The 70,751-nt window shown below is 37.0% G+C and overlaps 6 protein-coding genes and 1 pseudogene across 7 annotated transcripts; 2 read left to right on the forward strand and 5 right to left on the reverse strand.

The window, feature by feature from the left end:
* Positions 1-106: 106 nt before the first annotated feature.
* LOC133879352 (protein THYLAKOID ASSEMBLY 8-like, chloroplastic) lies at positions 107-2,157 on the reverse strand. Of its 2 annotated transcripts, XM_062317891.1 has the most exons (3): positions 1,850-2,157; positions 602-988; positions 107-159 (listed from the first exon to the last, which is right to left on the reverse strand). In XM_062317891.1, the coding sequence occupies exons 1-3, from the start codon at positions 2,147-2,149 to the stop codon at positions 130-132; spliced, it is 717 nt and encodes a 238-aa protein (XP_062173875.1). In that variant the 5' UTR covers positions 2,150-2,157; the 3' UTR covers positions 107-129. The 2 variants fall into 2 exon arrangements, with proteins under 2 accessions (XP_062173875.1, XP_062173864.1); XM_062317880.1 differs by lacking the exon at positions 107-159 and having other exon boundaries at positions 462-988.
* Positions 2,158-19,823: 17,666 nt separating this feature from the next.
* On the forward strand, positions 19,824-21,056 carry LOC133879389 (GTPase-activating protein gyp1-like). The gene is made up of 3 exons (XM_062317933.1): positions 19,824-19,904; positions 20,082-20,183; positions 20,827-21,056. The coding sequence occupies exons 1-3, from the start codon at positions 19,836-19,838 to the stop codon at positions 20,986-20,988; spliced, it is 333 nt and encodes a 110-aa protein (XP_062173917.1). The 5' UTR covers positions 19,824-19,835; the 3' UTR covers positions 20,989-21,056.
* A 388-nt stretch (positions 21,057-21,444) lies between these two features.
* LOC133859422 (MDIS1-interacting receptor like kinase 2-like) lies at positions 21,445-23,866 on the reverse strand (annotated as a pseudogene).
* A 5,372-nt stretch (positions 23,867-29,238) lies between these two features.
* LOC133879379 (GTPase-activating protein gyp1-like) lies at positions 29,239-32,714 on the forward strand. Its single transcript, XM_062317923.1, has 4 exons — positions 29,239-29,535; positions 31,316-31,401; positions 31,579-31,680; positions 32,325-32,714. The coding sequence occupies exons 1-4, from the start codon at positions 29,409-29,411 to the stop codon at positions 32,355-32,357; spliced, it is 348 nt and encodes a 115-aa protein (XP_062173907.1). The 5' UTR covers positions 29,239-29,408; the 3' UTR covers positions 32,358-32,714.
* An 811-nt stretch (positions 32,715-33,525) lies between these two features.
* Positions 33,526-37,094, reverse strand: LOC133859431 (probable leucine-rich repeat receptor-like protein kinase At1g35710). The gene is made up of 3 exons (XM_062294836.1): positions 36,335-37,094; positions 34,229-36,241; positions 33,526-33,883 (listed from the first exon to the last, which is right to left on the reverse strand). The coding sequence occupies exons 1-3, from the start codon at positions 37,092-37,094 to the stop codon at positions 33,537-33,539; spliced, it is 3,120 nt and encodes a 1,039-aa protein (XP_062150820.1). The 3' UTR covers positions 33,526-33,536.
* Positions 37,095-52,442: 15,348 nt separating this feature from the next.
* Positions 52,443-54,564, reverse strand: LOC133879358 (pentatricopeptide repeat-containing protein At1g62350-like). The gene is made up of 3 exons (XM_062317902.1): positions 54,055-54,564; positions 52,911-53,297; positions 52,443-52,760 (listed from the first exon to the last, which is right to left on the reverse strand). The coding sequence occupies exons 1-3, from the start codon at positions 54,370-54,372 to the stop codon at positions 52,731-52,733; spliced, it is 735 nt and encodes a 244-aa protein (XP_062173886.1). The 5' UTR covers positions 54,373-54,564; the 3' UTR covers positions 52,443-52,730.
* A 5,333-nt stretch (positions 54,565-59,897) lies between these two features.
* LOC133859438 (MDIS1-interacting receptor like kinase 2-like) lies at positions 59,898-62,714 on the reverse strand. The gene is made up of 3 exons (XM_062294848.1): positions 62,534-62,714; positions 60,625-61,866; positions 59,898-60,296 (listed from the first exon to the last, which is right to left on the reverse strand). The coding sequence occupies exons 1-3, from the start codon at positions 62,712-62,714 to the stop codon at positions 59,932-59,934; spliced, it is 1,788 nt and encodes a 595-aa protein (XP_062150832.1). The 3' UTR covers positions 59,898-59,931.
* Positions 62,715-70,751: the final 8,037 nt, after the last annotated feature.

The raw sequence follows: 70,751 nt of genomic DNA on the forward strand, positions 1-70,751 counted from the left end.
TCCCTTAGCTCATCATCTTTACTCCATTGAGTCGTTGACAAATGCTTCAACAAGCAACAATGAGAGCCTGGCCAATAAGTCTATTGCCTCATGCCATGCAACTCAAATGTAGCCGAGTACCAGTAGTTTTCACACAAGATTGAGCAATTGCCTTTTTCTCTGAAACAATAAAAGAAGCCAAAGTCAGATACTCAATACAAATGAGCACACAATCCATCAACGCTGATTATTCATGAAAGTGACACCATTCTACATCAACTGTTGGTCATTAACGGATAAATTGAATAATGATGCACACAAGTGAATGCCCATGGAAAGTTTACACATGAACCAGCTCATATTGTTGGGCAGGGAACTTTCCATGCAGTGAAAAAAAAAATCTAAGGACTGCTCTAAAAGAGGCATCTATGCCTTCTACAAATGACATGCAATGAGTTTTTTCCCATAATACTGCCCTGATGTGGATTTTCCTTCATATAACAGTCAGAGAATACAGCTTTGTTTCCCTATATTAATGAAGAGACATAGGAAAAATTACCTTGGCTTGTGCTGTAGAGCAAAAAATGATGAACATGAGTGCATAAAGACTTAAATTCCTTACATATTTCTGTTCGACTTCTTCAAGGAATTTCTCAGGAGAATCAACATATTCAGCACATTCCTTCTTTACCATTGCTGCTACTTCTTCTTTCCCAGCCTTCTCAAGGTTTCTTATCAATATCATAAACGTTAACCTATCTAGTGCACAACCTGATGCTTTCATCGATTCATATGTCTCCATTGCCTTTTCTATCATACCCACTTGCATGTATGCTCCAATCATCTCAGCAAAAGCCCTTGTGTTGGGTTCTAAGCCTTCTTTCTTTAGTTCAGAAAACAGCTCTTCAGCCATTTCAATCAATTTGTTCTTTCCCAACAATAGAATCATGTCACAGTAAATGAGCAAATCTGGTTCATACCACTCTTCCTTGCGCACAAATTGGAACACCTAAAACCTGATTTATACTCAGATAAACTAGAACGGATATTCAACTGATACAAAAAATTGGGCAATCAAAGAAACATAACAGTTAACGGTAGGCCAGAACTTAGTCATACAGCTTTCTTGATTGGAACAAGCATCATGGAAACTGGTAAACTGGCCAGTTGCACAGGAAGGACAAGGAACCAGCTAGTCCATTTCCAAGAGCTAAGAGATATTTCCTAAAGCAATAATTATTTAATTTGTGCATCTGCTTTGGCAAACCACTCAACCTGTTTGCCTTGTCAAAGAAGTGGCCAGCTTGACAGCTAGAAGATACCATTGATTATCACATATTGCTAAAGAAAATCAAACCAAAGCCATTGATATCATACAACATGGGAGGCACCACAATCAAAAAGCTCACAGATAAATTTCCTCATTTTCTTAAGTCTTAAGAGAGTATTCCCCATTTTTCTTTTTCTTTTTTAGGATCCTGAACAATATTTTTGCAAACAGATACATTATCTAATGACAAAAATACCCAACAATTGAAACTAATTCAGATGAATGGAGTGGCAACCAAGAGGATCGTGTTAGACAATACACAAACAATGCAATTTCTTCATGCTGTAATTAGTTTCAAATAATTAAATTTATAAATTATTATAATTTACCCACATTAAATTTCCAGCTCAATAGAAGCCCCAAAAGGAAAAGAACATTGAACGGAGGAAAAATAGCATGACATTCACACAAGCCGAGTTTCTTAATATTTGTAGTTCGTAAAGAACAGAGTTCTACAAGGTTCTAAGACAATCAGGAAATCAGTGATTCGAATGTTGACCATCTTAACAAGAACCCAAGAACTTTCTCCATCCAAAATACCTGAAGGGCCAAGTCCAATAGGTTTTGTCTTTGGAGTTCAGCCAAGGTGTCTAACAAGTCTGCCTTCAAGAGCCTGGTGAGTCTGGCATTGAAAACCTGTTGCAATTTGGGTGCGGATGATCTGGCTAGCTTCAAGGAATGAACTACTTGAATGGCTTCGGAGGACAGCACGCTTTTCCTCCACAGAGGCTTTCTAGGTCCGCCCCTGAGGCCACAGCTCACCACTGAAGAGCGTGGGTGGGGTTTCGAGACGTTTTGGAGAAGACCCACTCGAGGGAAGTGGAATTTGAGGGAGCCCATAACAACCGAGCTTAGAGTAATGATTCACTACCACCTAAATATACAACTTTTCACCACCTTGTCTATGTGGCAAGGTGGTCCCCCACCTTAATTTATTTTTAAAAAATAAAAAAAACTCAAAAAATAGTGGGAGACCACCTCGCCACATAGGCAAGGTGGTGAAAAGTTGTATATTTGGGTGGCATTGAATCATTATTCCCGAGCTTATCATCAATCTCCTCAGGTTTCTCAAATATGACTAAAATCCGTAGGATTTACCACTATGTTACGTAATTTCATATAGCTCTCTGAAAAAGAAGAAGGAGGACGGCGTGAACTGCTTCAACGTTTTCTTACCCCCTACGCCCTGCTGGACCTTGTCGTTTTGCTTAAAAATTGTAAAATATAATCGACACCGTTCATTACTTTTACATTACTTAATAGCATTATTAGTAACTTCCCTACAAGGGATCTGTTCCCTAAATTTTAAGAAAAATTTTAAGAAAGTCAAAAAAACCATCCCACAGCAGCTTCCCTACAATTATCTGTTCCCTAGGAAGTGAACAGTGCTTCCCAATGCATTGGGAAGCACTGTTCACATCCCAATTAATTGTTTATTCTAAAAAAATAATCTCTCTCTTACTTTATCTCTTTCTTTTCTTACTTTTAATTAAAGTAAAAGTAACAAAATAATATTTTAATGATATAGGGAAAAATGAAGGGAAGCTACTGTGGGATGTTTTTTGATAGGGAAGCAAAAAGTAGTTTTATTCCCTACATTTAGGGAAAATGAAGAGGAAGGGAAGGGAAGCTGCTAGGAACGCTCTAAGTCCCATTTCTCTCTCCACTGCTTTCTCGCACGGGAAACCTCTCGGTCTTCGCCTCCCACAACTGGGGTTTCAAAATGGTCACTTGGTCAGTGCTTCATTTTTTTTATTTTTTTTTGTTTTTAATTTTGAGTTGGTGCTCAATATTGTAAAATTTCAATATCTCCCTTAATGATAAAAATGTCCTTCATAAATTTAATAAAATTAAAAAAAAAAAAAAACTATAAATTTATTTTTTTAAAAAAAAAAAATCTAAAATAACAAAAATTTATGGGCTTTCCTTTCTAGTAGCTATAGTAGCTAGATAGAGTATTGGACCATTCTTGCATACTATCTGTTAGGGAAATTATCATCCCCTAGGCAAATGGGCCTATATCCGAACCAGGGCCCAGTTGATATTGCTGGCCCAACTTGACCCGCTCAGTCACTAAGGTTTAACAGAGTCTTATAACACTTTGAAGGCTATGTTTGGAACACATGGAATAAATATATTATCCCATGAGGAGTAAGTGTCTCACTCTCCCACTCTCCTACTTATCCTCTATCTCATCCCACTAAGGGTCCCACTCAGCCATGACATGAAGGTGGAACAATGCGGTTGAGAATTATGTGCTTATAAATAGGCTGCTACCCCATGTACAAAATACACTATGAATATATGCTGAAAATATACTATACTCTCGACTCTCAATACTCTCCAAAATGGCCCATTGACTTTGGCATCGGAGAGGCGACGTCAAGAGACCCCCCTCTGACGCATTGTTTGTTCTTCCTTACAGATTATGAAGAACACGGCAAATCAAAGATCAACACGTCACCGGACTGAAAACTGTTCTAACAGTTTGGCGCCGTCTGTGGAAAGCGATGAATCGTTTCTTGCGAAAAATAAATTCAGAACGGTGACTTGCAATCAAATCACATCTTTCATCAACAGAAGAAGCAGATTCACACAGATCTGGGCTTACATGCAGCAAATCTGAGTTAAAACATAATAGATCTACATAAATTTACGCACAGCAGATCCGCATCATCCATTCGGAACAAATTTGCAAATCTAAACTCACGCTTCATGGATCGCGTTCAACTGACAGATTTGCGCTCAACTAGCACTAAATCAGTGCTAAGCTCCATTAAATATGAGATAAGTTTTCTACATTCTCATATTATGAGATATCTTCTCTGAGTAATTGCTACATGAATAATGGAGTCGCTGTTGTTTAGCACGACTTGTAGGAGTCTACAATTAATGTCTAATTTGCTTATTGAGAGAGTCATGCTTGAATCATCCATTACTGTTTGCAAGTTTTGTCTTTAAGCTAGAGGTTAAGAGGCGGCCAAGTCTCATTGGGAAAGTTGTGAGAAACACAAATATTGCTTTATTGAATTTTGTGCAATTTTTCTATGCATGTGTCAAAATGGAGCTTTTCTGGGAGCACCATTATTCATACAAAATTATCTCTTTAACAACGGATAAATTTGAATGTTATCTTACTTTTACGTGTGATACCTATAATTAAAAGGTATTGATAAAAGTAATTGATGAACACCCTTCGGTCTCTATATGATAATTTGACCTTCTGATCTGTTTAGAAGATTATAGCATTTTAATTGGCCTTATATCTGTAGTTATCTAAGCCATTCTCTGAGAATGGCGTACAATGAATTCGTACAAAACCCACCAACTCTCTTGCTTTTAAGCCCCAGCTTGCCAGAAGTATAAAAAAAAGAGTGGTATTTGTGCATCTTCATGTTCAATGCTTTTGACTCAGGATATTAATGGAGAGGATGTTAATGATCTTTCCACTCCGACACAAAATGGATCTTCGACAGCATATATAATCGAGCTGTGGGAGAAATCCAAAAGAGAGACTAGGTGTTTGATTGCTAAGGACTTTTCTATCCCAATGTCGTAAAAAATGATCAATTCACAAGGTTGGGAATTCCGAGCCACGGAGGCATAAAAATATGCAGATCTAGAAATACTGTGGCACCCCCATCCGAAAGACTAGTCTAAAGGCATTTACTGAGGCCAGAGTTACAACCAAACAGATATATTGTCGACCAACCATGAATCTAGAACATCTCTTTATTGGGCAAATGACAAGTTGTAGCACAGTGAAGCCCGACGATGAGCCACGTTACTATTGCAGATCAAACCAGGTCCCGCTGTTTCAGCATAGTCACCGCTTTTGAGTCGTCTTCTGCGGGCGCCACTAGATGCAGGTTCCACCTCCTGAGCCTCTTAACTCTCGCGACACACTCAAAGTGCCGAGGGTTACTCGAGCCATGAGTCTTGGCGATCTGACTTTCCAACCCAACAAAATCACAGCCGGTTCTCATCTGATCTCAGTTTCAAGCTGTTGGGGAATTATTATTCCCCACTCGGGTAGTGCACGTGTCGGACTATACTCAGTCGGGAGTGATTACTCGGGCAATACATTTGGTCGGGAAGGTAGGCTTGGTCGGGAATGGAAAAGGTCTCGGTATTATATGGTTGGTCGGGAATCACCAGGATCCTTAGCATTTATTAGGATCTTAGTACTTGTCAAATCAGGTCAGAAATCAGCATGTAGCACCATGCCTAGCATCTTCACACCTTACTGGTCACTGTTCACACTGTACAATAACAAGACTTTTTGCTATTCATCAACAGTGAAGTGGAGTATATATATATACCTATCATCTAAGAGGTATGGATAAGATCTAACATTAAGCTTCATACTCTCTCCCTCTCACACTCCAACTGATTTGGGCATCGGAGGAGGCACCGCCGGCCAACCCCCGGCGGGTCTTTGTTTTGTTGCAGGTTTCAGGCAAAGGGGCGAATCTGAGGTTGCCACGTCACCGGGATGAAAATCATCATCAACAGTTTGGCGCCGTCTGTGGGAACGATTCAATCGTTCCTTAGAAAAAGAAAATTACGAAATGGTGACAGGTGGTCAGTGACACCCTTCGTCAAGAGGGAGAGTGGAGCAGGTCCCGGCTCACACATAGCAGATCTTCTGTTGAGGGTAAAACAGGTACCTCGTGTACATTATATGGTCATGATACTGGAAGAAACCACTCATCTGCATGGCGAAAAATTCAGTCCCGTGAGCCGTAGAGGGAAATGCCGGAACGGCTCCCGGGCAATTCCAAGTTCACCGAGTAGAGTTTAAATTCAGCCTCAACATCTTCGGCAGTCTGACGTCGAGCACTTCTCCGAAGCAATTACAGTTCTAAATCCAGCACCCTCATCACTTTTTGTTCGCACAAATCAATGTCCCCAGATTTTTGAGCACCATGCTGGGTCATCACCGTCCCCACTTCAGGAGCATGGCCTTCTCAACACTAGCCCAGAGCAAAATACGTCCGACCGTTTCAACGTGAAGCAACCTGTCGGATTAGCCTTTGAATCGGGGCCCGCCAAAATCAGTTATGTCGCTAATGAGACGGCCATAATCAGGATCTTCTTGGTTCAAGGAGCTCGGTCTCGGTCTCGATCATTACCAAAATAGATGTCGGCACCTAGCTTTGGGGTTTCAGCCGAGCAAGGATAACGGCGTGAAGCGTGTACCAGGGCCTCTCTGTCCATTTAGACTCGGATAATGAATCACGTGGCTTCCTGAGCCATTTGCACGACACATGCAGATGGGCACGTGTTTATGCATGCAGGCTGCAGCACTGCAGACCAAAGGCTAGGCTCAAAGGTTTTCAAATCCATTTTTTGGCATCCTAGAGCCTCTCCTTCACCCGGGTTGCAAAAACCCGCGTTCGTCTTCGAATCGCACCACTATAGCTCGCTTGCCCATTCAAGGAACACCGATTCTCTTCTTCGGCTACCGGGGCGGCTTTGGTGGTCCATTTCAGCCTATAACTTTATCGGTTCATAAAAGCAAGCAACCCACCTTAGCCGCATGAGTACACCGCAGATGTACTTCGTGAGGTATGGCCTTCCCAGTCAGCCTCGCCTTGAGGATTGCCTGGAGCTCGAATGTTCACCTCGTCGCCTGGAGTCTCCAGGCAGAAGGATGCAGGGCTGTCACCCTCGGTGCCCAACTCTTATGAGGGGGGTGCCACCTCCTTGGAGGATGTCGCCACCAATCCAGTACAGCCATTTTCTTTGGATGCTTGCAGACTAAACTTCCGGACAAGAAGTGGAGGCAACATGGGCTGGTGGGTTTCACAACATGTTGTGTGCTTCTCGGATTTTCAGGTCTTCGAAGGCCGACACCAACTCGTCTCGATACAAGCGTCCCAAGCCCTTCTGATTCACATTAAATGAGTAATGATGCAACCCTATGCTCTTGGCGATGGGTAGTGGCACCATGAACGGATTTGGACCCTGAGGTGCAAAGCAAAGAACTACAGTTAATTTAAAAAGCCCGCAATGTTACCCATTCACGAGGCACCCAATTCATGAAGCACTACTTTCCTTTTTCCGTCCGGTTGCTATCCTCTTCACCGTTCAGTGACCCACCGCAATGAAGATGCAGAGGAGTGGGTTCTCGGTGCAAACCGCGAGTTTGCTGGTGGATCCGCGTTGACGAAGTCTTCCCAATACTCGGCTATCAACATCTCCATCTCGGTCCTTTGGCAACAAAGAAGAAGGGAGAGCTTACATTCGGAGCAGCGCAGTCTTGAGCTCACTCCAAGCTCAGATTTCGAGCTTGCATTCCAAGCTCACACACCGAGTTTGTATTCCAAACTTGACTTCAAAGGTCAGTAAGCCAAGCAAAAGGCCCCGCAAAGAACTAACGAGATCATACGGGAAGTGCACCGACAGCGCCTCTTAAATAAACATTTGCAGAAAGCTTACCAGCAAGCAAAAAACAGCCATCAGATCTGAGCTCGGTTGTCAATTCCCTTACCGATCATGGGTATCAAAGCACTTCTAGTACTAGTTAAAAGAGAAAGAGGTTCAATCGGCGGCAATGGTAGCTTCATTGCAGTTTTTGGACATGGGCTCAGCTTGACCTCCATGGCTTCACCTTAGTTCAGATCGTGGCAGCCCTGGTGTGAATCAAGAACCAGTGTACGTCTCCGGGACCACTTTACACTTAGCAGTGTAGTCCCAGAGACTAAGTGGTGCACAATACTATGCTTGCAAAGACATTTGCTGATAGGACAGGGAATTCGTTTCGAACTTGTGTAAACACGCGGGTCATGCATATTACATGCAAGCAGCTCAAGATCCGTGTGGTCACTGAGCGAACAAGTCTGTCGGTGGAGGTTTCCAAAACCTTAAAGACCTCAGCAGGGCAGATTTGAGCAGTAGGTTTTATATTTGCACCGAGAGCTTGCACCTCCAGCATGATGAGTTACTGAACGTAAAGGAGGACCCTCACTCGGTGGGGGTCAAAAGAATATATGATGCGCAAATAGAAACTACTAGCAGTCAAGGCAGATTGGAGGTTCATCCGCCACTCGGTCTCCTGCGAATCCTGAGACTCCTCTAGAACCGTACAAGTGAGCCTTACCGGGGTGCCATGGATGGGTTTGGGCCTGGGAACAATGGTCGGTAAGCAGCCAAGATGGTATGTAAATCGAGTTCAAAGACTCTGAAGAATCAAAAGCTTGGGTGGTGTGGTATGATGGTGTCGGGGCCGAGTCACGAAAAAAGAGAATGATGATGGAGGTCTTAGGCGTTCCACGTCTCATGCTCGCTTTTGAGTCGCCGCATGCTGTGAGGTTAGCCGTTTACAAAGAAAGGAGTTGCAAGGTATATAGAGTTCACAATCAGCTCAGTGGTTCGGGTCCAGGAGGTATACGAGCTTGGCTTTGTTGTATCTCGGACCGAGCCAGGTGTGAAGTCGTTGTTGCTACACTTCCTTTGGGGGTTCTTTGGTTGGGTCTTACACGCTTAGCTGAGATGTGGGTGTCGGTTCATGTCAACAATATTCGAGCCTCCGGTACTACGAAACGGTCTGCAAGGGAAGTATTGCACACAAATGTTTGGGCTGAGAGCTTCTTTGCCTTGGTCACCTACAATGTTGGGAATAAATCCCACTGTGACGGTGCCTTGGATTGACGTGCCAGATCGTGTCGTGGAGGAATGCAGGGTTACAGGGTCAGAAGTTCAAGTCTCGGGTCTAGTTGCCAGCCAAGCCGGTGTCGGGGCGTAGCTGTGGGTTTCGACCAAGTCGAAATTTTGGCACAGTGTTCAAATGGGTTCCTGCAGAAGACTCTGCATGGAGCTCCCGCAGAAGCTCGGTTGCAGAATGAATTTAACTCTGCATGACGCTCCTGTAGCAGTGGTGCACGACCCATTAGGGAGGGTGATTATGAGTCCTAGTAATAAGTCTTTCGGGAACCCCGGGTGTGGTGAGCAGCTTTTAGAATTGTTGGATCCTCCAACGTCGGCGAAGGGACTCTCCACTCCCGATCATCCCATACAGAAATGTTGGCCGGTCTTCAGGTCAGCAGTTACCGAGATTTGATCAGTCTTCCTTGGCTACATGGATCAAAGGCCTGAGATGGTCTTGATCGGGTTTACGCAGCTATTGGTTCCAGACTTGATCGGGAACTCACTCTGAATAGCATCCCGAGCAAAGCACTCCGAGCAAGCATCCCAAGCAAAGCATTCCGAGCAAGCATCCCGAGCAAAGCACTCCGAGCAAGCATCCCGAGCAAAGCATTCCGAGCAAGCATCCCGAGCAAAGCACTCCGAGCAAGCATCCCGAGCAAAGCATTCCGAGCAAGCATCCCGAGCAAAGCACTCCGAGCAAGCATCCCGAGCAAAGCATCCCGAGCAAAGCACTCCGAGCAAGCATCCCGAGCAAAGCATCCCGAGCAAAGCACTCCGAGCAAGTATCCCGAGCAAAGCATTCCGAGCGAGCAACCTAGCAAGCAACGAGATAAGTCTATTCTTGCATTTTATTTCATGAATAGCCTATTCACAACATATGATAATTTATGGAAGATGATTTTTCGCAATGCTTGAATTCTTTAAGATGACAGTGCATTACCATTTGCCCTTGCATTCTAAGTTACAATAAAAAATTTCTTATCCTCCTTCAGGCAAAGGGGGGTAAGTTAAAGCATTTTCGGTTACCCTCACTCGGATAAGGGGGTAACCCGGCATAAAACTTTTTCGGTTACCCTCACTCGGATAGGGGGGTAACTTGGCAAAAAATTTCTTATCCTCCTTCGGGCAAAGGGGGGTAAGTTAAAGCATTTTCGGTTACCCTCACTCGGATAGGGGGTAACTCGGCAAAAAAAAAAAAATTTATCCTCCTTTGGTTAAGGGGGGTAAGTTAAAGCATTTTCAGTTACCCTCACTCGGATAGGGGGGTAACCCGGCATAAAGCATTTTCGGTTACCCTCACTCGAATATGGGGGTAACCCGGCATAAAACTTTTTCGGTTACCCTCACTCGGATAGGGGGGTAACTTGGCAAAAAATTTCTTATCCTCCTTCGGGCAAAGGGGGGTAAGTTAAAGCATTTTCGGTTACCCTCACTCGGATAGAGGGTAACCCGGCATAAAACTTTTTCGGTTACCCTCACTTGGATAGGGGGTAACTCGGCAAAAAAAAAAAAAAAAAAATTCTTATCCTCCTTCGGTTAAGGGGGGTAAGTTAAAGCATTTTCAGTTACCCTCACTCGGATAAGGGGGTAACCCGGCATAAAGCATTTTCGGTTACCCTCACTCGGACAGGGGGGTAACCCGGCATAAAACTTTTTCGGTTACCCTCACTCAGATAGGGGGGTAACTTGGCAAAAAATTTCTTATCCTCCTTCGGGCAAAGGGGGGTAAGTTAAAACATTTTCGGTTACCCTCACTCGGATAGGGGGGTAACCCGGCATAAAACTTTTTCGGTTACCCTTACTCGGATAGGGGGGTAACTTGGCAAAAAATTTATTATCCTCCTTCGGGCAAAGGGGGGTAAGTTAAAGCATTTTCGGTTACCCTCACTCGGATAGGGGGGTAACTTGGCAAAAAATTTCTTATCCTCCTTCGGGCAAAGGGGGGGTAAGTTAAAGCATTTTTGGTTACCCTCACTCGGATAGGGGGGTAACCCGGCATAAAACTTTTTCGGTTACCCTCACTCGGATAGGGGGTAACTCAGCAAAAAAAAAAAATTTCTTATCCTCCTTCGGTTAAGGGGGGTAAGTTAAAGCATTTTCAGTTACCCTCACTCGGATAGGGGGGTAACCCGGCATAAAGCATTTTCGGTTACCCTCACTCGGACAGGGGGGTAACCCGGCATAAAACTTTTTCGGTTACCCTCACTCGGATAGGGGGGTAACTTGGCAAAAAATTTCTTATCCTCCTTCGGGCAAAGGGGGGTAAGTTAAAACATTTTCGGTTACCCTCACTCGGATAGGGGGTAACCCGGCATAAAACTTTTTCGGTTACCCTTACTCGGATAGGGGGGTAACTTGGCAAAAAATTTCTTATCCTCCTTCGGGCAAAGGGGGGTAAGTTAAAGCATTTTCGGTTACCCTCACTCGGATAGGGGGTAACTCGGCAAAATTTTTTTTTTTTTTTTTTTATCCTCCTTCGGTTAAGGGGGGTAAGTTAAAGCATTTTCAGTTACCCTCACTCGGATAGGGGGGTAACCCGGCATAAAGCATTTTCGGTTACCCTCACTCAAATATGGGGGTAACCCGGCATAAAACTTTTTCGGTTATCCTCCTTTGGTTAAGGGGGGTAACTCGGTTTAGCACGAAGATCGCAGAGAAAGACTTGTGATGCTTGTTATAGTCTTCCTTGTTCTCAGCAATCTCTAGGAAGTGTTAAGCCATCTTTGAAGCAAAATTCAGTTGTCTGAAACAAGAAATTTAGGTTTATTGTTGCACCCTTGATAAATAACTTAGACAATTTTCTACAAATTGCCACAGTTATTTAGGGGGGTATATTAGCTAAAGACTTGCTTATCTCATGCTAACTTGCTAGCTTTCCCTTTGGAAAAAGCACATGTATATATATATACATATACACGCATTATTGGAAATTTGCAGATTCTACGAAAATTTATGCGCCGATATTTCAGCTCCTTTGGTGCCGAAGCAAATTTGCTCAAGAAGTGAAGCTCCATTCAAGCACACCACCTTCTGTGGCTAGGAGGTGGCATAAAAGCGTCTATCCCGCGGATCGGGATACTCGTAAAATTCCTCCTTGGATAAGGGGGTCCTCCTCCAGATAAGGAGGTGGCACTAGAGTTGCAGAGGGGACTAATTGCCCCTGCAAAGTGTTGCACAAGCTACCAGTTATGGGACTACTTACAGACATTTCGGCAATTTCTGCTCGGATAATCATTATGCTCACAATAGGTTGTTCTCTCTATCGGGTGGAAGCTAAGCAGTCATCTAGCTTTGTGATATCCTAGGGAACCTCACAGGAACCCAGATCAATCACCCTCCCGTGGACCAGGGCGATTCTCGTTCGGTGACGACTCCAGAAGACTGTTGGTTATATACACACTCTCTCAGAGGCAAATTACTTAAAATTTCATTTGCTAACAGGTTCTATTTGCAGGAAACCTTCTTCGCAAGGCATAAAAAATCAATGAGGAGCATAACCTCGGTAAAATATCAATGATGAGCTTAACCTCGGTAAAAAAAAAAAAGCACAATAAGGAGCCCAACCTCTGTGACAGACCATCATGGGAAGGTGTCCCCTACGGTAAAATTTGAAGACCAGGCACCATTGACATTCAGGCTTTAGTTGTGAAAGCGGCAAAAGGGAGTCTCCCTTAGATGAAGAGGCAGAAAAACTTCTCCTCGAGTGAGGAGATCTTTGTCGGATAAGAAAAGTGACATGGCCTCCGAGAGACACTTCATGAGGTGATTAACGGAATTGTTCATCCTTGAAAATCTATCACCTCGCTTTGGTACTGCAAATTTTTCTCTCTCGGATAGAAAGGTAACCTCGGGAACTATCCCCTTTTGAGTAAAAAAGGGGGGTGGTTGTGGATCTGGACAGTTATTCCCTTATAGATAAAGAAATAATTTAAACACCTTCCCTCCTCGGATATGGGGGGTAGAGAGGAGATCCGCATGACATTTCGAAAGCACGACAACACTTAGGATTTCTAGTGGCACAGATGATAGGCCGCCCTTGGCCTAAACCGGTGCAGACAGAATCAGCTTGGCTTGATTGTCTCCTTCGGACAAGGGACGGCTCGGATAGGCTAGTCAGCCTCTCCCTCGAATCTCAACTCCCCGAAACTTTTGTTGAAGACGCATCACGATTCTCGGCAAATGAAGCAAATGTTTATTTAAACAACAATTTCCATGGCAGGAAGTCTAAAAGACGCAAACATTCTCGGAATCAGCAACTTTGGTGTCGGTCGAAAGTCCACAAGACAAGAGACGTGGTGGAAGACGCACCTTTCTTGATGATAGAAAAACTCTGCGTACTCCCTTAATCATATCAGGATCGAGAGTTGGAGATCACATGTACGTCGGATCCCCAGCGCACTAGAAGATCGCATTAGCACACGCCATTAAGGCGGCTCCTTGAGCCTGACATTCCTTCTCGATGCCGGCACCGCACAAGACCTTGCTGCACCCAAAGCTCAACAAAAGTCACTTCATCAGAAGAGGGACAAGAAGTACGAAAATTTGAGATTCTAGAATTTCAGGGCATCGATTTCCATGATCCCCATGCTTAATTCTCTTTATCTCGAGTAAGAGATAAGCGAATTAGGGGGGTAACTGTTGGGGAATTATTATTCCCCACTCGGGTAGTGCACGTGTCGGACTATACTCAGTCGGGAGTGATTACTCGGGCAGTACATTTGGTCGGGAAGGTAGGCTTGGTCGGGAATGGAAAAGGTCTCGGTATTATATGGTTGGTCGGGAATCACCAGGATCCTTAGCATTTATTAGGATCTTAGTACTTGTCAAATCAGGTCAGAAATCAGCATGTAGCACCATGCCTAGCATCTTCACACCTTACTGGTCACTGTTCACACTGTACAATAACAAGACTTTTTGCTATTCATCAACAGTGAAGTGGAGTATATATATATACCTATCATCTAAGAGGTATGGATAAGATCTAACATTAAGCTTCATACTCTCTCCCTCTCACACTCCAACTGATTTGGGCGTCGGAGGAGGCACCGCCGGCCAACCCCCGGCGGGTCTTTGTTTTGTTGCAGGTTTCAGGCAAAGGGGCGAATCTGAGGTTGCCACGTCACCGGGATGAAAATCATCATCAACACAAGCACAGACCTAAACTCCAGAGGACTAAAGGCCGGTGCTGCGAACCTGGATCCTAGAGCCGAACGATTTCGAGACATGTAGAGAACACTCTCTGAAAAAAAAAAAAAAAAAAAAAAAAAAAAAAAAAAAAAAAAAAAAAAAAAAAAAACCGAAGCAAGGGTAGAGAAGAGAAATTTTCTGAAGCTCCAAATTTCTAAGCTGAGTACTTATTAAATGCCGACCAATTCAGAATAACGGCTGGGCTTCCCACCATGAGGGGCCCTTCCTGTCGGATTTCCGGGGTCTTTCAACCACCATGACAAATTCCGAGCCAAAGATCACGAGGAGAAACTCTGAGCGGAGAAGAGATTCCAAGCCGAGGGTCCCATCCGAGCCGAGGATCCAATTTTCCCGAAGAGACCTATCCTTCCAAGATCAACTTCTGGAGCAGGCTGCGACACACCTCACTGACTATAAGATAAGTTGCTAATCCAAAATGTAGAACACGCTTTGTCCGTAACGAACCCATATAAAATGCCTACCTAGGCATTAGTCTCAAATGGAGGCATGGGTAGAAAAGCACACACTGTGCGTGTCTGCTTTCCTTTTCTTATTAAGGGTAGGGTCAACAACTAATAAATTAAAACAAGCAAAACATTTTTATTCTATCTCCATATCTTTGGCAAAATATATTGACAGGCCGGCTTGAACATTAAATGAGGGATTTGCTTTCCAAAAGCAATATTCCCATCAATTGATAAATGTCGAATAGGAAGAGTTTGTTTTACTCATAAATTTCCTTATAATATTCTATGTTTGGCCCGAGACTTATTCTTTGAACAGGTCAGAGTTGAGGATGAAAAATCCAAAGCCGTGAAAATCAGAGCCGAGGGTGAAAAATCCAAAGCCGAGAAAATCCGAGCCGAGGGTCTAATTTTCCCGAGGGTGAAATTCGAGTCAAGGATAAATCCGACCGAGGGTCCAATTTCACCGAGAGTGAAATCTGAGCCGACGATCCAATCTTACCGAGGATAAAATTTGACCGAGGGTCCAATTTTTCCGAAGATCCAATTTTACCGAGGATAAAATTCGACCGAGGCTCTAATCCGACCGAGGGTCCAATTTCACCGAAAGTGAAATCCGAGCCGAGGATCCAATTTTACTGAGGATAAAATTCAACCGAGGCTTCAATCCGACCGAGGCTCCAATTTTCCCAAGGGTAAAATCCGAGCCAATGATAAACTCCGAAGCAAGGATAAAATCCGAGCCAAGGGTAAATTCGACCGAGGCTCTAATCCGACCGAGGGTCCAATTTCACAGAAAGTGAAATTCGAGCCGAGGATCCAATTTTACTGAGGATAAAATTCAACCGAGGCTCCAATTTTCCCAAGGGTAAAATCCGAGCCAATGATAAACTCCGAGGCAAGGATAAAATCCGAGCCAAGGGTAAATTCAACCGAGGCTCTAATCCGAGCCGAGGATCCAATTTTACCGAGGATAAAATTCAACCGAGGCTTCAATCCGACCGAGGCTCCAAATTTCCCGAGGGTGAAATCATAGCCAAGGATCCAATCCGACCCAAGGGTAAAATCCGAGCCAATAATAAACTCCGAAGCGAGGATAAAATCCGAGCCAATGATAAACTCCGAAGCGAGGATAAAATCCGAGCCAAGGGTAAATTCGACTGAAGCTCTAATCCAACCAAGGGTCCAATTTCACCGAAAGTGAAATCCGAGCTGAGGATCCAATTTTACCGAGGATAAAATTCAACCGAGGCTTCAATCCGACCGAGGCTCCAATTTTCCCGAGGGTGAAATCCTAGCCAAGGGTAAAATCCGACCCAAGGGTAAAATCCGAGCCAATGATAAACTCCGAAGCGAGGATAAAATCCGAGCCAAGGGTAAATTCGACCGAGGCTCCAATTTTCCCGAGGATAAAAATCAAAGACAAAGATAAATTCAGAGCTGTGGAAACATTCCAAGCCAAGGGAGCAATCCGATCGAGGCTCAATGCACAACTTCATCGAATATGGAGATAAGTTTACTCTTTGCATTTTCATTTATGCTAGCCTACTCATAAATTTTTAGACAGTCAAATATATCTCATGCATTGATCAGTGAAGTTTAAAATGAACTTCTCACCGCAACATATAAAAATGATTACACATCAAGTCTAAAAATTGGGGGGTACTCACAAACTTTTCCTCCGGTAGTACAAAACAAATATCCTAAACTTTCATACTTAGCTAACAATTAGCTAAGTATAAAAGTTGGGGGGTACCAACTCGGTAAAATAGAGAAAACTGAAACAGAAGACTATATCAAATCGCAAGATTGAATCTTAGTGCAATTTTGCATTAATAAATTGTTAATTGCTAGATTCTGCTGCATATATGCATACCTATGTGCCTTTTAGACACAAGCAAGGCTAATATTTCATACCAGAGGGCTCTATCTAGCGAGATCGGAAAATTCTGAAAAAATACTCATGCTTTGTCAAGCTTCTCCTACGCAGGTCTTCCTTGGCTACAAAAGTCAAGAGCTCGTCAAGAGGGCCCGTCGAGAGAATTTTGATGGCAACCAACTAAAGAATATTCTTTGGAAGACAGGTGGCTTCCAGAAGACCCTGTGTTGCATACTAAAAAGCAAAAAGCCATCACAACAAACTCTGAGACTTGGATCACGTTGAGGGGATTCAAGTCGCAGAAATGCCGAGACTTGAATCACGTTGAGGGGATTCAAGTCGAAAAAATTCCGAGATTTGAATCACGTTGAGGGGATTCGAGCCGGACAAATGCCGAGACTGAATCATGTTGAGGGGATTCAAGTCGAAAAAATTCCGAGATTTGAATCACGCTGAGGGGATTCAAACCGGACAAACTCTGAGACTTGGATCACGTTGAGGGGATTCAAGTCGCAGAAATGCCGAGACTCGAATCACGTTGAGGGGATTCAAGTCGAAAAAATTCCGAGATTTGAATCACGTTGTGGGGATTCAAACCGGACAAATGCCGAGACTTGAATCACGTTGAGGGGATTCAAGTTGGAAAAACTTATATGACTCGAATCATGTTGAGGGGATTCAAGCACTACAACCTCATCCTGCCTCGAGATTACTTGGCACGATTTGAGCGCAAAAAAGCCTCGACACCAGTCAGAGCATCCAAAGCCTCAGCCAAGGCTCTAAACATCATCAAACGCCAACAACCACATTTGCTTGGAAATCAGCCTATCAACTCAGGTATGCAAACTAATCATTATTCGATACATATATACATCTGTTCTAATAGATTTCAGGGATCCTGCTTCGGCAAAAGTCATCACAACAAACCAAACAGGGAGACAACCCTTACAAAAGAAAATGTCTCTGAGACAAAAAAATTTCCGAGACTAAAAAAGTCTCCAAGAAGAAAAATATTCTAGGTCTGAAAATGTCTCCGAGACAAAACATTTTCCGAGACTAAAGAAGTCTCCGAGACAAAAAATTTTCCGAAATTAAAAAAGTCTCCAAGAAGAAAAATTTTCCAAGTTTGAAAAAGTCTCCGTGACAAAAAATTTTCCTATTTCTGAAAATGTCTCCGAGACAAAAAAAATTTTCCAAGACTAAAGAAGTCTCCAAGAAGAAAAATTTTCCAAGTTTGAAAAAGTCTCCGAGACAAAAAATTTTCCTAGTCTGAAAATGTCTCCAAGACAAAAAAAATTTCCGAGACGAAAAATTATCCAAGTTTGAAAAAGTCTCCGAGACAAAAAATTTTCCTCGTCTGAAAATGTCTCTGAGACAAAAAAATTTCTGAGACTAAAGAACTCTCCGAGACGAAAAATTTTCCAAGTTTAAAAAAGTCTCCGAGACAAAATTTTCCGAGATGAAAAATTTTCCAAGACTCAAAAAGTCTCCGAGACAAAAAAATTTCCGAGACTAAAAAGGTCTCCGAGATAAAAAAAATTTCCGAGACTAAAGAAGTCTTCGTGACAAAAAAATTTTCCTAGTTTGAAAATGTCTCCGAGACAAAAAAATTTCCGAGACAAAAAAAGTCTTTGAGACGAAAAAAATTTTCGAGACTAAAAAAGTCTCCGAGACAAAAAAATTTCTAAACAAAAATATCCCGAGGCCAAAATAGCCTCATCTGCAAGTACAAAAGAAGATTCCCAATGCCCGACCAGTTGGACAAATCCGCCAATGGGAATCGTGGGGTATCTGTTAGGGAAATTATCATCCCCTAGGCAAATGGGCCTATACCCGAACCAGGGCCCAGTTGATATTGCTGGCCCAACTTGACCCGCTCAGTCACTAAGGCTTAACAGAATCTTATAACACTTTGAAGGCTATGTTTGGAACACATGAAATAAATATATTATCCCATGAGGAGTAAGTGTCTCACTCTCCCACTCTCCCACTCTCCTACTTAAACCTCTATCTCATCTCACTAAGGGTCCCACTCAGCCATGACATGAAGGTGGAGCAATGCGGTTGAGAATTATGTGCTTATAAATAGGCTGCTACCCCAGGTACAAAATACACTCTGAATATATGCTGAAAATATACTATACTCTTGTCTCTCAATACTCTCCAAAATGGCCCACTGACTTTGGCATCGGAGAGGGGACGTCGGGAGACCCCTCCTCTGACGCATTGTTTGTTCTTCCTTACAGATTATGAAGAACACAGCGAATCAAAGATCTACACGTCACCGGACTGAAAACTGTTCTAACACTATCTTTTACAAGGATTTTAGTGTGCCAGAATAGTCTGCTAGTGTAAGAGCTAAGGATAGATAGAGGAATTAGGTTAAGGATAGTATTTAATTTGGTTTGAGGATTAAAAACCTGCTTTATTTTGCTTAGCCAATAAGGGCTTTACCACCAGCAGTTTAGAAAAAAGCAAAATAAAAGAAGGATTGCCGATCCTAGTTTTGCCTATGAGGCTCTTACTGATCCCACTTTTTGCTTCCTCTGTGGTAGCCCCCCAATTGATTTATTAAGAGACTCAATTGTCTATGTCAATAAGCGAGATCTTGACTTTCTATCCGGACCTGCTTCTAAGATATCTCTTTCGGGTTGAACTTTAAGCTGATATAGAAAGGCAGCTTGCTTTAACTCTTTAACTTTACTGTTTGTGCCCCAACAAGCAAGGGATTGGGCTGCACGAAAGATGTCCCATAGAAATGTAATGTTGGACTGTCACTCATACAGCAAAGCAGAATTTATAACGTTTTTAGTTTTCATTTGGTGTCACCAATATTACATGCCATGAGCTAATTCGATAAGTCCATTGTGGCTACCTTTTCAACAATTTAAAATGAAATTAGTAATGTCTGTTTAGATTATAAATGCAAAAAATTCTCCCCCAGAGCACTCCAACCAGTCAGTCTTTTGTAAAAAGACTTGTGTGCGTTAGCAATAGATTTCAGTATGCATCTTAGTGGGAAAATGTTATTGTTAATTTTGCATTTTTTGAGAACTGTTTCTTTAGGGGTTATACTTTGAATGTAGATAAATAGAGCATATTTTTCATAGTCACTCCAAGGGCTTTGATAGGAAAGGAACTTTTAAACAGTTGTAATATATAGCTTTCTTGGGTTTTCGAGATGGTTCTGGTGAAGTGGTTTCCGACACGTAAAAATTAACATCGCCTTACTATATCTAATACTTGTTTCTTCATTTGTTTTACATTTATGTCCGTCCATAATATGCCAGCCCTATTGACGAGACCACTTTTTTAAACTCCTCTAGAACCTGTTTCAAGACACATGGAGGAGCAAGGGCTAGAATTTCTGCAGTTTGCTTTCCGCTGGTTCAACTGTCTTCTAATACGCGAGGTTTGCTCCTCCAGATGCATTTCATGTATTATGAATTGCTTTAATTTTGTTAAGTGAACCAAATATGTAATCTCTAGGTTGCTTAAGTTGTAGCTGAGAACATTTGTGGCAGAGCTTTGGCCGTGATCTGGTGCTATTATCATTTATGCAAAGCTAATACAGCTTCTGTCTTGTTAGATGCCTTTCCATCTTGTTACTCGCCTGTGGGACACATATCTTGCGGAAGGAGATGCATTGCCAGATTTCCTTGTATACATATTTGCCAGTTTTCTTTTAACGGTGAGTGGACACTCTTTGCTTTTGGGCTCATCGATCTTTGGTTAATGGTCGAAAATGTCAATGTCAATGTTACTTTTCACAGTCGTTGGTTTAATAGTGAGAAATATAAAGGCAAGCATGTTTCACAGCTTTGTTTATAGAAGAGCTTGTATTTCACATGATCTTGCAGTTAACACCAAAGGTGGTGTGATCAGTTGCTGTCTAAAATATTCAATTTTCCATCTGGATGCCGCTTTTGAACTTATCATTGTGGTGTTTCTGTAAGCTTCTCATTTGGTCTTGCTATTCATGTGCTTCACTTGGCAGAATGATATCTTCTCTCAAAATCCTACCTATTTCTGAAAGCAAATATGTCATTCTAAAACTGATATCTATCAGCAGATTGTCCCATATTAGCAATATCATCAGCTGGTCAATTTTTTTCCTAGTAAATGTGATTATTTTTGAAACTTTGCAAATCATTTGTGAAAGTTTGTCTCTATGAGTCTTTATGGTATTGAAAACATTTTGGTGTTTACCATTTGGTTATGCCTTTTTCTCCAAACAAATCTCTGGACAGTTGGCTCAATCGAGTCACATTTTATTTTGTGATAGTGATGATTATATGTGAAATAGTTAAAATGAGCTGTTACCTTATATTCAGTGGTCAGATAAGCTTCAGAAGCTTGATTTTCAAGAATTGGTGATGTTCCTTCAACACCTTCCAACACAGAACTGGACTCACCAAGAGTTGGAGATGGTGCTTTCTAGAGCATTTATGTGGCACAGTATGTTCAACAACTCTCCCAGCCACTTAGCTAGCTAAAGAGAAAATTGTAATATTCATTATTTTTTCTCAGTTTGGAATTTTTATTTTTATAATTTTTCTCTTGCTCCAATGGAGGAAACCAGCCCACGTGCTCATATGAATTGTGGTTTGTAATAGCTGTATTTTCTTTGTAGATTTACTTTGACCACAGGAGAACATGGAAAAGAAAAATTAAAAATGAAAAAGCACTTTCTTGTACAACAATTTTCAATTTTCAATACCTGCTAACTACCCCCACCCGTACAATCCTATATATATATATATACATACACATTTACATGTATATGCATGTAGCTATATATATAATAGAAAATGGGTAAAATCTAGAAAATAACATAATTCATGGCATTACAATTTGTCATGCACAACATTTATTATAAATATATAAGTTCCACAACTCGCATGATACTCGTCCTAGAAACAAATACTTCATAATTGAGTATTTTCCCTAGATCAAACCATATACATTTCTTGGTTCCTTAGCTGCCATAATGAAAGTGCTTGTAAAGACTTGGTTATTGGCTTCTTCTGAGAAAGAAATTCTTGAGACACGCATTTCATTGTAGGTCGAGACTTTGGTTTTTCGTGGAGGCATGCAAATGCTATTGTAGCGACAAGGAAAATATCTTGTTGAACCAAATGATTGGGAGGTGGCAAACGTTGATCTAATATTTCATGTAACATCATGTTTTGAGAAGACGATGATGATAATGAGGTCAAGAGTTCTGTTGGATGTCTTCCCATTATTATTTCCAGTGTCACAACTCCAAAGCTATAAACATCGCATTTTTCAGTAACTTTCGTGGTATAGGCAAACTCTGCATATATATATATATATATATATATATATATATATATATATATATATATATATATATATAAAAGAACTATTAAAAATGTAGAAACATATTTTTAATTTTTTATTTCTTTTTCCTTTTTCCTTTTGTATATTTTTCAATTGAAAAAAGTTGGTCAAAACTGGTCATTGCATAAAAATTCTATAGTGAAAGTGGTTGTTTGCATGAATTGATTCAAATAGTAAATGACAAGGTAACCCTACCATCACAAATATTAGGAAAGACATTTTTTCTACATGGCTAATACTTTCTTTTAGAATAATAGGTAGAATAATAAATAAATAAATAAAGTCATAATTTATTGTAAGGAAAAGAATAGTTTACCAGGGGCAATGTAACCGTAAGTGCCGGCAACTAACGTTTGGTTGGAGGAATCCGGATTAAGGAGCTTAGCTGTGCCAAAGTCAGAGACAAAAGCCTCTAGTTTATTGTTCAATAAAATATTGTTGCTTGTTATATCTCGATGAACAATTGCTGGAATGCATTCATGATGCATGTAAGATAAAGCGTGGGCAGTGCCTTTGATGATGTTTAATCTCTTGCTCCAATCCAATTCTATCGCTTCAACATCATTATTTAGGATACAAAATAGGCTTCCCCTTTCCATGTACTCGTAAACCAGAAACATGCATCGCTTATGTAAACAGAACCCATGAAGTTTTATAATGTTTCGATGGCGGATCTCTGTTAACACTTTTACCTCGTTTCTGAAAACTCATATCAAAAGTTGGGTTCTCAGCCTCCAACCGATGAAGTTTCTTCAAGGCAATCACTTTTTCGCATGGTAATTTTGCTTTGTAAACACTGCCATAACCACCGGTTCCAATACAGTATTTTATATCAAAGTCCTCGGTTGCTTCAATGATGTCTTCATATGCAATATGTCCATCATAATTCCATATCGAGAACAAGTTCCCATGCTTTGTTTCTTTTCTTGACTCAAATTGAGGTTTCTTGACCATGCGTCGACATAGAAGAAAGCCCCCAAGAACTAAGAATCCAAGGAAAATGGCGATGGGAACACAAATTTTTGCTTTGGTGACATTCGATTTGTTACGAGTTGGAAGGCAAGGAGGGAAACCTGTGAAGTTACCGCACAAATACTTGTTGCCAATTAATGTGGCAAGTGTATTGCATCGATGAAAATATGTTGGAATTGGACCTGTCAAATAATTGTATGACAAGATGATTGTTTGAATAAAAATGTAACTATTGGGAATATTACCGGTAAGATTATTGTAGCTGATATCCAAGCTCACTAAATTGCCAATAAACCCAAGTTTAACAAGTGCTTCTCCACTAATAAAGTTATGACTAAGGTTAAGATATTCCAACGAATGAAGGTTTCCAAGTTCTGGAGGAATGGAACCATTGATTTGATTGGAATGAAGATACAAATGTTCCAAATTAGTTAAATTACCCAAAGTGGAAGGGATTGGACCAGTGATTTGATTGAAACTAAGAGACAAATATTTCAAATTAGTTAAATTACTCAAAGTGGAAGGGATTGGACCTGTCAGATTATTATGGGACAGAGTAAGGTATGTGAGTTCGGATAAAGTACCTATCTCGACTGGGATACTCCCCCAAAGTCCAGTTTCATAAAGATCAAGGCGGACTAAATTTGGAAAGCAAGAGAGGTTGAGTTTTGACATCTCGCCTCCCAAATAGAATCCACCCATGGCAATCTCTATGACGCTTCCAGCATCATTGCAAGTAATACCAAGCCACTCGCAACGACTTGAGGTGTTGTTGATGTAATTGGTGCCTCTCCAAGACCACCAACCACTCGCTAGCAGGGCGTTTGCTTCTGATTGTAGTGCTGAGGATTGAGATGCCGCAACAAAGTGAGCTGCATAGAAGAAGAAACAGGTAGCCCATGTAATGAACACCATGCTTAATTAATTACAAGTGTATAATGATTGATTGATTGATTGTATAATATATTTGTTCAGGACTCGCTTGAATATATAAGAAAGACAGACGTGTGGAGTGGGTGGGAGTGTTATTTTGTACGTGTTGACGACGACGACGACGTTGAATGTAGCTTAATTTCTCAAAGGCAGGCGGGGTGAAGAGAGTTGTGTATTCCGCATTAATTTTGGAAAGAAAACATGGATGGAGTGATCACTGTTATAATGGACAAGATTAAGCGTACGTGTCCATGCAAATGCGAGGAAGTTTGATCTTTGACTATTTGAGGAAGTTTGGTCTTCCAATAATTAAATGGGTGTGCATATAATTTCCTATGGATCTCCCAATATTTTTCACCTTGTCTCTATCAAATTGGATAGCTCCAATAATTTCCTATGGATCTCTCAATAAGAAAGATATATCGACGTGTGGAGTGGGAGTCAAGGTTTATTGTCTTTTATTGCGTGACACAGGGGCTTTCTCCATCCACATAACACCTCCACAGTTTGGATCTGAAAGCCATGTTTTAACAAGAATTTCTATTTGAGCTAGTTATTTATTTAAAATGAGAAAGATAGATGTGTGGAGTGATCAGAGTGAAGGTTGAGACCAATTATTTTGTATGTGTTGACGTTGATCAATGTCATGTTCATGACTAGTAAATTGTTGAGCTTTGTCGAGGCACGCGGGGGACATGATCAGTACTACTGACTGGTTATTCGTAAAGTAATTAAAGACATTGGCTAGGGTCTCCCATTAGAAGCATTCTAGCTTAATGGCCGGGCTGGAATTCTCAACATAATCCAAATAATTTATGAATGTGGACTTGCTGCGAAGCTACAATGATTTCATATGGATCTCTCAATAATTAGAAAGATATATAGACGTGTGGAGTGGGAGTCAAGGTTAGGTTGAGACCAATTATTTTGGATGCATGTGTTGACGTTGACCAATGTCATGTTTATAACTAGTAAACTGTTGAGCTTTGTCTAGGCACGCGAGAGAATCCTTCCAAGATGGCATCTATTCTGACAGCAAACACAGAAGACGTCTTTCTCAGGCATATAAATGGAATAATACGATAGAAAACGGAAATTACTTGGCCGGGAACAACAAGAAACAGACCACTTGGGCAATTGCATTTCTGAAGCAGAGACATTCAATGCAACAGGGTCCCATTAGAACCATTTTAGTTTGATGGGCTGGAATTCTCAACAGTATTAATGTAATTAACCAGCTACTCTTTTTTAGATTTCCACGAAATCATCTTCCCTTGCAAAGATCCAATTCAAAGTGAACATTTTGCCATTAACAACATGCTCCAACTACTCTTGACTAGCGAACTTGCTGGGAAGCTTGCACTGCTTCGAGTCAAGCCCCTAACTGTTGAAGAATCTACTCTTTTTTGGTACTTGTATTTGGGTTTACTATTCAAACTATTAGACTTTATGATGCGAGTCAATCTTTATCAATTTTTTGTTAGACTCATTTTACTTCAAAAATCATATTTTTTTATTCTGACATCGGATTAAGATCGACAAACTTAGTGGCGTTGGAAAGCTTTTTCAGAGCGCTACAATTTTGTATTTCATGAAAATTTCACAATTCTAACATTTATCAGACAAAAGTTATTGTTTGTATTATTTGTACTGCAAAGTGTTTTTTTTTTGTTTGTTTGTTTTTTTTTTTTTGTTTATTGTTTTTTTTTATTATTATAATTTTTTAGGCTTTCGAATTTAATTAGGCTCTATATAAGCCTATTAAAATGGCTTTAGCCTCCAGTTTACATTTTTTTTTTTTTTTTTCTATCAGTTGATCATTATGAAACACTCTATGAATGATTTTCTATCTCTTTTGCCTTAACTCATTGATAGAATGTTGGTTTGAGAAGAATGTCGATTCTATTGTTGTTTACTATTGCGAACTCACTACATTAACCAACATCAATATCTCGCTGCTCTAAAACTTTAATATTGTGTATATTTAGTTATTATGAGACAAAAGTTATGATCACAAGCACATATTTTTCTTTTTAACTTAGCAGTATTATAACTCATGTATTTTTTTTATTTTTTGTTAATCATTCTCTCTCTTTTTCTTCTTCTTCTTCTTCTTCTTTTTTTTTTTTTTTTTGATGTTAATTTTTTTTTTGCTACAGCCGTTTTTCTCTCTGGGTGGTTTTAGAAAACAATAAAAAAAAAATTAGAAAATTATATTTAAAGAAAATAGAGAATAAAATAGAAAATATACTTGAGTTTACATTGAAAAAAGTAGTAGATACAGTATAAAAATTGTTCTTTTTAATTAGCAAAAATGTATAATATTGCTGGTGATGCTCTCTGATGGAGTTTTAAATGTTATTTTTTTTGGATGATTGTACTTCTGACATTCAACATTGTTTATTCTTTCTTTTTTTGAATGATTTGGGATGGTCTTAGCCTCTTAGTACTTGGTAGAATGATATATTCTCTGAAAATCCTACCCATTTTTGAAAGCAAATATGTCATTCTAAAGGCTTCTTGTCCACCGAATCAAGAGACCGAACGGATCATGTGGGCAACCCACTGCCGAGCTCAATTGCTTAGCATGAGTCGGCCCCGGGAGGGGATTAAGAGCACCCGGCTCCTCCGGCGAAACCCTCAACCAGGAACGAGGTTCCCCCACCAAGAGCAACTTATTCACAGCAGAGGTCAGAACCGAGCACAACACCTCGGCAAAGGACGGCCCCGTCCACTTTGAGGCCAAGCCCATACTCGGCCCTAGCACCTTCGCATCCTTCTTGGTCGACGAAGACGGAGAGCCTTGCCCGCTACCCACCGTAGCAGAGAGGAAATTGACAGCCTTACGCAACTCGCCAGAGAATTTCTACCATCCCCACCCTCCACGACCCTCAGGGATGATAATGAAGCCTTTCCAACTGCCCAAACCAAATACTGTCGCCTCTAAGAATCACCCAGTTCTGTTCCCACCCCTCCGAGCAATCAGAATTTTCGAACCTTCTCGGAAAGACTTGACAAATTCTTGATCTTCTAGAATACCCGTTAGCACCTCCAACGTCGACGCTAACCAATTAGAGCATTGAGCACTCAGTACGACCTCACCCAGAAATTTATTTCTCTTCTCCACCACCCTCAGTACCGACGCCCCATCCAAAGCCATGAATACAAAAGACTTCTCCTCCACAAAAAATTTCTTCTCCATCTCGCTACACCCCCGGAAAACAGACGTCCAAACCTGAATGTTTAGATCGCCGAGACAGAGATACACCCAACCAGAGTAGCACCGACTGACTTCCCTATGAGAAACACAACCTACAAATCCTGCAAATCGAAACTCGGACCCCAAAAATGCACGAAAGCTGCTAGCAAAGAGAGAAGGCGATGTAAACATTCATGTGATAACCTTATAGCAAAACCTTGTTCTGATACCATATATAATGCAGAATCTTATAGTTCAGCACTTACTGACTAAGAGAATCTATGAATCTTGGGTCGTTTGGTGGCTTTGGTGGTCCCTGTGTATACTCCCGGTATACTTAGGGGCGTCTTACGCTTTTTAATAAAATCTTCTTACTTATCCAATAAAAAAAAAAAAAAAAAAAGAATCTTGGGTCGGATTTGGGGGAAACTAACAGATCTGAAGCAGGTCTGTACAGATTACGCTTGTAGGTTGTGTATGTAGTTGGATTATAAGTGTTTAGGGCTTGTGTAATCTGAGTAGAGGGGCTGGAACATAGCCAATGGTAACTTTGAAAGAAAATGGTGAGAAAAAAGAATAAAGATCAACATAGCATCACATTGGGGTTCTTGGACATCACACCCGAGAGAAAAATGCTTCACACATCAAACAAACAGCTGTGTTTTCCATTTTTTTTCCTCTTTCGAAATTACAAATACGTGCCTTAAATGGGCTTACTACCCACCTTGTATTGACTTTCACAATCAAGACATATCTTATAACCTACCCAACTTTTCATTGACTTTTGAAAGTCTGACTACATACCTTATATAGAGCTTACACTAATCAAGCTCAACTAGCCAGCTATTGAGAGCCTTAAGGAAAGACTAAAATACCCCCCAACTTCTAAAATCAAATAAAACTAAATTAAATAACTTCATGTCCTTCCTGTATCAAGTTTTTGATATTCTTTGATTTCTAGCACACATTCTTAAATTTAGTGAAATTTGTGGACATGGCACTGATGTCCACTCCTTCCCGGCGCTTGTTTGGACACCAATAAAATAATTTACCTTGATATGCCCAAAAGAAATGCACATTTTTATTGGTGTGATGCATTCAAGAAACTTAGGTTGGTTTGGTATAGTTTTAAAAAGTGTTTTGGGTTTTGGAAAAAATGAAAATTGAGAAGTGTTTTGGTGGGGGTCACATTTAAAAAAGTGTTTTATGTATAATGTACGGTCCACAAAAGTTTTTTTTTTTATTTTTGGTTGAACTAAAAAGTGTTTTTCAAAAAATAAAATAGACAAAACTAAAAAGGCAAGAAAAAAAAAATGGTTGAGTCTTCTGGAGCTAGCTTCCACAGTGTGAAGGCTACAAGACAAATGCAATAGCCACCGCGGTGTTTGCTATGCAAATCTGGCAATGGCCATCGCGGTGTCTGCCATGCAAATTTGGCAGCGGCCACTGCAATGGTTGTTAGACAAAACCGGCCGTCCCGTGTTGGCTACCATGCACCTCAAGGCTACAAATGCGGTGGCCGCCAAACAAATCGGTAGCTACTCATGATTGTTTGGCGGCCACTACATGGATCAACCCCGTAGTTTTTCAAAGTGTTTTATGTTTTCAAAAATTCCTATTTAAAAATAAGCACATGTTTATAAATAATAAGATTAGCCTTCGCACCTGAAAAAATGAGCACGTGTTTTGAAAAAGAATCTTGTACGAAGGTTTAGGAAGCTTTTAAAAAGTGTTGTGTTTTATTTTTTGAAGAGTGTTGTGTACTGTGTTTTGCTTTTCGAGAAGTGTTTTGTTATTTGTTTTGAAAAGTGTGTTAATTAGTGGGGGCCACATTTGAAAATCCGTTTGGTAACTTTTGTCTAAGAAGTGTTTTCCAACATTTGAAACTTGTGAGTTATGCCTATGAAAAAGACAAAAGGAAAATGAGAAAAGGTTTACTATCCATGATTCTTGTGTGTGGAAATAGATAGTCTAACACCGATAAATAAATATGTTTAATATTATGAATTGACCAAAGCACAAATATATGGTTGTGACCCTGTCTATATATTTTTTTTGAGTTGCCATGTTCCATTTCCATAAATGATGGTATTTTTTGTTAATTTCCATACTCGGGGCTGACTAATTTCTATATCCCACTGCTATAAGCTGGAAAAAAAAAGAACTGGGAGGGGGTGGAGTTAAAGAGAGAAAAGTACATTTGGTGTATGGCTGTGTTAAGTGTCCTCATTGGAGTATTTTTCTTATATTGTCATAGTATTAATCGGTTTATCTCTTTCCTCTGTTTCCTGATTTCTTTCCAGGGCCATTCGGCATCCTGCAAGTGGATATGTTCAAGGAATAAATGATCTAGCCACACCCTTTCTAGTTGTTTTCTTGTCTGAACACTTAGAAGGGGGTGTGGATAACTGGTCAATCTCTAATTTATCTCCAGAAAAAATCTCTAACATGGAGGCTGATTGCTATTGGTGTCTATCGAAGCTGCTTGAGGGTATGCATGACGATTACACATTTGCTCAACCAGGAATTCAGAGGCTTGTGTTTAAATTGAAGGATTTGGTTAGGCGGATTGATGGTAATCCTTTCTTCTAACTCTACTTACTATAGAGCCTCTTTCTTTTTTTTTTGCATTAAATAAATTGATTTACACTGTTATACGTAAATTCTATGCTTGTTTTAGCTCTGTGCCTGTGCATGAGGTGTGTATATTGGGTTGAAGTGGATGTGGGCCCAAAACCTGTTCATATTATGTCATAGTCATTCCAGCGATGTCCATAATTAGTTGATCTTAAAAGCTTTTGGTGCATCCAACCTAGTCAAATGCAGTGAATGGTTGTGGCTTTATGCTTAACAAAATTAAAAGACTTTTTGAGTTAGGGTGTCCTGATTTTGTTAAGGCTAGTGCGACTAGATGACCTTGGCGCTCTATTTTCTTCACTCCTGCCTCTTGGTTTGAAACCTGCAGTAGGATTATGGTTTGCTGTCTAACTACAATGCAAAAGGTTCACCTATTGAATAGTTAGAACAAGGTTAGTAGGGCTTATCAACTTTCACCTCATGAGGTTTCCTTGGCAAGTAAAGTTGAATGGTAGCTTGCAAGTCCCAACCATTCCCGCTTATGTTTGTATGTGCAGCACATATGGAGAGGGAACTTGCGCTAAAAAGTTCCTTCTGTGCTCTACTGATTCAGAGTATTTATTAAAAAAAAAAAAAAAATCTTATGATTTAGATTGTAGTCTCATCCATTTTACTAAACTCTATATTTCTATTGTATGATGAAGTTATGATCATGGGAAATGTTTAAGTGCACAAGTATTTTTGGATAAAAACACCGGCAATATCTACTTTTTAAACTCCCCAAACCACTTCCCACCTTTCTCTACCATCTTTTATTCCATGTTTATCTCCTCTCTCTCTCTCTCTCTCCACAATTTTCTTCTCTTCTACCCCTCTCTTAAAGAAAAATGCCTTGGCATACACATCGGCACTTGCCAAGAGACTAGAATTATTTATAGTTAAGGTTCTTCTGAGCCTGTTTCTTGATGTTATGGTATCCAGGGTTGCCTCAAAACACTACTGAATCTGTTCCAGATTTGTGGAAATAGAGATGTGCTTTGCTCGTTTGACAAGAAATTCAATCTTGCTCTTTTTCTGAGCCTGTTCTTGATGTACTCTCCCACTGTAAGATGATATGTGGGCTTAATTTTGGTGTTATTGCAAACTAATAAAATGGTGGATTGAAATGGAAATTTGAGTTAATTAAGCCATGATGTCCAATAGAAATGTAACATTGGACTGTCACTCATACAGCAAAGCAGAATTTATAACGTTTTTAGTTTTCATTTGGTGTCACCAATATTATATGCCATGAGCTAATTCGATAAGTCCATTGTGGCTACCTTTACAACAATTTAAAATGAAATTAGTAATGTTTGTTTAGATTATAAATGCAAAAAATTCTCCCCCAGAGCATTTCAACCAGTCAGTCTTTTGTAAAAAGACTCGTGTGCGTTAGCAATAGATTTCAGTATGCATCTTACTGGGAAAAAAATGTGTTATTGTTAATTTTGCATTTTTTGAGAACTGTTTCTTTAGGGGTTATATTTTGAATGTAGAAAAATAGAGCATATTTTTCATAGTCACTCCAAGGGCTTTGATGGGAAAGGAACTTTTAAACAGTTGTAATATATAGCTTTCTTGGGTTTCCGAGATCGTTTTGGTGAAGTGGTTTCCGACACGTAAAAATTGTCATCGCCTTACTATATCTAGTACTTGTTTCTTCATTTGTTTTACATTTATGTCCGTCCATAATATGCCAGCCCTATTGACGAGACCACTTTTTTAAACTCCTCTAGAACCTGTTTCAAGACACATGGAGGAGCAAGGGCTGGAATTTCTGCAATTTGCTTTCCTCTGGTTCAACTGTCTTCTAATACGCGAGGTTTGCTCCTCCAGATGCATTTCATGTATTATGAATTGCTTTAATTTTGTTAAGTGAACCAAATATGTAATCTCTAGGTTGCTTAAGTTGTAGCTGAGAACATTTGCAGCAGAGCTTTGGCCATGATCTGGTGCTTTTATCATTTATGCAAAGCTAATACAGGTTCTGTCTTGTTAGATGCCTTTCCATCTTGTTACTCGCCTGTGGGACACATATCTTGCGGAAGGAGATGCATTGCCAGATTTCCTTGTATACATATTTGCCAGTTTTCTTTTAACGGTGAGTGGACACTCTTTGCTTTTGGGCTCATCGATCTGTGGTTAATGGTCGAAAATGTCGATGTCAATGTTACTTTTCACTGCCGTTGGTTTAATAGTGAGAAATAGAAAGGCAAGCATGTTTCACAGCTTTGTTTATAGAAGAGCTTGTACTTCACATGATGTTGCAGTTAACACCAAAGGTGGTGTGATCAATTGCTGTCTAAAATATTCAATTTTCCATGTGGGTGCCACTTTTGAACTTATCATTGTGGTGTTTCTGTAAGCTTCTCATTTGGTCTTGCTATTCATGTGCTTCACTTGGCAGAATTATATCTTCTCTCAAAATGCTACCTATTTCAGAAAGTAAATATGTCATTCTAAAACTGATATCTATCAAAAGATTGTCCTATACTAGCAATAGCATCAGCTGGTCAATTTGTTTCTTAGTAAATGTTATTTTTTTTTGAAACTTTGCAAAACATTTATGAAAGTATGTCTCTGTGAGTCTGTATGGTATTGAAAACATTTTGGCGTTTACCATTTGGTTATGCATTTTTCTCCACACAAATCTCTGGACAGTTGGCTCGTTCGAGTCACATTTTATTTCGTGATAGTGATGATTATATATGAAATAGTTAAAATGAGCTGTTACCTTTTATTCAGTGGTCAGATAAGCTTCAGAAGCTTGATTTCTAAGAATTGGTGATGTTCCTTCAACACCTTCCAACACAGAACTGGACTCACCAAGAGTTGGAGATGATGCTTTCTAGAGCATTTATGTGGCACAGTATGTTTAAGAACTTTCCCAGCCACTTAGCTAGCTAAAGAGAAAATTGTAATATTCATTATTTTTTCTCAGTTTGGAATTTTTATTTTAATTTTTTTTTCTCTTGCTCCAGTGGAGGAAACCAGCCCGTGTTCTCATATGAATTGTGGCTTGTAATATCTGTATTATTAGGCGTTTCTTTTTAGATTTTCTTTGACCAGAGGAGAACATGGAAAAGAAAAATTAAAAATAAAAAAGTACTTTCTTGTACAACAATTTTCAATTTTGTGAATGTAGTCTAGAGGAAATCCAATGTTTTCTTATTTGGTTACATCCATTGCATTCGAATTCCTAGGTAAATGGTGAAGTCCCATGCACCTTAAGACAGGTATACTTTTAATATTTATATGTTTGTTTAGTTGCCACCCCAAAAGGAGCCTCAATTGTTTTTGCTCTTCATTTAATGATGATTATTGTGGTTGAATTTGCCATGCCATTTTGTACTCAAAATTTTAATCATGAAATTGATCATCTCTATTTTACTTGAAGAATTTGGCTTTGGTGCTATAAAAAAAAAGCTACAGCATATTAGTAGGGATGGAGATAGAAGCTCTTATGGGCAAGAGTCAAGGGCAAAAAAAAATTTGTTGGTAATGGCCAATAGGCTAAATTTTTATTTTTTAACTTATAATTTTATTTTTTAACGATGGAAATGTGAAGTCAAGAGGCCTTATATTTGAGTATTAGTTTTGGTGAAAATTTTGATTAAGGAGAGTGGTATTATTTAGGAAATTTGTTGTTGAGTTATGAATTATTTGGGTAAAGGCCGGATGGAATGAGGAAATGAATTGGATTCATTTTTCTTCTATTCTACTTGCATTTTGGCAATATATATATATATATATATATATATATATATATATATATATATATATATATATATATATATATATATATATATATATATATATGGGTAAAATCTAGAAAATAACATAATTCATGGCATTACAATTGTCTTGCACAACATTTATCATAAATATATAAGTTCCACAAATCGCATGCAACTCGACCTAGAAACAAAAACTTCATAATTGAGTATCTCCCCTTGATCAAATCAAATACATTTCTTGGTTCCTTAGCTGCCATAATGAAAATGCTTGTAAAGGCTTGGCTATTGGCTTCTCCCGAGAAAGAAATTTTTGAGACACGCATTTCATTGTAGGCCGAGATTTTGGTTTTTCGTGTAGGCATGCAAATGCTATTGTAGCAAGAAGGAAAATATCTTGTGCAACCAAGTGATTGGGAGGTATTTCATGTAACATCATGTTTTGAGAAGATGACGATGATAATGAAGTCAGGAGTTCCGTTGGATGTCTTCCCATTATTATTTCCAGTGCCACAACTCCAAAGCTATAAACATCGCATTTTTCAGTAACTTTCAAGGTATAGGCCAATTCTGCATTAAAAAAAAAAAAAAAAAAAAAAAAAAAAAAAAAAAAAAAAAAAACTATTAAAAATGTAAAAACATATTTTTAATTTTTTTTTTCTTTTTCCTTTTTCCTTTTGTATATTTTTCATTTGAAAGAAGTTGGTCAAAACTTGTCATTGCATAAAAATTCTATAGTGAAAGCGGTTGTTTGCATGAATTGTTTCAAATAGTAAATGACAAGGTAACCCTACTATCACAAATATTAGGAAAGACATTTTTTCTACATGGCTAATACTTTCTTTTAGAATATTAGGTAGAACAATATATAAATAAATAAAGGCATACTTTATTGTAAGGAAAAGAATAGTTTACCTGGGGCAATGTAACCGTAAGTGCCAGCAACTAACGTTTGGTTGGAGGAATCAGGATCAATGAGCTTAGCTGTGCCAAAGTCAGAGACAAAAGCCTCTAGTTTATTGTTCAATAAAATATTGTTGCTTGTTATATCTCGATGAACAATTGCTGGAATGCATTCATGATGCATGTAAGATAAAGCGTGGGCAGTGCCTCTAATGATGTTTAATCTCTTGCTCCAATCCAATTCTATCGCTTCAACATCATTATTTAGGATACAAAATAGGCTTCCCCTTTCCATGTACTCGTAAACCAGAAACATGCATCGCTTATGTAAACAGAACCCATGAAGTTTTATAATGTTTCGATGGCGGATCTCTGTTAACACTTTTACCTCGTTTCTGAAACTCATATCAAAAGTTGGGTTCTCAGCCTCCAATCGATGAAGTTTTTTCAAGGCAATCACTTTTCCACCAGGTAATTTTGCTTTGTAAACGCTACCATAACCACCGGTTCCAATACAATATTGTATATCAAAGTCCTCGGTTGCTTCAATGATGTCTTCATATGCAATATGTCCATCATAATTCCATATCGAAAACAAGTTCCCATGCTTTGTTTCTTTTCTTGACTCAAATTGGAGTTTCTTGACCATGCGTCGACATAGGAGAAAGCCCCCAAGAACTAAGAATCCAAGGGAAATGGCGATGGAAACACAAATTTTTGCTTTGGTTACAATTGATTTGTTACTAGTTGGAAGGCAAGGAGGGAAACCCGTAAAGTCACCGCACAAATACTTGTTGCCAATTAATGTGTCAAGTGTATGGTACTGATCAAAATTTGTTGGAATTGGACCTGTCAAAGAATTATATGACAAGTTGACTGTTTGAATAGAAACGTAACTATTGGGAATATTGCCGGTGAGATTATTGCAGCTGATATCCAACCTCCGTAAATGATCAATAGTCGTCCCACGTTCAACAGGTGCTTCTCCACTGATAAAGTTATGACTAAGGTCAAGATCTTTCAACGAACGAAGGTTGCCAATTTGAGTGGGGATATGACCAATGAGATTGTTATGATCAAGAGACAGACTAGACAAACTCTTCATGTTCCCTATTTCAATGGGGATGGAACCTTTAATTTGATTTTGACTGAGGTACAATTCTTCCAAATTAGTTAAATGACCCAAAGTGGAAGGGATTGGACCATTGAGGCTGTTATTCGAGAGGTACAAGATAATTAAATTCTTCAAGTTTCCTATTTGTGGGGGAATGGAACCATTGATTTGATTGGAATAAAGAAACAAATATTTCAAATTAGTTAAATTACCCAAAGTGGAAGGGATTGGACCAATTATTTGATTAAAACCAAGAGACAAATATTTCAAATTGGTTAAATTACCCAAAGTGGAAGGGATTGGACCATTGATTTGGTTGGAATCAAGATGCAATCCTTCCAAATTAGTTAAATTACCCAAAGTGGAAGGGATTGGACCATTGATTTGATTGGAATGAAGATACAAAACTTTCAAATTAGTTAAATTACCCAAAGTGAAAGGGATTGGACCATTGATTTGATTGGAATGAAGATACAAAACTTCCAAATTAGTTAAATTACCCAAAGTGGAAGGGATTGGATCAATTATTTGATTGGAATAAAGATACAAATATTCCAAATTAGTTAAATGACCCAAAGTGAAAGGGATTGGACCATTGAGGCTGTTATTTGAGAGGTACAAGATAATCAAATTCTTCATGTTTCCTAGTTTTGGGGGAATGGAACCACTGATTTGATTGGAAAAAAGATACAAACGTTCCAAATTAGTTAAACTACCCAAGGTGGAAGGGATTGGACCATTGAGGCTGTTATTTGAGAGGTACAAGATAATCAAATTCTTCATGTTTCCTAGTTTTGGGGGAATGGAACCACTGATTTGATTGGAAAAAAGATACAAACCTTCCAAATTAGTTAAACTACCCAAGGTGAAAGGGATTGTACCATTGATTTGATTGGAAGCAAGAGACAATCCTTTCAAATTGGTTAAATTACCCAAAGTGGAAGGGATTGGACCAGTGATTTGATTGGATGAAAGATACAAATATTCCAAATTAGTTAAACTACCCAAAGTGGAAGGGATTGGACCAATGATTTTATTGAAAACAAGCAACAAATCTTCCAAATTAGTTAAGTTACCCAAAGTGGAAGGGATTGGACCATTGATTTGATTGGAATCAAGAAACAATTCTTTCAAAATAGTTAAATTACCCAAAGTGGAAGGGATTGGACCAATGAGCATGTTACCACCTAGGTCTAAGACAACCAAATTATTCAGCATTCCTATTTCTGATGGTATGGAACCATTGATTTGATTGGCATACAAAATGACATGGGTGAGATGGATTAAAAGCGAAAGAGAGGTAGGGATTGGTCCAGTGATTTGATTAGAAGAAACGTTAAACATCACTAATTGGGTGAGGTATGTAAGTGAAAGAGGCAACTCACCTGTCAGTTTATTATGGGACAGATCAAGGTATGTGAGTTTGGATAGAGTACCTATCTCGACTGGGATACTCCCCTGAAGTCCGGTGAAGGAAAGATCAAGGCGGACTAAATTTGGAAAGCAAGAGAGGTTGAGTTTTGACATCTCTCCCAAATTGAAACCACCAGAGCTCATGACAATCTTTGTGACGCTTCCAGCACCATTGCAAGTAATACCAAGCCACTCGCAACGACTTGAGGTATTGTTGGTGTAATTGGTGCTTCTCCACCACCCACTCGCAAGCATGGCGTTTGCTTCTAGTTGTAGTGCTGAGGATTGAGATGTTGCAACAAACTGAGCTGCATAGAACAAGAAACATGTAGCCCATGCAATGAACACCATGCTTAATTACAAGTGTATAATGATTGATTGATTGTATAATATATTTGTTCATGACTGGCTTTAATATATAAGAAAGATAGATGTGTGGAGTAGGTCGGAGTTAATTTGTGTTGACGACGACGTTGAATGTGGAGTACGTTCGTTCATGATCGAGTAGGTAGTCAACATTGTGTTGAGCTTAATTTCTCAAGGCACGCACGCGGGGTCGGGATTAATAATTGTGTTGTGTATTCCGCATTTTGTGAATTTGCTTTTGAAAGTGGACCTGGCCGGCCAGCCTTAATTAAGTAAGATTCTTTCTCTATCTTTAACAAAATTTTCAAACTATTAATTATACATGGATCGAGGATGGGATTCATGTGCAAAACGCGTCTCACATTATTGAGTGATCATCAATAAAATTGGAGCGCATCGTGACTCACGTTATTAATTCTTGATTGGAAATTAATCATTAAATTGCAAAAATTAATTTGGTTTTGATTGGATTGAATAAGTATTAATTTACTACACCCAATGATCTCTCAATAAGAAAGTTATATAGACGTGTGGAGTGGAGTCAAGGTTGAACGTGTGGAGTGGGAGTCAAGGTTGAGACCAATTATTTTGGATGTGTTGACGTTGGTCAATGTCATGTTCATGACTAGTAAACATGGGCATATGACAAGTTGCTCATGAGAGAATCCTTCCAAGACGGCATCTATATATTATCCGATAGAAAACGGAAATTCCTTGGCTGGGAACAACAAGAAACAGACCACTTGGCCAATTGCTATGCACCTGAAATGACATTTTCCTAGTTATGAGGGAATGGAAGTTTGCAGTACTATTTCGAGTTAGGCCCCTAATTTTTGAAAAAATTTACTCTTTTTTGGTACTTGTATTCGGGTTTACTATTCAAACCATTAGAGTTTATGATGCGAGTCAGTCTTATCAGTTTTTTGTTAGACTCATTTTACTTCAAAAATCATTTTTTTTTTTTTTATTATTCTGACATCGGATTGAGACAAACTTAGTGGCATTGGAAAGCTTATTCAGAGTGCTACAATTTTGTATTTCATGAAAATTTCGCAATTCTAACATTTACCAGACAAAAGTTATTGTTTTGTGTTATTTGTACTGCAAAGTGTTTTTATTTCTTTTTTTTTTATTATAATTTTTTAGGTTTTCAAATTTAATTAGGCTCTATATAGGCCTATTAAGATGGCTTTAGCCTCCAGTTTATGTATTTTTCTATCAGTTGATCAAAATGAAATATTCTATGAGTGATTTTTTATCCCTTTTGCCTTGACTCATTGATAGAATCTTGTTTTGAGTAAATCACACAAATGAAGAAAAAAAAAATCCATAAAACATTCAAATGAATTAAAATATAAAACCATTACTTTTATTAAATCGAAACTCCTAGACCGAATCAACCTTGAATTCAACTACCTCAAGACCACAAAAGAAATAAGAAAAGAAAAGCAAAGTAATTCAAAAAACAAAACAAAACAAAACAATTTACTTGAATGTTGTTGCTAGTGTTTATTATAGGAGGACGGACCATAGGTTTTGCTCAATTCGTTTCCTTCAAGAGGAGACTTGTTGACTTCAAGGCTCTAGCAAAGAGTAATATAGAGTAAACACTAATACTTTGATACTTCTTAAAAGTAAGAAGAGAAAGGTAGAAATCTTAAATAATTTAATGACAGCAAAATTTGACCTTTTTATTATTTTTTATCCAACCAAAGAAAGTTAATTAAGGATATATATTAAATGCACCTTTAATTTTATTACACTTGAAATATATAGACCGGTTCAGTTTTACTTAAATGACCGATTTTTTACTTAAAGGAAAAGAGAGAGATAGAAATTAGAGAGAATTTGTGACGACCTGTTTTTTTTTTTTTTTTAATTTTTAATAAAACATTTACATAAATATTCGTGCTTTAAAATATAAACGGATCTTCACAGTGGCACGACGATATATCGCAAAGTCAACATATGGTACATCTCCCATAATATGAATCTGGTATATCAGAGTATAACATCTATTCATCTATGCAGCGGAAAACATAAATCTAAATAGCGGGAATCATAACATAAACTTCTATTACAAATAATCATAAACAAAGAGACATATTACGTCTATCTGTTTAAATATTTTCTCAATATAATTACATAACGGAAATGGTTCTACAAAAATAAGTGACACAAACGTCACAAGCCATAAACTAAACCTATAAACAAGTGGACAACCTTAGGTCCACCCATTACGACCGTTGCGGCGTGCTTCAGTCATAATATCCAAAGTACCCTTCTACAACATCATCAACTACGACCAGAATACCTGCAGCCAAAGAAACTACATCTATACGGTTGTGGGGGGTTTGCCACATCATTCTTGGTTAATAGCATATAATATATTTTCCTAATTGTTCTTTCTCGATTGATTTGATCCTCTAAGATATCTTATTGAATTAAAATTATGGTAGATAAAGAAAGAGTTAAATAAAAAGAAAAAGAGAATATTAAATTTCCAAATGGAATGGAAAAGTTTTAAGAGATTTGTAACAATCCCTCTCCCTTAAAAATGACCATGCAATGACCACCATGCCTACAAGTGTATGATTGATTGAGAGGAGCAGGGCAATGGAAAAAGGGGTGATTGTATAATTTGTTCATCACTCGGGACGCTTTAATAAGAAAGATAAACGTTGACGTTGAATGTTATGTTCTCAAGGCACACGGGGTCAGGGACATCATGAGTACTACTGATAGTTGTGTTGTTATAGATATTTAATTTTGGAAATCATGCAAATTAATTTCCTTTTGATTGAATTGAATGAGTATTAGTCTTGGTGGGGACAGTTGTTAGGTCCCATTAGAACCATTCGTGACTCACGTTATTCTTGTATTTTTTGAGTCCTATCAAAAAACAAAATTACCGTGAAATTGTGTTTCTAACCAAAATAATACCTTGAAATGTCAGAACCAAAACATTATTAATTTGGGCAGAAGAAATTTGTTTTTATCCAAAATTAACTCACACGGTAGCTTGCTTCATTCACGTTGAAAGTGAATTTCCTTTTGCAAATTTCCTTTTGAAAGTGAATTAATTACAAGGTGCATATATGCACATTTAGATTTTTTATTACTATTTAAAAAAAAACCTACTTCAGAACAAAATTTTTTTCACTTTTTCATACAAAAAATTATAAACTTCTTTTTACTTTAAATCACATCTACCACATTTTAGTACTATATTTTTTTTAAAAAAAATTACTCCTAAAAAATGTTTACCAAACCGAGTCATGTAATTGCAAATTAATTTCCTTTTGATTGAATTGGATGAGTATTAGTCTTCGCCGCGTGCATGAATGTTGGTTCAGTAGGTGGTAGAGGTTTTTTTTTTCGTTGGTTAACCGAACCCAGTCAAACAAAAACTTTATGTACTTAGGTTGGGTATTATTTTTAAGGTCGAAGAAGCTGATTTCTAAAAATTGTTAAGAGTAGGTTGTAGACATAAAGATGATTGAGTTGATTTTTTTTTTAGTAGTATTAAGAAATGATTGATACGATATAAAGTAGAAAAAGAATTTGTATGAAAAAAAGTGTAAAAATTTTGTATTGAAGTAGATTTTTTATTTGAATGGTAATAAAAAATTATTTATATTATATAAAAAGTAAAAAAAAATAAAATATTTTAAAGCTGATTGTTCTTTAAAAAGGTGAAAATAAAGCAGGAAAATTAAGTGTTTGTTAGTAGTTACCAAACACGCAATAGTTAAATGATGATTTGCTAAGAAAGTGTTTATTGTTAAAGAAGAAGAGTCAAAAGTTTATTGTTGCGGACTTTTAAAGTGTGAAATATTCCATTAGAAAAGAGGAAAAGTGAGCATGCATTGCAGACTTGGAAAGTGAAATAGTTTCTTGGAAAAAAGGAAAAGTAAGTGAAAAATGATGGGTAAAAGACTAAAAGTAGAAGTTGCATGCTTGGAAGTTGAATAAATAGTGTATTGGAAAGACATTTTTTGGGTAAAAAACATTTTCTAACGTTAGCGCATACAGAAAATCACAAATATTTTTTATATTTTTATTCAATAATATTAACCTATAAAAATTAATTTTTATTCACAACATAAAAATATTAATGAAAAATATTTCTTTTTTTGTATTGATGAAGATTTAATGTGAATGATCATCCTAAAGCTTGAGTCTGAGTGTTTTAGTGGTATTTACTAAAACTTTATTTTGTATTAGTTGAGATGAAATCTCACAAGATACAAAAATGATATATCATATAATTAAATTAGGTTATCAAGAAAATAAAATAGTGAACAAAGTAACAGTGTATTAATTTTGGTTCGACTACGAAATGATTTCATGAAGGGGTAATATATAATAAATAAGCACATCATGGTATCAAAGCACATTAAAAAAAAAAAAAAAAAAAAAAAATCCCATTACTTTATCCAATCACAATATATCATCATCTTCCTCTTCCACTGTCATAACAACAACTACCTTCACTATATCCAATATTTCTTACCTTGTCCCAATCAAATTGGATAACTCCAATTATTTCCTATGGATCTCTCGATATTCAATAAGAAAAGATATATAGACGTGTGGAGTGGGAGTCAAGGTTAAACGTGTGGAGTGGGAGTCAAGGTTGAGACTAATTATTTTGTATGTGTTGACGTTGATCAATGTCATGTTAATAACTAGTACTACTGAATGGTTATGTTATTTCTAAGGGAAGACATTCAATGCAACTGGGTCCCATTAGAACCATTCTAGCAAAACGCGTCTCACATTATTGAGTGATCATCAATAAACTTGGGGCGCAACGTGACTCACGTTATTAATTCTTGATTGGAAATTAATAATCAAATTGCAAAAATTAATTTGCTTTTGATTGGATTGAATGAGTATTGAATAGTTGTTATTTCTAAAGTAATTAAGACATATATTCAATGCAACTTACAGAGTCCTATCAAACTGCAAAATATATAATACCGTGAAATTGTGTTTAATTAGTTTCTAAACAAAATAATACCTTGAACCAAAACATTATTAATTTGGGCAGAAAAAATTTGTTTTATTCAAAATTAACTCCCATGCTAGCTTCCTTCATTCACGTTGAAAGTGAATTTCCTTTTGAAAGTGAATTAATTAGAAGGTGCATGCACATTTTTTAGATTTTTTATTACCATTTTTAAAAAAAAAACTACTTCAAAACAATTTTTTTTTTTTTTTTTTCACTTTTTCATACAAAAAATTATAAACTTCTTTTACTTTAAATCACATCTACCACATTTTAGTACTATATTTTTTTTTTAAAAAAAAAAAAAAATTAATACTAAAAATTAATGACCAGACTAATGGATTGGATGACAATTAGTCCCTTGGCGTGCACAACTCGCTGCGAGGCTTGCACTAGTTAGTATTTGGTCAATGGTGAAATAGCCGTGTTCTATTATTATTAAACGGTGCTTAGCTAAAGAAAAAAAATTGTATTATTCATTATTTTTCCTCGGTTTGATTTTTTTTTTTTCTCTTGAATATCTTTTCCATTTTTTGCTTGGGTTTAACATCTATAAATGTTTGGTTTTTTTATTTATTTTATTTTATTTTGCTCCGGTGGAGGAAAGTGGAAACTAGCCCATGTTCTCATGTGAATTGTAGCTTGTAATATCTGTATTATGGTGTTTCTTTGTATATTTTAAAATGTTTTCCGACGTAAAATATTTTAAGAAAAATGTTTTTAGCAGAAAATATTTTCTTGCGTTTGGCGCGTATAAAAAATCACAAATATTTTTTTATATTTTCATTTAATAATATTAACCTATAAAAATCAATTTTTTTTTCACAACATAAAAATATTAATGTAAAATATTTTTTATATTGAAGAAGATTTAATGTGAATGATTATCTTAAAGCTCGGACATGAATGTTTTAGTGGTATTTACTGAAATGTCACAATGTATAAAAATGATATATCATGTAATTAAATCAAATGTCACAATGTATAAAAATGATATATCATGTAATTAAATCAGGTTATCAAGAAAAATAAGTAGTGAACAAAGTAACAATATATTGATTTTGGTTCGACTACGGAATAATTCCATAAATGGGTAACATGTAATAAATAAGTCATGGTATCAAAGCACATTAAAAAGAAAAGAAAAAAAAAAAAAAAGAAAAAAAAAAACCTTAACTTGATCCAATCACAATATATCATCATCTTCCTCTTCCACTGTCACAACAACATAGACGGAGGGAGGGGGGGGGGCTGGCAGGGGCCATGGTCCCCCCCCAATTTCCTTGAAAAAAAAAAAATTCTTAGGTTAAAAAAGAAAAATCTCAAAAAATATATATATATATATATATATATATATATATATATATATATATATATATATATATATATATATATATATATATATATATATATATATATATATAAGCTAAAAAACTAAAAATTTAGCCTATTGGCCCCTACCAATAATTTTTTTTTACCACCAGCCCATGCCCATAAGAACTTCTGGCTCCGTCCCTGCACAACAACTACCTTCACTACACCCAATATTTCTCACAATGTCTCTATCAAATTGGATAGCTCCAATGATTTCCTATGGATCTCTCAATAAGAAAGATATATAGACGTGTGGAATGGGAGTCAAGGTTGAGGATCAATGTCATGTTCATTATGACTAGTAAACTGTTGAGCTTTGTCAAGGCACGTGGGGGACATGAATTATTTGTAAAGTAAAGACATTCAATGCAACAGGGTCCCATTAGAACCATTCAAGCTTGATGGATTGGAATTCTCAACAATATTAATGTAAATTTCCACGAAATTATCTTCCCTTGCAAATTTCCATTTGAAGTGAACATTTCGCCGTTAATAACATGCTCCAACTACTCTTGACTAGCGGACTTGTTGGGAAGCTTGCACTATTTCGAGTCGATCCCTAACTGTAGAAGAATTTACTCTTTTTTGGTACTTGTATTTGGGTTTACTATTCAAACCATTAGACTTTATGATGCGACCCAGTCTTATAAATTTTTTGTTAGATTTATTTTATTTCAAAAATCATATCTTTTGATTCTGACATTGGATTGAGACAAACTTAGTGGCGTTGAAAAGCTTATTCTGAGCACTGCAATATTGTATTTCATGAAAATTTCACAATTCTAATGTTTACCAGACAAAAGTTATTGTTTTGTATTATTTGTACTGCAATGTGTTTTTATTTCTTTTTTTATTATTATTATTACAATTTTTTAGGCTTTTGAATTTAATTAGGCTCTATATAAGCCTATTAAAATTGGTTTAGCCTTCAGTTTATGTATTTTTCTATCAGTTTATCAATATGAAACACCTATGAGTGATTTTCTATCCCTTTTACCTTGACTCATTGACAAAATTTTAGTTTGAGAAGAGTGTTAATTCTATTTTTGTTTGCTATTGTGAACCCAGCCACTACATTAACCTGCATCAATATCCCGTTGCTCTAAAACTTTAAAGTGTCAATTTGACGATGCCGAGGATCTTCATTGAAAGTGTCGCACGTGACCATGGCTAACCTCACGGGTGATCCTACTTCTTTTTATTTTTTTTTGAAAAAAAAAAAAAATCGATGAATAAAAGCTTTTATTCATCGACACCCAAAGAACACTCCAAAAAGAAAAATAGACTTACCCCAAACTCAAACAGAGAAAACAATCAGAGAGGCCAGAAATACAAGCCAAAAGCAAAACAAACTGTGCAACCTCAACAAAACAGGAGCAGTAAACAACAATACCCAAGATACAAACCAAGAACAAACATCCCGAGAATAGAGCATAAGAGCATTTCTAGTAGCCTCACCAAATTTTACTCACCAAAATAACTAAAAATTACTTTTTTTCTATTCTGATGAGCCACTTTATTAAAATTCCCCCAGCAGCCTCACCATTTTAACTAGTCAATATTCACTATTCCATTTAAATAATAACTTTTTCATATTTCTTTATTTTTTTTCTATATAATATTTTTATAAAAAATCATTTATATCCATGAAATAAGGACATTATCGTGTGAGAGAAATAAGAGAAAAAAGGAAAAAAGAGAAAAAAGTGTGCTAATCATGTGAGAGAGAAATGTGAAACAAAATTTGGTGAGTGGGTTGTTGAGTGAAAATGCCTGGTCTAATTTGACTAGTAATTTCAGTCATCAAATTTTTTTGGTTAAAATGGTGAGGCTGGGAGTGGTTTTTAGAGCATTTTTAGTAGCCTCACCAAATTAGTTTTTTAGCTATTTTGGTGAGCCAATTTGATGAAAACTCTTAAAAACCACTCCCAGCAGCCTCACCATTTTAACCAAAAAAATTTGATGACTGAAATTACTAGTCAAATTAGACCAGGCATTTTCACTCAACAACCCACTCACCAAATTTTGTTTCACATTTCTCTCTCACATGATTAGCACACTTTTTCCTTTTTTCTCTCATTTTCTTCTCTCATCTCCCATCTCTCACACGATAATGTCCTTATTTCATGGATATAAATGATTTTTTATAAAAATATTATATAGAGAAAAAATAAAGAAATATGAAAAAATTATTATTTAAATGGAATAGTGAATATTGACTAGTTAAAATGGTGAGGCTGCTGGGGGAATTTTAATAAAGTGGCTCATCAGAATAGAAAAAAGTAATTTTTAGTTATTTTGGTGAGTAAAATTTGGTGAGGCTACTAGAAATGCTCTAAGAGTTTTCATCAAATTGGCTCACCAAAATAGCTAAAAAACTAATTTGGTGAGGCTACTAAAAATGCTCTACAAACTCCAAAAATCGGCACAGCCTACAACCTCAAAATGAACCAACAGGGGAATGCAGGTTCCATCGAAACAAACACTAAGCTATGAGTGAGATTTTTGAATTGCCCTTTAGTCACTAGCCTTGAACGAACTTCTTATCGAATACAATTCATACTAGAATCTTGATAGCTTTTCGACATTCACGATTTGTAAATTCGATACAAACCCAATACAAAATTAGTATGTTAGGGTTAATGAGTCTGACCCGTTTAATTAAATAAGCGGAAAGTGAATTTCCTTTTGCAAATTTCCTTTTGAAAGTGAATTAATTAGAAGGTGCATGTAAACCTACTTCAAAACAACACTTTTTTTTTCACTTTTTCATACAAAAAATTATAAACTTATTTTTACTTTAAATTACATCTACCACATTTTATTACTATATATTAAAAAAAAATATTCTTAAAAAAAAATTGTATTGTAGTTGATTTTTTTTTTTTAATTTGAATAGTAATAAAAAAATTATTTTTTAAAATTGTTTGTTTTTTGAAAAAATAAAAATAAAGTAGGAGAATGGCCCATAGATAAATGTTGATATGCGAAGAATGTGGGTAAAGAGGAAGAGTCAAAAGTTTATTATTGTAGACTTTTAAAGTGCGAAATGTTCCTTGGGAAAAGAGGAAAAGTGAGCATGCCCTGCAGACTTGGAAAGTGGAATAATTTCTTGAGAAAAAAAAAAAAAGTAAGTGGAAAATGAAAGTAGACGTTGAAATATACCTTGGAAAGTGGAAAATTTCGAAAATACCAATTTTGTTGAAATATGCCTATAATACCCCTGCGATGCATCATTTTTCAATTAAAAAATATTAAAATTTAAATTTAAAAATAATAAAAACTAAAAAAAAAAATTATAAACTCAAAAAAAAACTAATATTTTTTTAAAAAGAAAAGAAAAGAAAAGAAAAATTATGTTTTGAGGGTGGCTGCCAGCATGCCAGGAGGGGGTTGGCTGCCTTTTCAAAAAAAAAAAAAAAAGTTTTTTTTAGTTTTAAATTATTTTTTTAACTTTTTTTTTAAAAAACATTTAATTGAAAAATGACACTTGACAAAAATATTATAAGCATATTTTAAAAAAATGGGCATTTTTGAAACGTTTTGGTAATTTAGAGAGCAAGAGTTCAAGCGTTAGCCGTTTGTGAAGCTATTTATAAAATGACTGGCAGTTTGAGGATTAAACTGTAATTTTTCTTATAATATTATGTATAATAATTAGATATGTAAGACATGAACACGTGGTATAATTTAGTTAAATACGTGCAGTATATTTGTCCCATCCCCGCCTCAAAATCCGTTTTTAAGTCGTACGTGCAATACCTTGCTCAATTTTATTTTATTTTTGTTTTAAATAAAAAATAAAACATTTTAATGGATGCCAAAAAATAAATAAAAGTAGAAGTTGCATGCTTGGAAAGTTGAATAAATAGTGTATTGGAAAGACAGAAAAGAAAATGTTGTTGCTTTGTTGACGGTGAATTGGATGAGTGAAAATTTCCTTTTGAAAAAATTTGCTTTTGAAAGTGAACACTTTGCCATTAATTTGTTTGATCCAAAATGGTCCAATTTCTCTGACTACCGCTTACTGCGAAGCTTGCACTACTTCGAATTATGGCTAATTGTTCAATTGTCATATTTTATTTTTAATAAATGGTGCAAAATCATAATATTATAGTCATCACAAGGATCTTCTCTATTTTACTTGAAATGAAGATGAGTCATTTTATAGTTCGAATTAAAATGTTGTTACATCTAATATTATAAATGATGTCATATTATTTAAATTTTTTTAATAACATGCCAACTAAGAGTGGAATCAAGATTTTTTGGGTGGGAGGTTCAAACCTACGTACATAAATATATACATAGATATATATATATATATAGTCCCTCTATATGTATCACACGTTCTACGTACATAAATCAACACTTAGATATATGTATTATTTTTATATGTATGCGCGTATTTATGTAAAGCACATGATTCTCGTATGCATTTTGAAAAATACCTATAAATATACTTATTTTAGAGGCAAATATCAATTTAATAGATTTTTTTTTTAAAAAAAAAAAAAATCAATCTAATTTGGAAGAATTTTATCCATCTACAATCAATGTGTTGCATTTTAATTAGTATTTAGGCTGAAAAAGGCACGCCTAGTTCTCACACCGCCAACCTCTTACTTCCTCCCACAGTAATTAAATCCTGGTGTGGTTATATATTGAACGAGAGAGGAACCATATTATAGTTAATTTTATTTTGTTGTATCTAATGGTTAATTTTATATTGTTGTATCTATTACATCCAAAATCCTCTTGGTTAAGAACAGATAATATATTTTCCTAATTGATCTATCTCTATTGATTTGATCTTCTAAGATACCTTCTTGAATGAAAATTATGTTAGATAAAGAAAAGGTTAAATAAAAAGAAAAAGAGAATAATAAATTTCCAAATGGAGGGTTAAGGTTTAAGAGATTTGTAACACTCATCCTCCCTTAAAAATGATCGTCATTGTCCTTTAATTGGGTTCTTCCTTCATTAATGCCTCCTTCATCATCTTCACTTATAACACTCTAGCTTAAATATTAAGTTGACAAATGGAATAACCTCATACTCTATGTGGCGCTACTACTTTTACTTTGATGCAGCAGAATTTTGTGTCTTTTCTATTTAAAACCACTCACACACAAATATAAGTCATTATTTATTTCTATGCTATCATCATTTTGTACAAATTCAAAAGAATGCCACATACGAAAATCATAACTAAGTTTTTTTTTTTTTTTTTTTTTTTGTCTCCTAATTGAATAAGAAAATGATTACAAGGGATGATCTTTTTGACTCCTGATTCGAGAGGAAGAAAGAGTGGACGATCCTATAAACGAAAATGGGGTGGGCTCTCCAACAATAAACTTAAAACAAACTAAAACAGTACATAAATAATTACAAAGGGTATGAAATGTGTCAAACAAGTGACATAATCCTCTCAAGGGGTCGCACAAGACGGTTACAAAAGCAAAAGGGGTACAGATTAAGGCGAACCTATCTGAACTCCCACTTGGCAACAACGACAACCACCAAAAGGAGGCTGAAGCAGTAGAAGCACTATTAGAGTCCGAATTCGGGACTGTAGAAGAGAGGCACCAGTACAAATCTAGTTATAAAAGTCTCCACTAAAGGATCAAACCAATAAAAACTAGGAGACAGTAACCCACAAAAAACAAAAGCAGCAAAAAACGTAACAGGCTTCAAGAACCTAAAACAAAAAAAAAAAATGGAAAAAACAACAAAAATCTCGTAAACAGCAACAGTAGTGGAGGAGACCTGCAGAACCTACTGCCGGAGGGGCCACGCGCCGGAGAGACAACTCCACGTGTCGGCTCATGGAGGACACTCTCGGGAGAGTGAGATCCACGTGTAGGCTCATGATGGCCATGCGCCGGCGAGTGGAAGGTTGACGGCGACAGGGGAGAGATCATGGGAAGCTGGGAGGCTCCGGAGCAAGGTGGAGGGGCGCGTGAGGGGGTGGCACTAGCGGAGACTTACAGATCTAGTATTGAGAAAACCAAATCCATGAACCTCTACAAGTCCGAAAACCAGCCGGCTGGGGAGAGCGTAAAATGGACGATGGGCAGCTTAAACAAAAGTCAACTTTAAAATATTTCAACTTTTTTTCATTTTTTATATCACATCGATCATTTTTAATTACTATTTAAATAATAAAACCTAATACAAAACAATCTTTTTTTCACTTTTCATAACAAATATTATAAACTTTTTTTTTTTTTTTTTTTTTTTTTTTTACTTTAAGTCTCATCTATCACATTTTATTACTATTCAAAATAAAATTACTGCTCAAAAAATGTTTACCAAATCGAGCCCATGTAATTGCAGATTAATATATATATATATATATATATATATATATATATTTTCAATGAATAAGAAGAATTTATATAACTCAACAAAACCCAAAGTATAAACAGAGCCCTCCAAAACACAAGGAGCTCAAAACAAAAGAAGAGCCAAAAGAAACAAAAATTAATATCCTTTTGATTGAATTGGATGAGTATTGGTCTTCGCGTGCATGAATGTTTTGGGTGGATTGGATGACAATTAGTCATGGCGTGCACAAGATGGTCCAATTTCTATAACTATCGGACTTGCTGCATGTGAAGCTTGCAGTAATTAGTAATTGGTTAATGGGGAAATAACCATGTTTTATTATATATTATTAAATTGTGCAATCTAATATATCGATCTATCATGCGCCTATGCATCTCGCATTGGATAGACCTCATATAATAACTATCATATTTCTACCGTATCTTTTGTCTCATTTCTTCTGGAACAATCACATACAACTTTTTCTTTTTCTTTTTTCTTTTTTTTTTTATTATGGATCTACTACCAAAAACTCAATGCATAATCTTAGCATTCAATACGTATTTCCTGAAGAATCTTATTTTTCAATTACTCAACCATTTCATTTTTCCAAGTTCAATGTTGGTTAGATTAGTCAACATTTAGATGTTTCGATGCAACAAGAAGATATTATTTGTAACAAGTAGTTTTGTTGGTTGGTTAATTGGTCACATTTTATTCATCAAATGGGTTGGATTGGTATTAGTTTGGATGCAACAAAATAATTCTATTAGATTTAATGTACTTATTAGATCTAATAAGTATCTTGTTTCAGAATTGAGAAATTCTATGGCTCGAATCTTTAGTATTCTCTTATTTATTACCTGTCGCAATAAGTGGGGATTTCATCCCATAGAGTTGATACATCTTTCACTTGTAAATTCAATATTCAATGGGATGAATTACATCTCGACGATATCGAATTGGAATAACATCATGAATAACAATATATGAGCTATCAGATTGATTCATAGTTGAGAATTAACTAGTATACCATAGGAAGATCTTTTATCCGTATCGAATTCAAATTTTGATTCATGATTCAATAAATAATTCCTCTACTTTCTTTATCGTTCTTTTCCATTCTTTCTTTTCTATAACCTACGAGCCTCCTTGTAAAATCATCTGATGAAATATCATATGACCGCATTTACATTTATTTACATTGGTTATAAAAACCCGGCCTAATAAAATAACCAATAGAAGCGAAATGTAAAAATGAAAAAGTTTAGTTCTAAAATTTATTTTTTGTTGGAACAAGTGGTTCATATTCTCTCACGCATAAAGAGTAATACTAAAATACCAGTATAATGGCCAATTGGCGAAGCATTGCAATGCCAATGGCCTATTAGGGACGATTAGGTTGTAGGTGTGTGGGGGCAACGCCCCGCTGTACGGTACAGGTATTTTAGGGTTTTTATATCTGTTGGTATAGTAGAGTTTCGTTATAAATATGTTATGCTGTAACCTTAAATCATATACTAAAATATAGCCGAATTCCTGTAGAGGTAGGCTTATTGCCGAACCACATAAATCTGTATCTTGATTTTCTCTTGTTCTCTCTCTTTTCGATTCCGTATTATTCATCATTATAATGATAGTAAAAACAATTTTTTTATCATCTAATCTTCTTGAACCATTAGATTATTGTACATGTGCCATCTACGTTATCATCTTGTGAAGTTTTATTGTATGTCAAATAAACATATAAAAGAAGTAACGTTTCACTCTATTGACTAATCATTATCAATTAAGCTTCTAATAGAATTTAGTGGAATGTAACAATATAATCATGGAATTTAAGATGGTTTTTATATTAAAGTGAGATTTTGCAAGAATTGGTCCTTCAACACCTTCCAACACAACTGGACTCACCAAGAACTGGAGATGGTGCTTTCTAGAGCATTTATGTGGGCACAGTATGTTCAACAACTCTCCCAGCCACTTAGCTAGCTAAAGAGAACATTGTAATATTCATTATTTTTTCTCAGTTTGAATTTTTTTTTTTTTTCTTTTTTGTTTGTTCTCTTGAATATCCTTTCAAAAAAGAAAAGTTTGTGCCAAATTAGCTAAATACAAAGAAGGGAAAAATACACATATCCCCCTTAAACTACCATTCAATTGTGAACGTACCCCCAAAACTACTAATTATGTCAATGTTTCCCCTTAAACTACCAAAAAATGTTAATGTCCCCCCTAAAACTAACAAAAAGACAAAAATGACCATAATTTTAGACCGTTATATGTGTCCAAAATTATTATAAATATGATCATTTGGTCATATGCATACACATAATAATAGCTTCTCTCTTGTCTCCTACCAACTTCTTTTGTGCAATTCTCTCTAGAAAGTGATAATCTAAAGTAATATTTGGGCTTCATTATATTCTAGGAATAATTTTGTCAAAACCCTTTAGCACTTCAAAATAGGACAAAATATGTTCTACAGATTTCGTCATGCGATTGAGCCTTGAAATCTCAATTTTAGTTCTGCCTTCATAATTTTCCGTAGTGTATTTCATAATTTTCCCAGCAACAAAAAAAAAAAAAAAAAAAAGGTCAAAAGAGGCCTCAGATATCCAAATGATCAACTGAATTATATCTAGAAGAACCCTTCAGCATATCCAGTTTTTCTTACCAACAAATGGAGAATCAAGATAGCTACACAGGTATTGACAAAGGCAAGGCCTAGAAATGTGCAGATTTATTCATAAAAGAATTAACACTGCCAAACCATATTCCTTATCATCTCTACTCCATTTGAGTGGTTGACAAATGCTTCAACAAGCGACAATGAGAGCCTGGCCAATAAGTCTATTGCATCATGGCATGGCAGCTCAAATGTAGCAGAGTACTGCAAGTTTTCACACAAGGTTGAGCAATTGCCTCCTTCGCTGAAATGATAAAAGAAGCCAAAGTCAGATACTCGATATGAATGAACACAAAATCCATCAACGCTGATTATTCATGCAACTGAATCCATTTGAAAGGGACACCATTCTACATCAATAAGTGAATGCCCAAGGGAAGTTTAAATTCCTTACATATTTCTGTTCGACTTCTTCAAGAAATTTCTCAGGAGAATCAACATATTCAGCGCATTCCTTCTTTACCATTGCTGCTACTTCTTCTTTCCCAGCCTTCTCAAGGTTTCTTATCAATATCATAAACGTTAACCTATCTGGGGCACAACCTGATGCCTTCATCGATTCATATGTCTCCATTGCCTTTTCTATCATACCCACTTGCATGTATGCTCCAATCATCTCAGCAAAAGCCCTTGTGTTGGGTTCTAAGCCTTCTTTCTTTAGTTCAGAAAAGAGCTCTTCAGCCATTTCAATCAATTTGTTCTTTCCCAACAATAGAATCATGTCACAGTAAATGAGCAAATCTGGTTCATACCAGTCTTCCTTGCGCACAAATTGGAACACCTAAAGCCTGATTTATACTCAGATAAAATACAAATTCCAAAGAACGGATATTCAACTGATACAAAAAATTGGGCAATCAAAGAAACGTAACAGTTAACGGTAGGCCAGAACTTAGTCATACAGCTTTCTTGATTGGAACAAGCATCTTGGAAACTGGTAAACTGGCCAGTTGCATAGGAAGGACAAGGAACCAGTTAGTCCATTTCCAAGAGCTAAAAGATATTTCCTAAAGCAATAATTATTTAATTTGTGCATCTGTTTTGGTAAACCACTCAACCTGTTTACCTAAAACCTGATTATCACACATCGCTAAAGAAAATCAAACCAAAGCCGTTGATATCATACAACATGGGAGTCACCTCAATCAAAAAGCTCACAGATACATTTCCTCATTTTCTTAAGAGAGTATTCCCCATTTTTCTTACTTTTTTAGGATCCTGAACAATTTTTGCAAACAGATACATTATCTAATGACAAAAATACTCAATAAACAAACTGTGCAGTTTCTTCATGATGTAATTAGTTTCAAATAATTAAAGTTTTGAATTATTATAATTTACCCACATTGTAATTCCAGCTCAATTGAATACTTATGAAGGCCCCAAAAGGAAAAGAACATTGAACGGAAGCAAATTAACATGACATTCACGCAAGCCGAGTTTCATAATATTTGTAGTTCGTAAAGAACAGAGTTCTACCAGGTTCTAAAACAATCAGGAAATCAGTGATTCGAATGTTGACCATCTTAACAAAATACCTGGAGGGCCAAGTCCAAATGATTTTGTCTTTGGAGCTCAGCCAAGGTGTCCAACAAGTCTGCCTTCAAGAGCCTGGTGAGTCTGGCGTTGAAAACCTGTTGCAATCTGGGTGCGGATGATCTGGCTAGCTTCAAGGAATGGACTGCTTGAATGGCTTCGGAGGACAGCACGCTTTTCCTCCAAAGAGGCTTTCTGGGTCCGCCCCTGAGGCCACAGCTCACCACTGAAGAGCGTGGGTAGGGTTTCGGGACGTTTTGGAGAAGACCCACTCGAGGGAAGTGGAATTTGAGGGAGCCCATTACAACCAAGTTTATCATCAAGCTCCTCAAGTTTCTCAAATACGACTAAAATCCGTAGGATTCACCACTATGTTAATCACTTCACTCAAAATCAGAGTTGCGGTCAGAAATAGAGCTGACTTAAACTAGGGAGGCAGCAACCCAATCTCGTTTGTGAAGGGGTTTGTTTGATTTTAGGAATTCTCGGAGCAGATTAGTGAAATGGGTGGAATTTTTCTTCTTTCTTTTTTTCTTTTTTTTTTCGATGAATAAGTGAACTATATAAATCTCAAAACCATATGTACAAACTGAAAACAAACAACATACTCCTCAAAACTCAAACGAGACATTTGTGTTTTAAGCGTTTTTAAATTTAGCATTTGAGTTTTCATTTGTATCATAGGTGTTACTTGAATTATGAGTAAAAATCTATTTCGTACCTCTTTTAGATTTTCGTTCAAATTTTAACGACTTGCTACGTATCAACCGTTGAGGTTGACATGTGGCACTATATAAAAAAAATAAAAAATAAAAATCTTTAAAAAATAATAAAATAATAATTTTTTTTTAAAAAAAAGAAGAAGAAGAAAGCCACCCATTTGGCTAAAATGGGGGTGAGCCACCCCAAGGTGGCCAAGGGATGTGGCTCAGCCACCCATCTTCTTCTTTTTTCTTTTTTTTTTTTATTATTTTATTATTTTTAAATTTTTTTTTATATGGTGCCACGTGTCAACCTCAACAGTTGACACGTGGCGAGCAATTAAAATTTGAACGTAAAATCTAACAGAGGTACCAAATGAAATTTTATTCCTAATTCAAGTACTACCTCGATACAAATGAAAACTTAAGTACTAAATTTTAAAACGTTTAAAACTCAAGTACTTAACGGGTATTTAACCCTTATTTGTATTCTTCTTGAAAGACCCTTTCCCAAGAGATTCTAGACCTGACTTCCCAAAGAATAGCCTTCAAAATTTGCTCTTCAGTCCTTGGATGCCCATTTTGTCTAATCTCATTCCTGGCGCGCCATATGCCATATACAGTAGAACTCAAAATCAACCGACAGATGATACCCTCCATGGATTTTGATTTCCATTTCCTGCACCCAACATTGATAATTTCTGACCAATCTGGAGGATGAGCCAAAGAATAACATCTCTGCATACAAGCTATCCAAATCCTAGAAGTAAAACTGCAGGAAAAGAAAAGATGGTCCCTGCTCTCAATACCATTCCTACAAAAAACAGAGTGCATCACCTTTATAGCCCCAAACCAGCATTCTATCACCGGTAGATAGTCTACTCTGCACAACAAGCCATAAAATAAAAGCTTGTTTTGGAAAGGCATGTGGAAACCACGCCAACGACCACCAATCCACAATGTCTGGTGGAATATATCTTTTCGCAAAAATGCTGAGAGTCGAGCAGCTTTGCTAATAATCGGGATGCCGCAGAAATTGCAAGACCGGCTTCTTCAACTTCAAGGGCATATTTTTCTGGCTGCCGGCCTTCTGCATCAGATTCTATGTCTGCCAACCAAATATAAGATATACACACAAAAATAAATAAATAAATAAAATCACTCATCTGAACTTTAAGTGTAGAATTATTTCAGATATTAATGAGAAAATACGATATTCCACCTCTGGAAAGGCAATGTTCTAGCTTTTAGTCTCAACAAAGTGATTACTCCATTTTCTTCTACACTTTTCTAGACATCCGATAAATTTCGACCAAATCCGACAACTTATAATATATAAATATAAATATATTAAAAACATAAATAAATAATACTTAAAAAATTATTTAAAAAAAAAAAAATGAAATGAGAAAAGGAGTGCCTTGGCCACTCCCAGCCAATGGGGGTGTGGCTGTGCCCCACCCCCAACACCTGGCCAACCACCGAAGGACGTTAAAGAATGTGGTAATCCATTGTTATGTCTCACTGAGAGCACCTTGGTTAATAACTTAATTGGTGGACGAGTAGGTTTGCGGCCAAAGACACTCCTATAGTTACAAGGATTGCACAACCCTAATACACATAGCACAATGTGTACATAGACCTTACTATGACAATGTTACTTATAAGTAAATTTTTAGGGGAAACTTCACAAAATGGTATCAAACTATAGCGTTTTTTCAATTAAAGGTACTGATGTAGCAAAACGTTCAATTGAGTGTATGAATTTATCAAAACCGTGCAATGTAGGGTATTCCGTCACCCTCCGTTCCAAATCGATGACGGAAGTGAAGTCACATGACTTCCACGTGATTCTTTTAACATGATCAACCCGTTTTGCCCCTCTCACCCACATGCATCTAAATGCAACCCGTTAAACGTGATCAACCCGTGATTCCACGCACACAGCTGATCCCAGACGGCGAGTTGATCCCCCACGATGAGGTCCACGTCCCGTTGAGCTAGTTCTTCATGATTTGGGTCTTTGCAAGAAACTTGCACTCGCCGAGCTCTTCAAGGATTGGTCTGTTGAGATGCACCATGAAGCTTGGAGCGATAAAGGAAAAGACAGCGGTTTGGGAAACGTGGTATTTGAACTAAGCAACAGAGCAAGCCTCAGTGTTAAGGTTGTTCAGCTCAAAAAAGAGTTACGGTTCTTAAATATCACCATCAATATTTCATGAAGGTTCCAAGCAGTGAATGGAGAATACCATTAAATTTTCCAGATAAATGCAAGTTCTAATGACTAAATCAAACATAAGGGTCATTCATGTTTGCCAGCTTCAGTGAATGTTTAGCTTCTTTGTCCCAATTACTCCCATCAGTTCTGAAGACTACCATTATCATGCACTGATCTTACGCTCGAGTTGCAAGGATTCAAGTTGCTTTGACATATCGGATGCAGGATTTGCTTCTATCCCCTTACCAAATTCCCTATCATGTTCTGTATTAGATGCAGGATATGCTTCCACGGAAGATTTCGTATGCTACCTCCAATGACTAGTAGAGGAAAGCTCGGCCTCAGTGCGTCCAACCAGTATCGGAAGAAACAAAAGGAAATGAAGCTATACACGCCCATCAAGCAGTTAACAAAAAGAGAAGAAAAAAAAAAAAAAAAAAAAAACTCAAAGGAAAGGAAAAAGAACCAAGCAAATAATCCCCTGTTTTGGAACATAAAAACAGAGTTGAACAAAATATCCTATGTTTTCTCCTAGCCTAGTATTAATTTCTTTCACTCCACCAAGCAGCAAAGGAAGAAGGAGGATTGTCTCTGTTCAACTCTATTTTTATGTTCCAAGACAGAGGATTTTTTTTTCTTCTCTTTTTGTTAACTGCTTCATGCACCCTTCGTCACCACCTACAAGGGCTTTGAAAGGGGAGACCGGAGATGGGAAGATTGTAAAAATCACCAATACCAGTTTTATCCGAATCTGGGAAGGATTTGTTAGGAACAAGTTTTCCTTTAACGTCTAGCTGCATCAACCAAGCTCTAGACTTGCTGCAAAGAAACAAGAATCTAAGCTGGACTTGGCGCTCTGCATGGGCACCACCTTCATGCACGCATATCGTCCACGCCAGTAGCAACAAGTAGGAGTCCATGCCTGTTAAAAAAAAAAAAAAAAAAATTAACGTTAAAAACACTAACAATGAAACTATTGTTAGTGTTTCTCCATGCGTTGTCATCCTCCACATGGTCTCTAGGAAGCTCTTTCCATGCAGTGAATGAGCGTGTCTTCCGCCGGGCCCAGTGCTTGGTCGGAATTCTCGTCGACCAGTGAGGTGTCTTCTTTGGCGGACGCGATGACCGCGAAGCGCTTGCATATGGGATGAGGATGCATGGCCGAGCACCTAGGGATAATGCTCATCGTCGTGAAATTTGTGACTTCCTGTAATTCATTGAGATTTGGTGTCCTTTGGTTCGTCTAGCTCCCAAACAAGGCCAAGAAAATAACAAACGAAGCGGAAAACGCCAGCAAATGAGTGAGGGGCATAATCGGAAGTTTTACTTAAAAAATCACGTGAAACGCACGTGTTTTGGGTTCTGTCATCGATTTGGAACGGAGGGTGACGGAATACCCTACATTGCACGGTTTTGATAAATTCATACACTTAATTGAACGTTTTGCTACATCAGTACCCATATTTAAAAAAGTGCTATAGTTTGATACCCTTTTGTGAAATTTCTCCAAATTTTTATATATTTGAAGTGTTTGAAAAGTGATAAAAATGCTTTAATGAGATTTTAAAGAAGAAAGTGTCTTAAAAATATATTTTTAAAGATAACAAATTTAACCCAACTGTTTTATAATTGATGATATTCTTACTGGGCCTTTTTCGCTCGCAAACGGATCCTCTCCATTTCATTTGAAATGGAGAAGAGCCGGTTAGTGAAATAACAAGGGGCAAAATTGTTCAAAAAGTTGAAATGACAATTAGAACAATGAATGATTTTGTCTTACCTCAAAACAAAAGAATGGTTTAGTAAGTAGTGATTGTAATCCATGTCTTTCTTTAAACCTCCAGAAGTCAGTTATTCGAATATTAAAATTTATTTGGAAAGAACATGTATAAATAATAAGTCGATTACTACTCTAAAGCCTATCTTCATATTTTGATGTAATTGCTAGCTGGTATGTTTAGCAATTGTAAAGCTTTGCGTTGGGTGGAAATTTTAGCTTGATATTGTGATATCCAGCTCATAATTGCCCAATAAGAGTATTAATAAAGGACTTAAGTAAGTTGGTTATTTGGAATCGATTGATGGAAATTAAGGATTTTATTTTGAGCCGGTGTATGAAGAGTTAAGGTTTTTAAGGTATAAACGTAAAAATAAAAATAAAAAAATAAAAAAATAAAAAAATAAAAAAATAAAAAAAAAATAAAAAAGAAAAGAAAAAGAAAAAGAAAAAAGCAATGTTTACTGCTTGAGGATTTTAAGGTATCAAACAATTTTGGGTTGAGGTGATTTTTGGATATGTTGTAAGCCTTTGAACAAGACAAATTTTATGTCATTTGGAATAAAGTTGAAGAATTTATGATTTTTTTAACTCAAACATATTTTGTTATATTCTAAACCAAAGTGCATTACATGAAAAGGGCAATTAGCCTTAGATATTTCAAGAACAGAATCATGTTTTATGTGCCATCGAAGAAAAATAATTGAAGGAAGAAGAAAAAGAAGCACATCAAGAGAGATGTGAAGTCAAGAGGCTTAAATGCTCGGAGATTGAGGTGTTTTGTTTGGGTAACTTGGGTATTAGTTTTGGTGAAAATTTTGATTATGTTGTTTTCACAATTTGACCGTAAGGAGAGTGGGATTATTTAGGAAATTTGTTGCTGAGTTATGTATGATTGTTTGGGTAAAGGCAGGATGGAATGAGAAAAGGAATTGGATTCATTTTTCTTCTATTCTGGTTGCATTTAGGCAATACCTGCTAACCACCACTGCTGGTACAGTCCTATATATATACACTTATATATATATATAATATGATAGAAAATGGGCAAAATCTAGAAAATAACATAATTCATGGCATTACAATTTTCTTACACAACATTTATTATAAATATATAAGTTCCACAAATAGCATGATACTCGGCCTAGAAACAAATGCTTCATAATTAAGTATCTCTCCCTGATCAAAACATATACATTTCTTGGTTCCTTAGCTGCCATAATGAAAGTGCTTGTAAAGGCTTGGCTATTGACTTATTCTGATAAAGAATTTCTTGAGACACGCATTTCATTGTAGGCCGAAACCTTGATTTTTTGTGTAGGCATGCAAATTCTATTGTAGCGACAAGAAAAATATCTTGTGCAACCAAATGATTGGGAGGTGACAAATGTTGATCTAATATTTCATGTAACATCATGTTTTGAGAAGACGATGATGATAATGAAGTCAGGATTTCCGTTGGATGTCTTCCCATTATTATTTCTAGTGCCACAACTCCAAAGCTATAAACATCACATTTTTCAGTAACTTTAATGGTATAGGCCAACTCTACATATATATATATAAAAAAGAACTATTAAAAATTTAAAAACCTTTCTTTAATTTTTTTTTTCTTTCTCCTTCTTCCTTTTGTATATTTTTCAATTGAAAGAAGTTGATCAAAACTTGTCATTGCATAAAAATTAAATAGTGAAAATGGTTGTTTGCGATCATGCATGAATTGATTCAAATAGTAAATGACAAGGTAACCCTACTAGCACATATATTGGGAAAGACATTTGTTCTACATGGTTAATACTTCCTTTCAGAATAATAAGTAGCACTGAATAAATAAATAAATAAAGACATAATTTATTGTAATGGAAAAATAGTTCACCTGGGACAATGTAACTGTAAGTGCCGACAACTGATGTTTGATTGGAGGAATCAGGATCAAGGAGCTTAGCTGTGCCAAAGTCGGAGACAAAAGCCTCTAGTTTATTGTTCGATAAAATATTGCTGCTTGTTATATCTTGATGAACAATTGCTGGAATGCATTCATGATGCATGTAAGATAAAGCGTTGGCAGTGCCTCTGATGATGTTTACTCTCTTACTCCAATCCAATTCCATAGCTTCAACGTCGTTATTTAGGATAGAAAATAAGCTTCCCCTTTCTATGTACTCGTAAACCAAAAACATGCATCGCTTATGTAAACAGAACCAATGAAGTTTTATAATGTTTCGATGATGGATCTCTGTTAACACTTTTACCTCGTTTCTAAAACTCATGTCAAAAGTTAGGTTCTCAGCCTCCAACCGATGAAGTTTCTTCAAGGTAATCACTTTTCCACCAAGTAATTTTGCTTTGTAAACGCTGCCATAACCACCAGTTCCAATACAGTATTTTATATCAAAGTCCTCGGTTGCTTCAACGATGTCTTCATATGCAATATGTCCATCATAATTCCATATCGAGAACAAGTTCCCATTCTTTGTTTCTGACCTTGACTCAAATTGAGTTTTCTTGACCATGCGTCGACATAGGAGAAAGCCTCCAAGACCTAAGAATCCAAGGGAAATGGCGATGGGAACACAAATTTTTGCTTTGGTTACAATTGATTTCTTACAAGTTGGAAGGCAAGGAAGGAAACCCATGAAGTTACTGCACAAATACTTGTTGCCAATTAATGTGTCAGGTGTATGGTATTGATCAAAATCTGTTGGAATTGGACCTGTCAAAGAATTATATGACAAGTTGACTGTTTGAATAAAAACGTAACTATTGGGAATATTGCCAGTAAGATTATTGTAGCAGATATCCAAGCTCCATAAATTGTCAACAGTCGACCCAAGTTCAACAGGTGCTTCTCCACTGATAAAGTTATGACTAAGGTTAAGATAGTTCAATGAACGAAGGTTGCCGATTTGAGTGGAGATATGACCAATGAGATTGTTATGATTGAGAAGCAGATTGTACAAACTCTTCAAGTTACCTATTTCTACGGGGATGGAACCCTTAATTAGATTTTGAAGAAGGGACAAAGCTTCCAATTTAGTTAAATGACCTATAGTTGAAGGGATTTGACCATCGATTTGATTTGAATGGAGAGACAAAACTTTCAAATTAGTTAAATGACCTATAGTTGAAGGGATTGAACCATTGATTTGATTGGAAGCAAAAGACAAATATTTCAAAGTAGTTAAATTATCCAAAGTAGAAGGGATTGGACCATTGATTTGATTGGAAGCAAGAGACAAATATTTCAAATTAGTTAAATTACCCAAAGTAGAAGGGATTGGACCAATGATTTGATTGAAAGAAAGAGACAAATGTTTCAAATTAGTTAAATTACCCAAAGTGGAAGGGATTGGACCAATGAGCATGTTTCAACCTAGCTGTAACACGGCCAAATTCTTCAGCATTCCTATTTCTGATGCTATGGAACCATTGATTAGATTGGTATACAAAACGAGATGGGTGAGATGGATTAAAAGTGAAAGAGAGGTAGGGATTGGTCCAATCATTTGATTATGAGAAACGTTAAACACCGCTAATTAGGTGAAGTTTGCAAGTGAAAGATGCAAAACACCTGTCAGATTATTATGGGACAGATCAATGTAGGTGAGTTTGGATAGAGTACCTAACTACACTAGGATACTCCTCTGAAGTCTAGTTCCAGGAAGATCAAGGCGGACTAAATTTGGAAAGGAAGAGAGGTTGAGTTTTGACATCTCTCCCAAATAGAAATGGCCAAAAGCTGATGAAAATCTCTATGACGCTTCCAGCAGCATTGCAAGTAATACCAGGCCACTCGCAATGACTTGAGGTATTGTTGGTGTTGGCGCTTCCCCAGCACCCAGTTGCCAGCAGAGCATTTGCTTCTAGTTGTAGTGCTAAGGATTGAGATGCTGCAACAAACTGAGGTGCGGTGTCCAAATAGGTTGCATAGAACAAGAAACAAGTAGCCCATGCAATGACCACCATGCTTACAAGTGCATGATTGATTGAGAGGAGAAGGGCAATGGAAAAAGGGTTGATTGTGTAATTTGCTCATGACTCGGGACGCTTTAGTAAGAAAGATAGATGTGTGGAGTGGGAGTTATTTTCATTTTTATAATAATCTATTGGACTTGCTAAGAAAGATAGACGTGTGGAGTGGGAGTCAAGGTTGAGACCAATTATTTTGTTGACGTTGATTAAGGTCATGTTCATGACTAGTAGACTGTTGAGCTTTCTCAAAGCAAGCCGGGGACAATATCACGTTATTCTTGTATTTTTTTTTTAGTCCTTGAAATTGTGTTTCTAAACAAAATAATAGCTTGAAATTGGGTCGGTGTGTGTTAGAACCAAAAAATTAAGTTGTACAGAAGAAATTTGTTTTATCCAAGATCAATTACGAAATTGAAAGTGAATTGGATGAGTGAACATTTCCTTTTGATAATATGTGCAGAATAAATCATCTTTGAAAATTTCCTTTTGAAAGTCAACATTTCGCCATTAATTTGTTTTATCTAAAATGGTCCAATTTCTCTAACTACCGCTTGCTGCGAAGCTTGCACTACTTCAAGTCTGGGCTAATTATTATTATTAAATTTTTTTTTTTTTTTTTATAAGTAGGGGCTAATTGTTGAATAGGCATATTTTGTATTTATTAAATGGGGCAATCATAATAGCCGCCACAAAGATCCTCTCCATTTCCCTTGAAAGGAAGATGATGAAGATGAATTATTTTATAGTTCGAATTAAAATGTTGTTGCATCTAATAGTATAGATGATGTCATATCATTTAAATTTTTTGAACAACATGTCAACCAGGGTGAAATCAAGATTTTTTGGGTGTAAGGTCTGAACCTACATACATTAACAAAAAAAAAAAAAAAAAAATCCTTAGACATATATAGTCGATCTCTTTATATATGTGACGACCCGTTTTCTTTATATATATATATATATATACAAAATGAAAATCATCATAGTGGCATGATGGTTAGTCATTAATATACATCAACCTAATACATCTCGTAACATATGCATAATATATCATAGATAACACATTGTAGCGGAAACTAAATTGATCAACTAAAAAGAGTAATACAACATTAGAGTTATACATCTGTCTATCTAGGTTTTCCTAATAAGCCAACTCCTTTATTTCTACCATGTGTTTCCATTAACAGCTACTTTTTAGATTGATGACTTTCATAAAAAGGCTTCATAGCCAATAAGGTAAACAATGGCATGTGGATACATGAGAACATGAGACCATATTCTACATTATACAAATTATACACATCATTACATATATATCACGTGACTAAAATACGTTTATATACAAGCTTTTCAACCTTTAGAAAATACTGACATACAAGAATATCTAAGTGAGGAAATGACTGAAAAAATGTTTCGGCCCTGTGCGCATATAAGTCTTCTAATCCTTTGTGGAAAACAAGTATACGCATATTCTCAAATATGACATCATTAGAAAACAATTGACACAATATTACAGCCTTACACAGATACGAGTCTTCTAGACCTTTGTGGAATACAAATATACGTACACTCCCAATATTATATCACAAGAAAGCATTCAACATAACATTTCGGCTATATACGCATACTATACTTCTAAACCTTTGTTTCTCACCAAAATGCAACCCAATGCGACTTAAACCACTTCAAAACATAAAATACCTAAAACAAAATTGAGAGATCAAGCTCAAACTATTAAAATCTACACAAAATCTAACAAGGTTAGGATTTTCGGATTTATCTCAAAACGATCGGTGAAAACGTAGATCTTGCAACGAGGATCACGTGTCTGGTGTTGGATTCGAGTTTGGAAGCTTCAAAATACTAGAATCTAGGGTTTAGTATCAAACCATATGAGAGTGGAGAGAGCTTTTTCGTTTGGGAAGAGAGAAATGAGTTGAAAACTCGCTTCCAACAATTTGTACCGAAGCCTGTCCGGACACCCACTGAAAAATGCAACTTCTTGCCAAGCCCGTTCGGACACGGACTAAGAAACAAACTTACTAACTAATCTATCTACAAGCCGTCTGGACACAACAAGTGTCCGTCCAGACAACCAACCTAGAAACTCAATTCTAAATGTTTTCCAGGTGTTCTTTTTGCACATTTCATCTAATTATTTACTTAATTAGTCTAATCTATCTTTTTTACCACTTAATTAATATCTTGGATATTACAATTTGTGCCCGCGTTCTACGTACACAAATCAGTACTTAGATATATATAGTAGCTTTATATGTGTGTGCACATTTATGTAAATCATGACTCTCATGTGCATTTTTAAAAATACCTAAAAATATACTCATTTTAGAAACAAATATCAATTTAATAGAATAATTTTCTAAAAAAATTTCAATCTAATTTGGAAGAATTTTATCCATCTAAAATCAATGTGTTGCCTTTTAATTAGCATTTAGGCTGAAAAAGGCACGTCTAGTTCTCACACTACCAACCTCTTACTTCCTCTCACACTAAATAATTCCTAGCATGGTTATATATTGAAAGGGAGAGGAACCATTTTATGGTTAATTTTATTTTGTTGTATCTAATGGTTAATTTTATTTTTTTGTATCTATTACATCCAAAATCCTCTTGGTTAATAACATATAATATATTTTCCTAATTGATCTATCTCTGTTGATTTGATCTTCTAAGATTTCTTCTTGAATGAAAATTATGTTAGACAAAGAAAAAGTTAAATAAAAAGAAAAAGAGAATATTATATTTCCAAATGGAGGGCAAAGGTTTAAGAGATTTGTAACATTCCTTCTCCCTTCTCCCTTAAAAATGACCATCATTGTCCTTTAAGGCAAAATTATTTTATTTCTTTCATGCTAGTTGGTTGATTTTTTATTTTTTAATGTGTTAGTTGGATTCTTCCTTCATTAATGTCACCTTCATCATCTTCACTTATAACGCCCCGGCTTAAACATTAAGCTGTCAAATGGAATAACCTCATATTCTATGTGGTGCTACTACTTTTACTTTGATGTGGCATAAATTTGTGTGTATATATAAATATATATTTTAAAAAAAAAAACCACACACAAATATAAGTCATCATTTATTTCTATACTTCATCGTTTTGTACAAATTCAAAAGAATGCCACATACAGTAATTCAAAAGAATGCCACATACGAAAATCATAACTAAGTTTGATTCCTACAAAAGTCAACCCATCTCAAAAGCTTAAAACCTCCTACAGACCTCATGGATAGTAATTTAGGATCGAGTAGGGATCTCCTCGCTCTCTTCGACTATATAGGTTATTAAAATAACTGAAAAATGATGAATAGAATACTATATATATGTGTGTTAAATTGTGTACAAGATGGGTTTATTTATAGTTGAATAAGTCGACTTATACAAGTAACCCTAAATCGACTTATACAAGCAAACATAAACTGACCCAGACTAAGAAATATAAAATAGAGAATTAATGTACAAAATAAATCAAATACAGTAAATCAAACATTTACGATAAATGCCATAATAGATTCTGAACATATTCTAAGATCCCCACTCAAACTCAAGGTGGCAAAGTTGAAGCCAACTTGATGTAGTGCACCAAATTTTAAATCCTGGATTATAACATCTTAAATTGGAATTTAAGACCAAATAATAATAAAAATGTTAAATCTAAAAAGAATATAAGGACTATATGAATATTTATAGGATTACATGTTCATTGGTATTTGAGGTTGTAGATTTCATTTCCGGTTCGCTTAAGGTAATAAGGAGTTAAGGTATTACTGAGGCTTATAAAGAATATTAAAACATGAATGAAATGATAATAAAGAACACTATCTCTTTTATTACTCATTATACGTAATAATGGTGTAACTCAGAAATAGAAGATCAATTCGAATGATATTTTCTCTGAAACAATTATCCCAAGACGTTTTTTGTGTGGAGAACACGAGGTTAAAATTTGGAGTCAATTGGAACACATTTAAGGGTCCAATTTGATGGAAAAGTGTAACAAACCTTAAACTTTAGAATGGCGAAAATAGGGTCAAACAAACTCTAATTTAGTTGATTCAAACGCTAGAAAACTCTACCTCGGAGTTCTCTATCTACCTTCCAAATTTCATAATTTTTGGACTTTGATAAGGATGCGAAAATACCCCTGGAACACACAGCCCATGGGCTGGACGAAAATGCCACATGGGGTAGCACTCACGTCCAGCAGTTGCTGGGTTGATTTTTGAGATAACTCTACTTGACTTAGTCCAATTATGGCCAGCTTTTAGTGAAGAAGTTATGGCTAGTTTCATTCTTAGTTAGAATCTAATCACCTTAGAGGTTACAGCTCTCTCTAGTGAGAGAAACTCCACCTTCTCTCTAACCCAGAGCTCGGTTTTCTCTTTTTCTTTTCTGCATGCTCTGCTCTTCCACAACACTTCCTGCCTCTAGCTTTCCTGATGGATTTGTCTTCGTTCAACCTTCAAGCTCTAATTGCTGGTACCGAAGCCCTTAACTGTGAAGACCCCACTACCCTGGAGTCGCTCCCTTTGGTCAGTCCGCATCAAGCTCTCCACCGGCTTATTGGTAAAGTTCTGTCATCTAAGCCCCCTTCTGCTTATTGGTTAAGGGAATCTCTGGTTCATTCCTGGAAGTTTGCTCTTCCTTTTGAGATTGATGATCTTCCGGATAATAAATATCTTATCACAGTTTCTCAGCCATCTCATGTCCACAAGATTATGGAGTTTGGTCCTTGGAATTATAAAGGTTCTCTTATTGTTTTAACTCCATGGTCTCATCATCTTACTTTCGAAGAGGTTGAGCTCCATACTTGTGCTTTCTGGGTTCAGATTCATGGTCTTCCTCTCCAAAACATGACTGCTCGTAACGCTGCTAGTATTGGCCTTGGTCTAGGTGAGGTGTTAGCTGTTGATCATGGTTCCACAAAAGGCATAATTGGCACGCATCACCTTCGGCTTCGTGTTGCTCTTGACATTCGCAACCCTTTGGTTCCCGGGTTTTCTCTTCCACGTGAGGGTCGTTCTGCTACGTGGGTTCGTTACCTCTATGAAAGATTGGCAGACTATTGCACACTTTGTGGTTTGATTGGCCACAGGAAATCCTTCTGCCCTGCTCCTCCACCTCAAGGTCCTCAAGATAAATATGGTATTTCTCTTCGTGCTTTCGTTTTATCTGGTCCGAGGTCTGCTACAACTCCAAATTTACGGATTCGTTCTGAAGCTCCTGGCCCTGTTCTTCCTGGGTCCGAATCAACACAGCCAGAAATTTCCTCTGCGTTGCTATTTGCTTCAGTTCTGGCGGGGTCTTCCCATCAGATGGCTTCATCTTCTCATCATCAACCGGTGCAAATACTTGATCCAGCTGTTCCGTCTGTCCAAGCTGCACCGACTCGACCAGATTTTTTCCCTCATGTGGGCTCGTTCAACCCATACTTACAATTACATGGACAGGGTATAGCCACGTCGCCTGCTGTTGGATATGTTCCCCACGTTGCTCCTACTTTGTTGACTGCGTCTGACCATGGTAAGGGGTTTTTATCTTCAACGTCCTTTTCACCCACTACCACTGCTGCACTGTTGGACTGTTCCCCTTTGACCCGGCTGATGTCTGGTCTTTCTCCTCAGAGATTTTTCCCCACTGGTCCAACTGCTCATCTCTCTACTCAGTTATCCGGCCCCTCCATAGCTCAGCCCAATATGCCTCCACCACCCTTCCAACTAGCCACCGATTTAGCTCCTCCAAGCCTCCTCCATCTCAATCGCCCCCCCTCTTTCATTCCACCCATTTTCAATCCAACAGATTCCTCACCAAGAAAATCCACACCTTCAGGCTCTCGTTATCACCCATACCCACCGAAAACCCCTTCAAGCTCCCCTCGAGCCAGTGTTTCCTCACTATCCCCCCCTTTGTCTCCTATCTGTTCCTCACCCTCTGTGGGAAAAAAAAGGAATACTGTTACTAGTGATTTGGATTTACCATCTCCTCCTATGAAACGTCGGTCTTCTCCACCTGCTTCCTCACACAGGAATTTACAGGATCGAATGAATATAGCTGCAGCTTCTTTGTCTTCAATGAAGCACTCTCCTGTGGCTGCTACTCAAGCTGATATACTTTTTAATCCAGAATCTCAGTCTGCTGCTAAAATAGTCTACAAGGCAGCTCGTAAGACTCGTAGTGTTACTCAACTTGTTTTAGTTGATGCTCGAGAATCTGCTCTTACAAGTTCAGAATCTTCTCCAACAATTGAGGTGGCTGGTTTATCCATGCCCCCTCCAGTACCATGAAGTTTCTATCCTGGAATTGTAGAGGTCTGGCCAACACCTCTACAATTCGTAGTCTCAGGGCTATCGTCCGGCTTAATAACCCTGATGTTATTTTTTTGTCTGAAACTAAATCTGCTGCTTCTGTTGTAACATCTGTTTTGCTGCAGCTTGGGTTTTCTAATCTAGTTCAGGCCCCTCCCTCCTCTTCTAGAGGTGGTCTTTTGCTAGCCTGGAAGAATGATGTAAATCTTAATACTTTTGTTGTATCTTCTGATATAATATGTGCTTGGTGCTTCTCTGTTGATACTAATGTCAAATGGATGATTTCGTTTGTTTATGGGCCCCCTTATCAGAAAAATAGCACGGACTTCTGGACAAACCTTGCTGAATATGGTATTTCTTTTAATGAACCTTGGCTTTGTCTGGGTGATTTTAATGCTATTACTGCCTCTGTTGATAAGTGTGGTGGCCGGCCTTTTCATAGCAATTTTGATAACAGTTTCACTCGGTTTATTAATTCTATGGGTATGATTGATTTGGGTTTTTCTGGTAATCCTTATACTTGGTCCAATAATCGTCAGGGATTTGGTTTGATCAAAGAACGTCTTGATAGGGCCATTGCTTCTTTTTCCTGGATTCAATCCTTTCCCAATTTTTCTGTTACACATTTGCCAGCCTATTCTTCTGATCATAATCCTCTTATTCTAAACACATCCCTTCCCACCCCATCCCTCCCTCGCCCTTTTCGCTTTGAGGAATTTTGGACTCGGGATCCTTCTTGTAGGGTAGTTATTTCAGAAGCTTGGTCTATTGCTCCTTTTGGTTCTCCTTCTTTTTGTTTAACAAAAAAATTAAAGAATACTAAAAGAGCTCTGAAATACTGGAATCATCATTATTTTGGGGATATTCATGCAAAGATTGTCTCTACTTTAAAATTACTTGATGATACTCAACAAAGGCCCTCAACTGATTCCACCTTGGCCTTTGAACTTCATCTCAAGTCTTTACTCTCTGATTATCTACAACAGGAGGAATCTCTTTGGATGACTAAATCTAGGGAACTTTGGTTAACCTGTGGGAACCTTAATACCAAATTTTTTCATACTAGTACTCTCATTCGTCGAAGAAGGAATTCTATTGATCGTCTTTTTACACCATCTGGTTGGATCTCTGACAGGAATGTAATTGGTAGAAGCTTTGTTTCCCACTTTAAGCATATTTACACTTCTACTAATTGTACTCCTTCTCCTGAGCTACTGGATCTGTTTGACTGCTCTATTACTGATGATGATAATCTTTCCCTCTGTGTTATTCCTACAGAATCTGAGATTTTTGAGGCTTTATCTAGTTTGGGACGTTTAAAAGCCCCTGGCCCTGATGGTTTCACTGCTTTATTTTATGTGACTTACTGGGATACTATCAAGACCACTGTTCTTAGTGCTATTTGGAATTTCTTTCGGCATAATCAGCTTTTAAGGGAACAGAATCATACCTTCTTAGCACTGATTCCTAAAAAGATTGGTGCTTCTTCTGTTCAGCATTTTCGGCCTATTAGTCTATGCAATATTATTTATAAGATTATCTCAAAATTGCTTGCTAATAGGCTCAAGCCACTGCTCACCAAATTTATATCTCCTTTTCAGACAGCATTTGTTCCTCATCGTCATATTCAGGATAACTCTATCTTAGCTCATGAAATGCTCCACACCCTCAAATCTAAGAGAGGCCGAGGTGGTCTGATGG

This window comes from Alnus glutinosa, chromosome 1 (assembly GCF_958979055.1).
Source record: "Alnus glutinosa chromosome 1, dhAlnGlut1.1, whole genome shotgun sequence".
In the NCBI taxonomy this organism is placed as follows: domain Eukaryota; kingdom Viridiplantae; phylum Streptophyta; class Magnoliopsida; order Fagales; family Betulaceae; genus Alnus; species Alnus glutinosa.

What these genes read in the sequence shown, in the direction of transcription:
- LOC133879379 (XM_062317923.1), top strand. Translation starts at nt 29,409, where the DNA reads ATGGAGGCTGATTGCTATTGGTGTCTATCGAAGCTGCTTGAGGGTATG. An exon ending in TTTGGTTAGGCGGATTGATG is followed by an intron (nt 29,536 to 31,315) that starts GTAATCCTTTCT and finishes AAACTCCTCTAG; the next exon opens with AACCTGTTTCAAGACACATG. An exon ending in TTGCCAGTTTTCTTTTAACG is followed by an intron (nt 31,681 to 32,324) that starts GTGAGTGGACAC and finishes CCTTTTATTCAG; the next exon opens with TGGTCAGATAAGCTTCAGAA.
- LOC133859438 (XM_062294848.1), bottom strand. Translation starts at nt 62,714, where the DNA reads ATGGTGGTCATTGCATGGGCTACTTGTTTCTTGTTCTATGCAACCTAT. An exon ending in AAGTCATTGCGAGTGGCCTG is followed by an intron (nt 61,867 to 62,533) that starts GTATTACTTGCA and finishes CTTCAACTATAG; the next exon opens with GTCATTTAACTAATTTGAAA. An exon ending in TTACAGTTACATTGTCCCAG is followed by an intron (nt 60,297 to 60,624) that starts GTGAACTATTTT and finishes ATATATATGTAG; the next exon opens with AGTTGGCCTATACCATTAAA.
- LOC133879358 (XM_062317902.1), bottom strand. Translation starts at nt 54,372, where the DNA reads ATGATAAACTTGGTTGTAATGGGCTCCCTCAAATTCCACTTCCCTCGA. An exon ending in ATTTGGACTTGGCCCTCCAG is followed by an intron (nt 53,298 to 54,054) that starts GTATTTTGTTAA and finishes ATCAGGCTTTAG; the next exon opens with GTGTTCCAATTTGTGCGCAA. An exon ending in AAGAAGTCGAACAGAAATAT is followed by an intron (nt 52,761 to 52,910) that starts GTAAGGAATTTA and finishes TTATCATTTCAG; the next exon opens with CGAAGGAGGCAATTGCTCAA.
- LOC133879352 (XM_062317880.1), bottom strand. Translation starts at nt 2,149, where the DNA reads ATGGGCTCCCTCAAATTCCACTTCCCTCGAGTGGGTCTTCTCCAAAAC. An exon ending in TATTGGACTTGGCCCTTCAG is followed by an intron (nt 989 to 1,849) that starts GTATTTTGGATG and finishes ATCAGGTTTTAG; the next exon opens with GTGTTCCAATTTGTGCGCAA.
- LOC133859431 (XM_062294836.1), bottom strand. Translation starts at nt 37,094, where the DNA reads ATGGTGTTCATTGCATGGGCTACATGTTTCTTGTTCTATGCAGCTCAG. An exon ending in TCCAATCCCTTCCACTTTGG is followed by an intron (nt 36,242 to 36,334) that starts GTAGTTTAACTA and finishes CCAATTTGAAAG; the next exon opens with GATTGTCTCTTGCTTCCAAT. An exon ending in TTACGGTTACATTGCCCCAG is followed by an intron (nt 33,884 to 34,228) that starts GTAAACTATTCT and finishes TTTTTAATGCAG; the next exon opens with AATTGGCCTATACCTTGAAA.
- LOC133879389 (XM_062317933.1), top strand. Translation starts at nt 19,836, where the DNA reads ATGGAGGAGCAAGGGCTAGAATTTCTGCAGTTTGCTTTCCGCTGGTTC. An exon ending in ACTGTCTTCTAATACGCGAG is followed by an intron (nt 19,905 to 20,081) that starts GTTTGCTCCTCC and finishes CTGTCTTGTTAG; the next exon opens with ATGCCTTTCCATCTTGTTAC. An exon ending in TTGCCAGTTTTCTTTTAACG is followed by an intron (nt 20,184 to 20,826) that starts GTGAGTGGACAC and finishes CCTTATATTCAG; the next exon opens with TGGTCAGATAAGCTTCAGAA.